Here is a 65,510-nt window from a genome sequence, read left to right as displayed (position 1 = left end):
CAGCTCCACCAGCTGGCATCGCGATACGCACATTCACGAGCAGCTTTCGCTTCGCACTAAACTATCACCTCGATCTGCCCGTAATGCGAGCGAGCTATTCCTAGCATTTACGCTGTCTTAGGTGCTGCATCGACCTCCGAAGATCTAGCGCCGGCACAACACACACACACCTCGCCGTGCAGAACATTGGGCAGTCCAAATTTATGTATGAAATGGCATTATGCTCGTTCCTCACATGCAGACCGAGGAAACAGAATCTTTCTAGCTAAATTCTTCGTTTAAATTCTACCTCAGAGCCGTGGCAGAAGACATGCGGAATCTACTAGAGGCCTGCGCTGCTACTGCGGCGAGCTGCACATCGACTTGTCGAGGCGAAGACCTACTGCACCGCACCGCAAGAGTGCACAACCGGAAAGCCGGAAGCGCGAATAATCCGAATTCCCTGTAAACAGCAATGTTCTTTGGTATTTAGGGGAAGACTAGACTAAAGTGCTTAGCCTGCATCTTTTTCTTGTCGTTGAATTTTCCGTACATGTAGTTTAAACCCCCGCATGTTCGAGGTTAGCGTGACCCGACTGAACGGCCGCGCAGCTTTGAAACGATCGCGGTCGATATGCATGCATCGCCGGGCTTAGGTACGCGGTAGAAAATGTGCGCTGCACATTTCGTTGCAGAAGCTGACTCTTGGAATTTTGCAGAGTGTGCCATGCAAGTGATCGTTGCTACAACCACACATCCATGTTCCAACGGCTGGCCTACCCCCGAGGCGCATAAATGTTCTACCGTGGACGTATCAATGATCAAAGAGAGGACAGATTTTCACAATATTGGGCGCGAAATCGATAGCTACCAGTGCTCAGTGTTAGAGAAATTCTGCCTTGATCATGCGCAATTCAGTGTTTCAGGTGTGGTCAGTAGCAGTTTGAACAGTTCGCCTGTCAAGTCAGCGGCGCCAGCGATGGACTGGCGGAGCGATTCTCCACGCTACACCGCTGTCTTGCTAGAAAGCCTACCTAGACGGCGTTTGACATTCAGCTGCTTTTTGTGGGCCCCGTAATTGTAAGCAACGCCTTCAGAAACGCGTTAAATGTTCAAAAATGTATTCTCTTCAACAGTTTCACTCCAGGCTGTCAAAGCAGGCGGACATTGATAAAACATTTGAGCACTCCAGTCTTTAGAAATCTGTAAGAATCGCCTTCAGTTTGTAAAATTATTGGAATAGGTCACTTTCCGATCGCTGGGACATAGACCCTCATGAAAGCACTGTCACGTGAATAAGGACCACACCAGACCGAAAGCTTGTCTCATATAACATAGCTAACCAAGGTATACCTTACAGCATTGTGTTGATTTTTATGGTGCATAAGCGACTAATGCTGGCATGCACCAAGAACAAGGTTTAATGTATTTATTTTCTGTATGACTAAAATGTTCTTTAGGATGTAGCTTGTTTAGGAACATTTTAGGAAACCAAAAATGCAGGAAATTTGCACGTCTCTCCTAGGATCATGCTGGGATGGAAAGGGATCTGTTGCAAAATTGTACAAAATATTTCCTCTTATTTTCTCGACTCTGGCGCACGTGTAAGATATGGTTTATTGTTAGTTCATCTCCACACTCCTTGCATATTGGTTTGTCCTCTTTCATAAGTATGAAGCTGTGTGTGAGGTGTGGGTATGCGTTTTGTGAAGATGACCTTAAATGGCCTCCATGTTGTGTTTTTGATTACTTCATGATTTCCATTCCTTAATGACAGGTTTGACAAGTATAGTTTGTAGTTTATTTCAATGTTTCAAAAATCCTGCCATTTCACTCTCACTTTTCTTTGTACAAGCTTCTTGGTATCTTCATGCAGCATATTCACCTTCTGTAATTTAGCATTGCATCAAGGTAACCTGGATATTTTTTTCATCACCTTTCAAGACAACTGTTTCGATTTCATAAAGTGTAGGGTTTCTGACGACAGGAACTCCTTGGAAGTCATAGAAATAAATGAGATCCACAATCATGAGCTATCTAGGGTATGCATATACATGTCCATCGCTCAGTGGAATGGTGTCAGTACGCTGTTAGAACAGGTCTTGTGGTAACAACAACCATTGTCTGAGGTGGTCATTTAATGGGCATTGAAATGCTATGTAACTACAGGTACTGATAGAACTCTTGATCATGTTATGTGATGATGCGATCCTTGCATGCATATAGGTATACATTTCAGAATCTGCAGTGCACCACTTGACCATTTGCCACCAGTTTGTGTGAAAATGTATTTTTCATGCATGTTAACCAGTATTTAACAGATGACCCCTGTGCACAAGCCAAACGTGCCACGAGCCAAATGTCACGAGGCCACATGACATGGCAGGAGCTGTTAAGTCAAGCTTACAAAGTTATATTTGAAATATGTTCTGGGGAGGTTTCAGCTCCAATTAAGAAAGGTTGAGGCTTACAGAGGTCTATGCCAGGTTGTCTGTCACCTAACAGGGCAGCCTACGACCGTATGCTAATGAGTATATCTGAGATAACAGAGACATGAATTAAGGAATTAGTAATTATGTTTGTAGCAAAGGGCATGTAAATTAACGGGAATCCACAGTGGGATCTGCAGACAAGAACCATTAACACTGGCACTCCATACCCTTACAGGTGGAGATTAGGAGTCTCCCTAATTTTTTTTCTGCTCGAAGCTTGTCATTTCCTTCGTTCTTCCAGATGAGGAAGATGTGAAAATGATAGCATCGAAAATTCCAGAGACCATCGTTAACAAGGATGCTGATCCCAACAGCGTAAAAAGGAACTTCAGAAAAGATGGGTGACTAGTAATGCTGGCAACAGTTGAAGCTAAGTGGAAAGGCATGAAATTGAAACGCAACATATGCAAGGATATGTTGCGAGACGACCAGTCTGTGGTGTGCGACATCTGTCTCCGTTAGTTTCATCAAGTGATTGGCCAAAGCAGATGGGGCTTGTGGTTTTGTGATAAGTGCAGTGTAGTAGCATAGTGCACTGTTTTGTTTTTGTAAGATGTTCATGGTTTCCATGCAAACATTATGAGAAATTTTTTCCTAAAGAATGTTTGCTGAAATGTGAATATAATGTGCAATAAAACTAGTGTTTTCTTGCTATTTACTTTTCCTTGTAAACATTAGTTCTGTGAACAAAATCACCGGCTAGAAGGAAATGTAATGGCATGTATTTTGATACTTGGCCCAGTTGTGCTGGCTCAGTAGTTAGAGTGCTTGGCTGCTGAACCGAAAGATGCAGATTTGGTTCCAGCCACAGCAGGGGCATTTGAATAGAGGTGAAACAATAGGCCGTCATGCACCGTGCGGTGTCAATGCATGTAAAAGAACCCCAGGTGGTCGAAATTATACCGAAGCCCTCAACTATTGTGTTCCTCATAGCCGTAGTTTTTTGGGATGCTAAACCAGATATATATCACATCATACTCTGAGTAAGATGCTATTCATGGTCAGTTAATCATACACTAAATGATCAATTTTTTTCTGCATGGTACAGCAGCTGTTGTACAATTTTACTTTAGCCTTCATGAAGAATATCACACTGGCTCCACATGGCCTTCTGTTGACCCTTGATATGCGTCACAATCACACACCCGATTATGCATTTGTCTAAGGGCACCTATGCATGCAAGGAGGGGACCGTTACTTTCCATTTGTTAGAACTGAAATGCACGATCCACATCATTTCTGTAATTCAACTGCCTGCTATTTGAACTGTCCAGCATTGATGCAAGTTTCAAAGAACTGCAATTAGCAAATTAATCCAAGCAGGAAACCATGCCAAGAACTGCTTCGGTTTCATCTTTAACAACTGTTTGAGAACTAAAATTAGCCAAATGTTGCAAAACATAGATGAGAGGTTACAAAATCTAAAAAACAATGCAACCTACCTGTGGAATGTAGGGTTTCACATCCTAAAGTGACATATGTAGCTATGAAAAATACCGTAGTGGAGAGCTCCAGACTAATTTGACTGCCCGGGCTTTGTACTTTGCGTTGACATCTTGCAGGAAACAGAAGCATTTGCATTTCACCTGCACCAAAGTGCGACTGCCATCACTAGCATTAAACATCACGACCTTGGGGCAAGTAGCCGAACGTGCCACTAAGATGTCGCAGCGTCTACATACATGCTATATATACATGTCAACCTTTCTAGCATTAAAGCTGCCACATGCATGGCAGATATTCATGTTCAGCTTTGGACTGACAAGTTTAAAAGTGTACTATTTGTGTTTGTCAAGCATGAAAAACAAAGGAAACTAAGGAAAAACGAAAAAAAAAAAATGAACATATGTTGAAAAAGCACTAATAACACAAAGTATATTCGTTCCTTTATTAATGATAAAGTGGCCTTCAACAATAGTACAAAGCCTGAACATTTAGGAAGGTGCTGTGCCAGGCAGCTATTTTACAGAAACCTGAACCATTTCAACTGTAGTAATGCGCATCCCGGCGGTGTGGGCTGGGCACTTATTTTTCGGTCCACTCCAACATGCGAAAACTGCACCATGTGCATTCCCATTTTCCGAGTTTTGAGCTCTGTAGTGCAGGCTAACAAATTGTCGATGACTTATTTTCGTCTGATTGTTGCACAGCGCGTGTAAATAAAGTCACTGCACCTAATAAACACTGACATGCACGTGCAACATCGCCGATCATAAACGGACACACTGATGTCCGTCCGGACATCGGCGCACTCATCACAGCACTCTTCGTAGTCTCACACAGCACTCTAGTAGGACGTAATCCGTACATCACAGCATCTCACGGTAAGCACAAACCACACCTCCAACAAACACGAATGACGCGATGCTTGGGCTAGAGACACGCCGGCGGCACCCAGCTTTTTCAGCGCCGCTTGTATATGTACTACGTAGAACTTGTAGCACCGAACCTCAATGCGAGCAGAAAGCGATGCGTTACGTGACGCATCTCATCACAGATGGAAGTGACGAAACTTTGAAGAATCAAAACTACATAACTACATAACGACCGTCGTAGACGTTAATCCACATGATAACGAGGACCAAATGAGCGGGCGTGCGGGCCGCGGGCTGGCCGTCAACACCGCGATTACATGCGCTTGTCGTGCTTGCCACTCTGCCGCGGTCCAACTCACGTAAATCTATCATCATGCCATCATGTAGTATATCACCCATTCTAGGCACTATTCTTGCCACTGTACTATTCTTTGTAATTTCACATTTCACGCATGCAGTATGTAGTACATACTTCTTGCACCACGCACGTACACCTCATACCATACCATAGCCTCCTTTATATACCAACTTCGATTTGGCTACATATGGCTACCATGTTGTTGCTAGATCTCGGATCCGTCGGATCCCAACTCAAAATGCGTTGAGTCCGTCGGAAGAACCCTACCGATCGGGTCCGTCCGCCGTACCTCTGAAAAATATTTCCCGGATCCGTCCGTCGTATCCCGAAGAAAAACGCACCGGGTCCGTCGGACGTACCTTTAAGACGATCGATCGGGTCCGTCCGACGTACCTTTAGCCACAGCCTATATCATATCCCGATCCCCTACCTCCCTCTCGGTGCGCCCGCACAGAAAACCGCGTGTGGTATTGTCGTTGTTGTTGTTATTCAGACAGACAATGGCAACCGGCGCATAGGGTATGCACTAGTCTTTCTTGTCTCTTTGCCTTGCTTTGTTCGAAACGTCGCGCTGCTTTGCCGTGGAAGAGGCAGACGCGGCAACTTCAACCACTTCAACGCTTCAACCGCAAGACGCTTCCTTCGTCCGGCAACCACGTGAAGCAATGGCGGCGCCCATGTCAGTTTAGCACGATGGCTGACGATGTGCAAGGTGACAACGCTTTGCGTAAAAAACGTCAAAAAGAAGCCTTGCCGATTCCAAAAGTCTTTAAAAAGGCCAGTAACAAGTTACGCAACGATGCGTCGCAGCCGACAATTGAAGACGAGGCTGCAGAGGCCACGAAGTTTAACCAGATGCTCGTAAAGCCAAACAAGAAGTGGTACGAGCAGGTAAGCGGGGTTCTCGGTCGTGCAATCGCTCTCGTGCTTGTTGCTAGTAAATAATCATTCAGTGATGCTTTGTTTTCTGTTCCAAGAACATGGCATGGTTTCAAAATGTTTATATGCCGTTGTTGTGAATGTATTCTGCCGATGTCTGTCGTTCTTTGGATTACTACAGTGTTATTATTTCATACTTCAAAGCAGACTTGGAAAACGAATACAGTTTGCACTACAACACTTCTACCGAAACTAAAACGGGCAATCACTGAAAATCGCCCATCAGTGAAACGCAACTTCTCATCACTGGGCAGTATTTCTTGGTCTTGCTAAACGTGTTTGATTCGGCATTCATGTCTTTTACGAAACACAAGTGAGAAACCCTCTTCTGTGCTTTTCTAGTTTTACTACGTTAGTGGCATGACCATTCCTATTACCTGCTCATGTAGCTGCCGGAGGATGACTCTGCGCCGATCTTGGACAACCCGCCTGAGCTGGTCTCGGCCAAGCGAAAGCTGGCGGAAAATCTATTTGAGCATGACAAGGCCCTGTACAAGAAGCGTGAGCTCCGCCTGTTCTTTTCTTTTCTCACCCGTCTTTTTTTTTTTCTTTTTTGTGGTAAGGACACGTCACATTATTTACCCTTTTTATTATAAATAAGTTAGTTTTGTCAAACAGCCTTTATTCAATAACTTTCACTGTAGCACCGGAACAGCTTCGGACAAGAGAGGGCATAGGCAGAGAGGACTGGCATGCCTACAGCTCTTTAAAGGAAAAAGTTTTTCTTTTTCTTTTTTTTCATTCCTTCACTGCTGGTCTCTAAGAAATATATGCGTCAGTGCTATGTGTGTGAAAGATATGTGCATGTTATTTTTTTTGGCTTATGCCATACTATAAGGTATGGGAAACGAACACAGCCAAAATACAGAAAAGCCCGATTCAGTAGAAATGTGGTGGAAGATGACTAGGTCTGGGCGCATTAGTTTGAGTTCATGGTTTAAGTAGAGGGAAAAGGGACACTGGGCAAAGTACAGCATGATTTATCATCGGTTCTTTTGCAGAGACAGAGTCACGGTCACGAGCTTCTGAGATGCGCTGGGTGAAGGCGGTGCTGGCAAAAGGCGTACTCGCAGACAAAGTAGCAGCACACACGCTGCTCATTCAAGAGAGCCCCGTGCACAACCTGGCAAGCCTGGATGCTCTAATCGCCATGGTTACACCCAAGGGAAAAAAGGAATGCCTTCTTGCCATGGGTCAGTATGCATTGGTTATTCCTGGTCGTGCCCTGCCGTTGTGGTGCAGTAGTTAGGGCGCTCGACTACTGTGCCCAAGGATGCGGGATCGAATCCCGGCCGCGGCGGCCGCTTTTCGATGAAGGCAAAAAGCAAGGCACCCGTGTGCTGTGCGATGTCAGTGCATGTTAAAGAACCCCAACTGGTCCAAATTTCTGGAGCCCCTCACTACGGCGTCTCTCATAGCCTGAGTCGTTTTGGGATGCTAAACCCTACAATACAAACCATTCCTGGTCGTATGCAGGGTACAGTTTGTACTTGATGGGCATTGTAAATTTTTGACCATTTCAGTATCTTATTTTGTGTAAAGCTGTCTACTTTGGTCAAAGGTACTCTATGCTCATTATAGTCCTCGTAGAGTGTCCATATATTGTACTGCACCATTTGTAACCTATTACGTTTGTGTGATCATGAATGTCACTTTACGACTATTCCCCAAAAGAAAGCTATGCAACAGCTGTATTTTACTAGTGCTTATTTACTGGTACTTGCTTACTACTTACTAGTACTTATCTATATGGCATAAATATGGGGTTATTGAGGATTTAGCTGCAGACAGTGCATTGAACTGTGGAAAGAAAAATGATGTGCAATTTGAGACGGGGAGAGAGCAGAGTATGTCGCAAACATTAGTCGTTGACGTCCTAGTTGAGGTCAAAACGGAAGTGGTTCTCGGCAAGGCCTGCAAGCTAAAGGAAAGGAAACTAGTGGTCGTTGAGGTAACAAAGTGGATGCCAAGAGAAAGCAAGCATAGCAGGGAACAGCAGGATGTCAGGTTGATGGAGGAGAGTTGGAAGTTTGCAGTAATAATGTGTCCACAGCTTGCCAGCTTAATTCAAGAGATTTGGGAAAGGTCTGCAAAATTAACAATGTTTTTGCAGAATAGAATGTGCAATAGTACACCTATGAAAAGGAAGTAACCCTTCAGCTTCTCACAGCAATTTTTTACTGTGCAAATTCAAAAGAATATACCTAATAGAGGCAGGAAGACAGTGGCATTAATTGTATGATGAACGGCTGGTATCTGAGTGCATTGGTGTTCTGAGGGGGAGGTGCACCTCCCCTCTTTCATAGAATTTAATATTTTTTTTTCTGCTAGAACCAAGTCTCGCATATTCGTATGAAACACTCTTTAGGATTGTGGGCCAATTTTACACTTTACACGCTTTGTGTGATCTGGGCAGTCATGTGACTGCAGGGAAAGACTGGCTATGCTAGCTTTTGAAGATAGTGAACAAAATAAAAATTGGCCATTTTTTGTGAATGCAAAGAGATTTATGTTGTCCTATAGCAGGAAGTCGAGTTTTTCTATGAATTGCTTTGATGCATTTATAACAGAAAATCTTAACCACCTATGAATCTGCCCCTCAAAAAGCTTGCAGACTTGCACTACATTAAAAGACAAGCAGAGGCTAGTAGCATCTGTATTATGCGAGCCATTTCGATTGGATTAAGGTACTAGCACCCGATGGTTATTCCCGTCCCAGCTAAATGGAACCAAAACTTGAACTTCGGTTTGATTTCTGTTGTTTAGATTGCTCATAGTTCTGTTTTGCTTTGGTTTCTTCCTTTTGCTCCCCCTACACACACGCACATGCACACACACTTGAGAAAGGTACTATGGATGCCTTTGGTGTGGAAGTAAACTGAACGAAATCATCAGACGAGGACATATGATACGTAGCACAAATAACCTATGGTCATTTAGAGTGTCGTACTATGCACTGATAGCAAGACAAGGTAATAGGTGATCTGGAGTTGTACAGGCCCAGATGGAAAGGTGAGATGAGCAAATTTGCTGGATTAGGGTGGGCCCAGGTGGCACAGACCAGGGACGACTAACCTAACCTAGGCTGAGCTAATCTAAATGAGCCTTTACTGTGCTTTTTTCAAATGCCAGTCAGCATAGGAATGTTTCAGTTGGGAGATTGCTTGGAGAATCTTTGGCTATGTAAGCTGTATTATATATCACTTGTGTAAGAAGGCTGTCTAATCTAAGCTAACATAACCTTAGCTGTGCTTTCTTCAAATGCAATGTGGAGACAATATGTTTTGCAAGTTATAGGGAGAAATCTTTGTCCAGCAGGGGAGCTACTTGGCTGATTGTTGTTATTGTTGTTGTTGCTGTTAATTACTGTTCCTTATGGTTATTATGATTTCATGAGTTCACCGCTTAAAGCACTAGATGCATTTGTAAAGATGCTTTTTGTTGATGCTTGCAGACGCACTGAGAGACCTATTTCTTTCTGACCTCCTGGTTCCTGACAAGAAGCTGATTCCCTTCTGCCAGGTGTGTGTGCCTTTTTTTCTCAGGTGCAGTCTTGTGGAATATTAGTATTTTAAACTACGTAGCCATGTTTCTCATGCCTGAATTGCTACCTTGCTGTATTGTTGTATGTGGCTTCATGTCTGCTTGCAGACTTTGTCTCATAAGTTTGATTTGCAAGCTGTGGTTTAATTCGAAATGGTCATGCCAACTGCATTTCTGGTTTAACAGGTAATGTGTGTGACTGTTAAATAGAGCATAATTTGCCTGACTTCGTTGATTTAATGTGAAACAGTCTTAAATCTTTGCTTTACTGGAATGAAATATACGCATTAGGTTGCAAAGGCTATTTTACTCAAAATGTGCGCTTCTTTTTTTTTTTCGTTTAAAGCGGATCGTTTTTTTTTTTTTTACGGATGCTTTTTGCAAGAGTCATGAAATATATGATGTTCTTGTTTCTTTTGCAGTAATTAATTTCACTCGGCATAATCTTGAGAAACATTATTTTTGGTCCATTTCTTGCGAGGGGTATAAGGTATTTGGCATCATTCTCTTAAATCATGGCAGCAGCAGTTCTTGGCCTGCCAGTAACTGTATTTTTTGTGCTTTTTTTTTTTCCAGTCCATTTTGTTGGCTTTCGTCTGTGCCTGACTAGGTCTGCTGTTATGTTTGTACATAGCAGTAGCAGAAAAGGGCTTATGATACATTTTCTTCCAGCTGGTGGTTTATTGCAAACTACGACAGATGATAATTATGATAAAAATATGCCCTACGATTTTGAATAAGGTTTGCATGTTGTATGTACACTTATGTACACTTATAATTTGTTAAGCTCCTTATGCTAGTTTTAAGATAGCGCCTTTGTTGTCACTTTTCTATTTTCCTTGTCATTCTGCACCTTACAAACGTATTGTATCCTGATTTCCTCGGTTTTCTGAATCAGCTAAGTATCATATTCTCCGCTACTGATTCTGTAATCTCCTCCCGTGTATATACCTTATGCGAGGACACTGGTATACAAAGGCTTTAAGGCACATGATCCTCAGATTCTCAAAATTATCCACCGCGGTGGTGCAGTGATTACGGCAGTCGACCGCTGTACCCAAGGATGTGAGATCGAATCCCTGCCACGACGGCTGCTTTTCGATGGAGGTGGAAAGCAGTGTGCCCATGTGTTATGCGATGTCAGTGCAAGTTCAAGAACCCCAGGAGGTCTACATTTCCGGAGACTTCCACTATGGCGTCTCTCATAACCTGAGTCGCTTTGGGATGTTAAATCCCATAAATCAAACCAAACGAGAGAGAGAGAGAACTTTTATTTGTCCAACAGAGTGACCATCCCGTGCTCTTAACGAAAATGATTCCTGGGGACTCAGTGTATGTTTTTGTGGCGCGTAATAGTTTATTCATCGGTGAACCTGTCAGTCCTCTCACTTACCTTCTGCTTTTATCTGCAAACGCTTGCAGCGACCTCTGGCAGACCTCGGTGGCAGCGGTATGGTGGAGTCCCGCAAGCTGCTGTTGTGGCTCTTTGAGGACCTGCTGAAGCAGCGGTATGCGTCATTCCTACAGGCCTTGGAGACGGCCTCCTTCGACCAAGTGGAAAAGCTCAAGCTGCGGGCTGTCACTTGCATGTTCCACATGCTCACCTACCACCCGGAGCGAGAAGTGGTGAGGCAGTGGTGATCTTTCGCGGCGAGACAAGCGGTGGCGACGGCTAAATTGTACCTAGAACAGAGTTGCTGAACCCCATTAACCCCCGCATATCTTTAATTGCTCTCATGGGAAGCTGAGAAACCACATATCTTAGCTTCTGTCCCTTGCTGCCTGACGGGGCAAGAGCACGGAGATGTGTGACCTCCAGAAAAATATCCAAGTATGTAATAATAATAATAATAATAATAATAATAATAATAATAATAATAATAATAATAATAATAATAATAATAATAATAGTAATAATAATAGTAATAATAATAAGAAGAAGAAGAAGAAGAAGAAGAAGAAGAAGAAGAAGAAGAAGAAGAAGAAGAAATAAATGTTTTATTGCTCAAAAATAATACGCATTTCCAGAAGTGGGCTTGTCAAAGCCACCAGTGGCTTGAGGGACTACGGCCGGCAAAATCAGCGGACGAGTGTGCAATTATCAATATCGATACACAGAAAGATAACACAGAACACGGAAATATACAGGGAATATAGAAAAGATAATACCAACAAGGGTGAATTCGCAAAGAATCGTCATCAACCAGATTATGCATAATAATAATTAGTAACTAATGAATACTTGTGTATTGGAACAGTCTGCTATAGGCGATAACAGTACAATTAGCATCAGAACTATAAATGGTAAAGGGAAAGATAAGGATTCAGACGGGAAACCCGGGAGAAAACTGAGGGGTTCTGCAGAACCCAGTTTGAGAGCCCATGAGATCTATACTACCAAAGTATGTTGCGCTAAATTTTTGTAGAAGGCTGGCGGCGTGAGCGGAATCATTCCGTGGCTTGCATTGCGAAGAAACCGAGGCTAGGATTCTTACCTCACTTGCTGTGGTCTGCACTGACAGGGCACAGTGATTGCTTGTTACAGTGAAAGCAACAACAGTATTCGGTTATTATGCAGCAAGCTGTCATTGCAGAGCAGCATTGGAGTTGCTGTTGTGGTGCATTACACACGGCAACCTTGTTGCCTTTGCTTGTATTGTTAATTGGGGACCTTGCGGTGGTAAATAGCATACCAAAAGGCACATCATGCTTAAGGGTGCTGCAGAATCAGCTGCCAGACTCCACTCATGCATTATTGGTATTGTGCCACTTTATGTGTTAATTCATGCATCCTAGGAACTTTGCTGGGGCCAAGTTCTCCCTTGAGCTTCACTATATAGCCAGTTGCTAGGAGGATTGAGATATTGTGCTCTATGTGGCCTGTAGGGTTTTTGATTACAGCAGGGGCATTTTTTTCTTATAATTCGTGAAAAGCTACATACAGCCATAAAAGGAATACATAAAAGGAAATAATATGTAATATGTAAAGGCCTGTAAAAGGAATACAGAAAACTGCTTTTAGGTTGGGTGCCCCGGAGACTGCGTGCGTTTTCATTTGCATGCATCAGAGCTGTTACGAGGCTGAAAGAATTAAACACACCAGATTTTATTTGTGCGTTCTGTCTTTGGAATGATGCACAGCACATTACAAATCATGAGGAGCCACGTAGATTGCGCAGAAAAGTGGTAAACAATTGGTAATTGAGTTCTTTGTTATATGCAGTTTTGGTTTCAGTTTCAACTGCCAAACAAATGCTGTGACATCACAGGCAAGTTCATTTTTTCATGTGAGGCATAAGAAAAGTGAAGTATGGCTGCTGCTTTGTTCATTTCAATTCCCATAAGCTCTTACACAAGACTTAGATTGAATAGCAAAAAATTGTATAGCAGTTTTACTGTGCCTGTGCCCTAGACTTGCCGGTGTCATGTTGTCAATTTAATTATGAAATATTCAACTAGATGGGGCTAATTCCATGTTGTCATTTATATGCACTATTTCCTGGCAGGCTATTTAAACAAAAAATCATGCGCACAAAATTTTTGCACTTACAGTCCTTTAATATAAGGTAGATCATTTGTGTAAGCACTCTTAATGATAGAAATGGGCCAACGGAACAGTTGTTGAGACAAAAGCAGGCATGTGAGGACCCAATAAATGTCTTAGAATTAATCACCAGATCAAGTGGTATCTTTTTCTATGCAGTCAAGGCATGTTTATTATAAAAATTTGAAACATTTGAAAATTCACTTTTCACTGGTTGATTTTTCATGACAAGGGGTGTGCAAATATTCGTGTTCGAAAAACTGACGTTCGGATTTCGGAATATTTGAAAATGACTGAATATGGCGAAAATTCACCGTTGTTTCCCTGCTCTGCACGCTTCACCGCAATGCTTGGTCTTGTAGATTGTGCAGTGAAGCATCCTCAAAACGCGAAGGGACCGTTTTGTGAAGATTGCCTTCCCAACTATGTGCAAAGTGAAGCATTTTACAAAACGGGGGAAAAAATTGTTGTTCTTACTTTTATCTCACCGCAAATGCAGACATCCATTGTAAAGGTGTTCATCATATAAAATTACTATAACGCAAATGGTTTTCAGCAGTTCTTCAGCAGTTTTTCATGCCCATTCGATCAATTCAAGCTTTATTCTAATTTGGGCACTTTTTCTAGTCCCTTGAAGGCCAAATAGCGAGAGTTTACTGTATTCAGCAGTGATATGACAGCTTCACTCGATTTCATGACGCTGTTTCCTGTACAAAAAAAGAAAAAAGAACATAAAACTGGTCACTGATGGTAAATGAGCGTGAAAGGACAACGTGTTGTCTTCTCTTCTGTATTTGCCCTTTAGCGCTCATTTACCATGAATACTTACCAACTTGGCCAACTTCTCACGTTAACGCAAAGACAACTGGTAAACAAAATCCTGTATAAATTTTATACTGGATATTTCAGTATTCTATGCACTTCCGTGCAGCTGTAGTTTAATTTTATTTGCAAATACCGTGTGAATTCCGAAATAAACAAGACGAACATTGTTTGCTATATTTTAATATTTTATTATCATATTTCTTTCTTTCACTCATCAGCTGTATGAGGCACTTTGTTCCCATATTCGTATTCAATTGTTATTAAAAAATTTCAATATTTGTGCACCCCTATTTATTGCTGAATATTCTAGCCTCTGGTGCTATTGTGGAATTCACTGCTCTCTCCTCTTGCCCTTAAAAAGTTGCTGCTGGAGCGCCTCATCAACAAGCTGGGTGACCGCACGAATGCAGTTGCCTCGCGCGTAGCCCACCATCTCACCCAGCTGACTAACCACCATCCGCTCATGAAGCCCAAGATGCTCACTGAGGTGGAACGATTTGTCTACCGACCCAATGTGGCCCCGAGGGCCCAGTATTACGCCCTCTGCTTCCTCAGCCAGGTGGGTGGGAATGACACCACGTTGGTCTTATTGCTGGCATCAAGTTTAGGCATGCAAAACTCGGCAACTGCTAGCCTGACGCCATCTGGAGTTCTGAAAGGGGAACATTGCTGTGGGTGGTTCAGTGTGATACAACGCTATTCAATGTCAGTTTATAGTTGCAGCAGTTGATACAAGATGGCAGCAGTTGTTCTGTTTGGTGCTGTTTTGTTACATTTGTGGGTGTGTATCGGAATGCAGAGCTTTTACGTGCTTCTAGATGTATTTTTCTCTACTAACTTTTATTACTCGCCATGCTGCCTTTACGTAGTCATAGATTTTACCTTTGCTATCCTATCTATTAATCTGAAAGCATTAGTAGGCTATGTGGGCACTGGAAGTTGCTTTCCTCAAGACGGCATCAATTGGTGACCATCAGTCAGTGACCAGATGAGAATTGTAATTCATGGTATAAAAATGTGCTGCATCATCAACAAGTCATGAGCCATGAAAGTGTCGACTCATGTAATTCAGTAGTCATGTGAGTCATGGGTCTTAAGACAAAAACTGGTTAGTCACATTGTGTTTAGTGACAGTCTGATCTTAACGGAGTGGGTAAGTAGAAGTAGAAAAGCGTTGACTAGGAGCTGCCAGCATCGTGCCAACGCAATGCTTTCACATTTTCCCAATGCACTTTATGCTGTGATCTTCAAGCTTTTTCTGCTTGCTGCAGATCAGGTGTCTTGAGAAACATTCAAAACGATGCATGCAGCAAAAGATTTTCAGTTAATATTTTTTGTTATTTTTCACAATCAGTTCTCATCTGTGACCACCATGTCACCATTCCCTTGCACTCAGCTGGCCACATTGGCAGTCACCAGAAGGAAAAAAGATGGGGGGGTGGGGGAGGCTAGGAATAGTTTTGGCTTGTTTATGATAAAGTTTGCATTGTTTATTGCTACATGAAAGTTATTAAAATGTTTCTTCGCTGGGCAACATTCATCGTTTTTTTTTTTTTTCCCCTCTTCTACTTTTCATCTTTACAGCTCCTGCTCTCTGATGATGAGGTGTCACTGGCACGGTCCCTGGTGTCTTTCTACTTCACCTTCTTCAAGAAGTGTGTGCAGCGCTCCAAAGTGGCAGATGCGCGGACTATGAAGGTTCTTCTGACTGGCGTGAACCGTGCGTTTCCCTATGCCCGCACTTCGGATACTGAGGGCTTGCCCGAAGACCAAGTGAACCTCATGTTCCGTCTCGTTCATCTCACCGACTTCAACATTGCCGTGCAGGCTCTCACCCTGCTCTTCCAGGTCTGAAAATTTCGCTAGTCTTCAAAGCGTTTTTGCGTGCCATTTAAAGCAAAGTAAAACCTTGGTATTGCAGGCTTCAAGGGAGTGGAAAAAAATGTCTGAGTTATCCAGTGTAGAATTATCAAATGACTTCCTGCCAACACTGCCAGAAGCCGTTCACGTGAAAGTAAAATATATTTGGGGAAACCATGGGTAGTGTTCATCCCCAGTTAAGATGAAAATTCCGCCACATTGGCGATTTTTCGCAATTTTTCAAATGCTTTGATTGTATTTTGTACTAGATGCTTCATTTTTAAGGAGCAGGGCTGCTTCATAATAGCAAAGGTCCCCACTGCTTCTTTCAGTGTGTGACATGGCAGCGCTGAAGCTTTGTGGCGTGACATCGCATATGTAAAGGCTTCACTACACAAACCAGTAGAGAGCACGTGCCAGGCACGATGTTCCTGCACGCTGGAAGAATGGGAACGTCATGAAGACTGCTGCTGGCGGTGAAGCCCCAGTAGCGAAACTATGCAGCCAGGCGTACTATTGGCCTGTCTCAATGGAGACCTGTCTTTTGTCAACGTGGCTGCTATCACACACACGCCAACGATGCAGGAAGGATTTTGCCAACATGCAGTTCATGCCCAAGGATAAATATTTGGATGATCGTTTGTTAAGGAGGTTATACCTGATCATGGTGCCCATCTGCAGCTCTGCCAAATTAATTGATGCCAGTCCCGGGGCTTCCGAATAAATGACCTTCCTACACCATAGGCTTACATGGGCATTAGATGGGGGTCCAGCAACAGTCTGAATGATTTGAAGTTATGACTTAATTGAGGTGTAATTAACAGGGCTTTACACTACTGTTACGGTGTGCTGGTGCCTATATATTTCTGAGCACTGGTGCTCATACCTTTACTTGTGCTATAATACCTCACCTTGCTTGATACTGATATTTCATCAGTTCTCAAAATTTCAAAACAAGCTCAAAATTTGGTTCTTTAGCAAAAGCAGAGGGTATGTCAATGGCCGTGCATCCAGTGATGTCGCGCACGCAAGGTTGCATATATACATCTCCCCTGTTGAGGCTACAGAATGGGAAATGTTACAACTTGTGTGCTCTGAAGTAAACCCCAAATCAGCTTCGAAATCTGGCACAAAGGACCAGAAAGCTGCAGAGAACGTATAATGAAGATTTTGGCAAAACTGAGAAGGTTGAAAAAAAATGGGAGAGAAAAATGATCCTTTCCAGCTGAGTTCGGTCTTCCTTCTTATTTCCCTTACTGGAATTCTTTCAATGTGCTGTGCTCTCTTCTAGTGAACTTCAGCAACCAAATGCTTTTCTGCATTCATTCTCACTTTTTGTTGTTAACAATCGTTTCAGCATAGCTTTGAGTGTGTGCTGTGTGTTCTGCATTTCTGTTGTTGTTGTTGCCCCGTTCTTTATTTGCTTGGTCTTCTTCACTGGCTTTGGTTTGATTGGGGGCTAGATCCTGGATGCCAAGAGCTCACTGTCGGACCGCTTCTATGGAGCGCTTTACCGGAAGTCACTGGACCCAGCTCTGGAGCACTCCACCCACCAGACTATGTTCCTCAACCTCTTATACAAGTCGCTAAAGCGAGACAACGAGAACAACCGGGTCAAGGCATTCCTGAAGCGGCTTCTGCAGGTATGCTGGCTGCACAGTTTGCTAAGTACCATTATGGACTAACAACATAGTTACAGAAAAAATTAGCAGTGGTTTAGCATAGTTAAACATGATATTCAACGAAAAGCAGCCCGTTTAGCTCGTTTGTCCTCACTATCTTTCGCCTTTATCTTCGCGTGGCAAATTACATCAGCGGATGATCAGACGTAGCAAGCGCTAAATGACATTGTTGCAGAGCAGAACTCACTGCCGTCTCCATGGTCTCCCATGGCTGGCTCCGAGTCAAGGTGCGATTGATTACATCAGCGGATGATCAGACGTAGCAAGCGCTAAATGACATTGTTGCAGAGCAGAACTCACTGCCGTCTCCATGGTCTCCCATGGCTGGCTCCGAGTCAAGGTGCGATTGCTCCGTGCTTATATACCCTAGCCGCAGTGGCGCGGTAGGACGTCAGTCTCGCGACCATTCACAAAGCTCTGCCCCATTAATCACTCTTGCAGACCACATTTGAAAGGTCACTCAAAGGTCATACAAGGTCAAAGGGTCAAAGTCATGACCTTGTGTTGCGACAAGGTGATCCACAAGGTTAGGCTAAAGGGCTTAGCTGTGGTGAGACTTATAGCCAAGCATTGCCTCTGGTTCGATAAAGCTCAAATTATTAGACATGCAAAACGCGGCTCAATTTAGCATAGTGAAGCTTTCGCTTCAAAGTCCACTCAGCATGGACAGGATGATGGGCTAACCTTTCCAGTGAAAGGGTCATAGAGGCACAAAAAATTGGGGTGTGCAAATACTGGAAATGTCATATAGTTTTTAAATGCTATTTACTGTTCAACTCACTGCTTGTCGCACTTTCACTATTCTAACTATTCCAACTTCTTGAATGTTCAGAAATCGCATATTTCTGATTTGTATAAATTGGCGACAGAACATTGTGGTGTTTCCAAACAGCAGTATTGGACATGTCAAGCGATCTAAGCTGCTCAATCCTCGTAGAAGCTACTAGCAGCACGTAGCAAAATCCCGCGCGCGGTGATGCGTTGACGGCCATTGAGAGCTGCCACCACTCAACCCCTGCGTGCTCTAGTGTCAGAGAACGCGTCAATGTGTCTAGCCATGTTGCAGTCAATAAGTGGCTGTGAACGTGATTAGCAAGCGACCCTTACACAAACCGATACATAGAGACGAGGTGGAGTTGTGCGTTTCTGGCAGCCTTTCACGACTGCCGCTATGTCTTCGGCCGTTGTGAGTGAGTGTGAAAGGGGTGGTTCCACTAGCTTTTATGCTCACATTGGTGCTGTTCTGTCTGTTTTGTGGGCGGCTTTATCTTGCCTAGGAAGCTATTCCTTGTCGCTTTTTTTTTTCCTTATGATCAGGGGCATCCCTCTGCTTTCTGGATTGCAGGCCTGCCTGTATCGATCTCCACACCTGGCCTGCGGCATCCTCTTCCTCGTGTCCGAAGTGCTGAAGCTGCGGCCAACGCTTCTTGAAACTCGAATGTTTGATGACATTGCTGCAGTAGATGAAGCCCCGAAGCTGCAGGAGGAGTTTGAGCTCCAGGACGACGATGACAGTGACGGCGAGCACTATGACGACGCTTCTGATGACAGCGTAAGTGGCAATGAAGGCTTTTTTTTGCATGTCTGCATGCCAACTGTAGGCACCTAGTCTTGTTGCGAAATAAAAAAAAAAGTAGTATAACCAAATAAACCTCCTGTAAGCACTTTTTTAAACAGACGGTGGAAAAACATTTCTTAAACATTGATTTTTCTAGCTTACTTAATTTCTGAAAGCACTTTCTTATCTGCATCTTTTCCAGTATCGAACTTCTTGTGCAGTATGATTCTCTTTAGAGTATAGTTTTAAAAAGGTTTAGATTATGTATAGCTTTGAAAAGGAGGAAACTAGAAGCCAGAATACATTTTTTCGCGGACTGCTGAAGCCAAGCATGCGGGATCAGATCCCAGCCATGGTGGCTGCTTTTTGATGGAGGCAAAATGCAAAACGCCCCATGTACAAAACTAACATAAGCTGCATCTCTCCACTGTGACGATTGTCATATATTTGGAACATTAAACCCCACGCACCATGCTGTTGTTCCATTTCAGTTATGTATTTCATTCTCAAGGTGACACTGAGGACAGCTCCACTGAGCTGTTGTCCTTGGTAAGCATGGATTTCAGGACTCATTCTGTCTATGTTGGCATTTGTCTGGCAGCAAGAGATACAGTTATCAGCTAGGAAATCGAATTTAAAGATCTTTCCCCGAGTCTACTAAAACTTGCGGCATCCTTACCGAAAAGTACAGGTTGCTGTCATTTTGACGTAAATGGCCTTTTCAAAAATTGGCGTCCGGGCACGGGCTTAACTTGCAAAGTCGGCTGGTGATGAGTGGGGTCACCCACATTTCATTTTTCGGTGCTTTCTAGCTCGTGTAAACGCTTTTTCGGTGGGAGTGGTTTTTTGTGGTTAGAACTTGGCATCCTGATACAGGCCACCTTCTATTTGACCTCGGTGCAACAGACCAAGGCCTTTAAAGGGTGAACATACCTGCTCATTCTCGATCCTGTCCAAGAGCTTTTGCATTGCTGTCATGGCGGCTTCATGGCGATGACAAGTTGGACATACAACAGATCACCCTTTGTCTTCCAGGACGAAGGAAAGGAGACGCCGGCCCCAAGCCCACGGCTGTCAAATCCCACATCTAGACAGAGCGTAGCCTCTTGGGTCCACACCAGAATTACCACCGTTGACGAGTCGGGAGCCATGACGACAACACAGCGACGGAGGACAGGGTGCGTTGCACTGGTGTTGAAAACTTTCGTAAGAGTGTGTGTGGGACAGCTAAGTGCTCTTCTATGTACAAGAATGTTGTCGAATTTTCTATGTCTCTTCATCCTTTTGCTATCCCTCTGTGAGCGCTTGTGTACAGCTTTGTACGGGGCTTATTTGGGTGAAAGTACTGCATTGAAGCTGCAGCTTGTGCTAAGTGAATAAACGGAGATTTTAGCAGGGGCCTACCTGATAGGGAAACAAATTAGAAAAGAGTCTGACACTCCCCGACCAAAGTCTCGTGAGGAGATAACCACTGTTTTGGGATTACTTGCTGCTTTCTTCAGGGTCGACCTGTTGGAGCAGAAGTTAGTTTGTAATGCATTAACGTTAAAACCCGTTATATTGGAAAAACCTGTCCATCCTACTGTCTGAAGCCTCAGTTGTCATGTGTCAAAGTGGATGGAGAGAGAGTGTGTGCGTGTGTTGTGGGGTTTAACGTCCCAGAGCGACTCAGGCTGTGAGAGATGCCGTAGTGGAGGACTCCGGAAATTTCAACCACAGAGACAGAGAGGGAGAGAAGTGTGTCTCCATGTCTGATGTTGTTAATTATATCTGCAATTACATGAAATTAATTGATTCCCTAATTTAATTACATGCCTCATTTTAAATGAAAACAGCGTAAGCTGTGTGACTGAAGCTGCAGCCTAATCCATTCTTGCTTTGCATTTATGCCATGTTTCTATCCAATCGGTGTGTGTCCTGTCATGCTCAATTCCATTTAGCTTACTTTTCCAGACATATGCACAATCTTGGAATAGTTAAATGGACAAATGTCTGACTACCTGCAGCTTGGCTAGGCCCATACCCCTCATGTACAGGAGTACTGTTGACTTCCGCTTCAGAAAGTACAAAAGTAAAATAACCTGTAGTGTAAGGCGATACCAGCTCTAGGAAACACTAAGAAATGAAATCAACATTGTACTGGATGCCAGCAGTGTTGCGGAAGTGTTGTCGCCTGACTGAAGGCTACTGCTAACCACATGCTACATTCACGCAGTTTAAATGCATCTTCGTCTGGCAAGCATCGCAAGTAGGTATCCTGCATCTTGCCCGACACCGTTCCACATGCAAAAATGGATCAGAACAGCACCACCATTCAGTATATTTAGAATGTTTCGTTTATGGGTGTTTAATAAACATTGTCAGTAGTTTTGTACTTTTCATGGGATTTTCGTTATTAGTACTACAGTAGGCAATAGTTCAGTATATCCAGGATCGATTGCACATGTTAAAACTCCACTTTGGTTATGAAAGGCCTGCTTTGAATGACTGTGTGTGTGTCTTGCTCTTCTTTTCTTTTTCCTTCTCCCTGCGTTTGGTGCAGATACGACCCCTTGGCTCGGAACCCACTCTACTGTGGGGCCGAAGGTTGCCCCGCGTGGGAGTTGCGCCACCTTAGCCATCACCACCACCCGTCAGTGGCACTGTTTGCAGAGCGAATCCTTCGCGGCCAGCCGGTCGCCTATCCTGGCGACCCCTTGCAAGATTTCACCCTGTCACGCTTTCTCGACAGGTAAGGGAAGAATCTTGGTGTTGAAAGGGGTGTCCGTTGGTCACTTTATGAGATTGCATTTTTTTTAGACTATGTATGAAAGGAAGGATCACTGGAACCAGAGAGCGTGGATAGGAATGCTTTATTTTTTATTATTATTTAATGGTGTCGACCAAAGCGGGAAAATAAAGGTACAAACATTTTTAAATAGAAGACGAATTAACAAAAAGTAGAAGAAACAGCAACGTGTCACCGGTGGGTTCCAAACCTGCTGCCTCCACATTTCATGTATGCTGCTCTACTAACTTTGTGGCAGGCTTTATCGAAGTGAAGATTAGCTGCATTTGGCAAGACAATACCTTCAGTGCGAATGGTCACTGCTGCCTGAAATTGGAGTTAATTGTATATCGCAGGTGATTCAATAGTTTCCCGTAATTGGAATCTGCTAGTCGTCCAAATATTGTATGGTTTGCATTGCCTGGTTTGATAAGTTTAGGGGTCTCATTAATAATCAAGGTATTCAAGTCCCCACAAGGATCTGAAAATTACAAGCAGTGTTGGCTGTTAGAGCTTTCCTGTTGATTTAGTTTTAGGTGATCAAGCAGCGCAGTATTTATGAATGCTCCTCACCTCGTATTGATCAAGAGTACAGAGAAAAAGCTGGACGCCAACTGATTGAAAGCTCCTTAGCTTCATCTACCGTATTTACTCGCATAATGATCGCACTCGCGTAATGATCGCATCCCGAACATGGAGCCGCCTGGTGGTTGATCTGCAGTCATCCCGCAGCGAATGCACTCCGACGAGTTCCCAACCTAGTCTAGTAACGTTGGAGTTCCCATGATTCCATGCTTTGCGGCGTTCGTCATTTTGCAATTCGGCAGCGTCGTAGCGTGCTTTGTGTTTTTGTGCGAGTTTATGCCATTTCACCATGGGGCGGTATGACAGTTACACCGCCGCGTTCAAGCTCAAGGCTGTCGACTATGCACTGGAGCATGGCAACCGCGCTGCTGGTAGGCATTTCGGCATGGACGAAATGAGGATACGCTATTGGAAGAAGCAGCGCGAGAAGCTGATGGCTACGAACAAGACACGGCGGGCTTTCCGTGGACCCAAAACGGGAAAGTTCCCTCGTGTTGGAGGCGGTCCTAGAATACGTGAGGGACCTGCGCAAGGATGGTTGTGCAGTGTCATTAGAAATGATACAGACGCAGGCGCACACAACTGCCAGGAAGCTGGGAATCGCCGCAAAGGATTTCCGCGCTAGCTCCGGTTGGACGACTCGCTTTGTGCGACGGAATGGACTTTCCCTGAGGCGGCGGACGTCGTTGTGCCAGCGGCTCCCAGCCGCGTATGAAAGCAAAGTGATAGACTTCCATCACTTCGTCACTAGGCTTCGCGAAAAATGCGGTTACCTCATGTCGCAAATTGGAAACGCCGATCAAACTCCACTGACGTTCGACATGCCCCGGAATACAACTGTGAACGAGAAGGGTGCTCGGAGCGTCCTCGGAAGATGACTTCCTGTGGGATTGCGAAGATGCTCCCAGCGACGACACTGCCGTTTCCGATGAGTCGTGCAGCAGTGAAAGCGAGGATGGCGAGGATTCAGACTTTGATTAGAGTACTGACGAAAAAAAATAAATGGGCATTGTGCACTCCATGTGATGCTTAATGTGCGTGTTTATTGCGAAGGTAAGCCTTACTCAGCTTTTATTTTTGGTTGTAAACGAGATATATGTTCTAAGACGTCTGACCTGCAACTTGTTTGCGTTTTCGGTGCTAAAAAATTTTTTGTAGAAAATTTACCCCGTGTAATGATCGCACCCCGAAATTTGCATCAGTATTTTAAAAAAAAAAGTGCGATCATTATGCGAGTAAATACAATATTGAGCGCGGAGAAAAACGCAACTTGCGGAAAGGGGATTGTGAAATAGTTCAATATATATATACAGAAATCGGCTTAAGACACCACTTGCGATCGTGAAAAACTATACTGTATTTGTCGCGTAATCAACCCAATCGGTAATGAACCCGTCCTCCACTTTTGGCGCCTAAAATTTAAAGAAAGAAAAGCGTTATTCGGTGGTGCATCCCTCCATTTCGCGCTGCCGCAGACCACTGTTCATTTATTGACAGCGCACCAAGATGCTGTGCAGCAATAGCGTCACGGTACATTTATCTTTTGACTATACTTTTGACCTTAGCTCCTGTGGTGGTTCAGTTCAGTTCAGGCGTTCAGTCGTGTCCGACTTTTCGTGACCCTATGGACCATGTCACGCCACGCTTTCCGGTCTCTCACTATCTTCTTAACATCACATAGCTTCATCTGCAATGCCTCGAGAATGCCATCTAGCCATCGCGTTCGCTGCCTACCCCTTCTCCGGCGACCCTCAACCTTTCCCAACATCAAATCTTTCTCCAGCGACTCCTCTCTTCTCATCAGAGGTGGTAGGGCGCGATTTTGGCAGAGGGCACGTGATGGCTTGATCGCAGAAGACTGGTTCGATTTATCACACTGCGCTTGGGGCAGGTGTAGTCCACTGTCACAAAATCATTGGAACGTGTGATAGCAGCAAATGCCGTTTGAAGTGAACGATGCTAAAAGCCGGCGTCATGATCACAGCTGGCCGCGTGCTTTCGACGACGACACATGATGCACGTTACACGCCGCGCACAGAGGGTTCACAACACACAATCGAGAAAGTGCCCGATATTCTGTCTGTCACGTGCTAAGCTGGCTTGTCGGTGCATGCGTAGTGCGTGCTGCTGCGAAGGAAGACCGGAAAAGAGTAGGAAGGGGAGAGAGATCCTCCATGGAGGAAAGAATGGGCACACCCTTGAGCTTCGCTCTATCACATTGTTTCCCCTCTCTCCAACACCACAGCCACATTGGCTGCGTCTGCTCCATACCGACCATTGCAAAACCGGTTCCCTCTCGTTCCTTCATGCACATGGCTTGCAAACGTCAGATGCTGCCGTGCAGCAATCACCGCAGATGCGCGCACCTTTGGGGAAAGGGTGCTGCGCTGCTCTAGACCAGCCGTCGCCGAACTGGTTCTCTCATTCTTCCCACACGTAGCTTGAAAACGTCCCACAGCAAACGGCCGAGGCTGATACGATTTTCTTTGAGGAAGGCGCAGCTTCCAGTGCGTGGTGCGGAGTTCAATATACGACGCTACTTTCCTATACTTTTACATGGGTTTTTCAGGGGATATTCCACAAGTTTGATACAACCAAAATTCAAATTATCTGGGTTCACTATTTCCGGTTCAACTTTATAATTTGCAACAAACAATTTTACTTATTCTGCAACAGTAGAGGTCCACGAAACAATGCAGGCAGACTTCATTAACTCAGCCAGCATTGCTAGAAACCGTTAATCTGCATGCCTACCCATTGCACGATTATGCGGGGGTACCTGTACTACATAGAGTAGGTCTGAGATAATCTTGCTGAGCTCTTGTGTGAAACTCTCTTGAAGTGCGAATGTGCATGGGTGTGAAGTTACAAAGTGCAGGATGTGTAATAATTTGGGGAGCCATATTATTATAGATTGTTATAGAATTATAGACTTGATTATGCGAGCTACAAATGCAAGCGAGGCAGCCCCAACGACCCGTATGGGCTCGTGGTGGGTCTCCCCACTCAACCAAGCTCATTGGTTTCCGTCGGTTGGTCGTCCTACTATCTGCCGAGCTATTTTAACCCTTCGATGCAAACTGATGCTGCTAACATGCAAACCCAGCAATGCAATGCGCTTTTCTTTCTTGCATAGCCGAGAAGCAAATTTGATACTGGGTTTTGCTCAGTCTGTATTTGGTTGAGAAAATGCTGTGAACAGGCCTACATGTTCATAGCACTGTCACTGAATGATATACATGTTACGATAGTCATTCCGGTAAGCCAACCATTTCAACTATGTTGCTTACTAGTGCGTTCCTACTTTGCGTCAAAAATTTTTTTGTACACCACAGTCATCCATATTCAACGCATCATAATTCATATTTGGTAGAATGCAGCGCTAAGGGACGACGGAGAGAGGAACAAGACGTACACAGACAAGCGCCGATCCTCTGTCTGTCGTCCCTTTGCTCTGTGTTCTACCCAATATGAGTCACTACTATAACACATCTGCTTTGCCGTAAAAGCAGTGTTGCAGTTGTAATGTGTGCAACTTGAAGACGGTCATGTACCAGAAAAAAAAAAAAAAAAAAAAAGGAACCTAACTTTCTGTTGTTCATGACTCACGATGCATTGTAGCCGTCGTAGCTACGTTTTTACTCTTGGTAGGATTGGAGTGATCTTTTTCCTCTTTTTTTTGCACACAATTTCGCACAACGAACATGAGTATTACATGAGAACCCTGTGTTCTCACTATGTCCTGTTTTAACAGCTTGGCCTGAAAGTTCTCATCTCTTCTGTTTTCACTTTTTTTCTCCTCGGTCACAAGATTTGTGTATCGGAACCCCAAGGCACAGGGTGCCGGTGAGCCCAAAATGGAGGACCTGGCCAGCAACATCTTTGGTAAGCGCCGGCAGTACACTCCTCTCGGCGTCCGCAAGATGGACGTGCTTAGCCGCCAGTACCAGCAGCAGGTGGAGGCCAACATTCCGCCCGAAGAGACATTCCTCTACAGGTGGGCAGCGACACTCCTCAGACTTGTAGAACCATATTATATATGTCGGGTCACCGGAGAAGGGGAAGGCAGCGAATGCGATGGTTAGATGGCATCCTCGAGGCGCTGCAGAAGTTATGTGATCTTAGGAAGATAGTGAGCGACCGGAAAGCGTGGCGTGATATGGTACATAGGGTCACGAAGAGTCGGACACGACTGAACTGATTATATATGTCATATTTGAAGAAAGCAGCACTCGCCGAGGTAACAAGGGAAAAGAGAAACACAGAAAACACAAAAACATTAGTGTTTCGCCATATATATATATATATAGCTGAAAGATTTTGTATGTTTTTGAAGTGAATTGCGGTTTAGCCTGGCTTCAGGGATGTGGCCAGCAGCAGGGCACGTGCTTCCTACGGATCGCACATGGACTGTTCGAGGGCCACCACCTCCCCTTTTTGTCTTGTTTTTCCCAGTAGACAGCTCCAACAAGGCAGCAGAAAACGTTATGAGAATTTGCGACGCTTTCCATTTCCAATGGGAGCAATGCAAGTCCCAAATGAACTCTTCCTCCCTGCGCACTGCTTTGATGGAAGCATCCATTTCTGCCGCCGGGGGTGCACACACACGGTGCAGGTGGCGCAGCTTCAGAAGAGAGGAATATGGTTTCGAGTCTTATCACGAACTTGAAAAAAAATTACTTTTCTGCGAAAAAACAGCTATACAAATCAAGAACTTCGACGCTTCTCGCGTTCGCCTATATGTCGATTATAGCATAGTGCAATCTACTAATCTAGTTGACTATATCTGCTACTGTGATCAGCTTCCGCGCGACGTCCATGCGCACGCACAAGCATGATCCATAATGACTGGCACAGCCGCTAGTGCACCCGTGTTGATCGGTGCCGACACAGCAGGCATGCACGCCGCTGGGAAGTATGCAACTCGCACTCAAAGCAGTCACCGTATGCGCAGTGGTGTCCCGCAGAAGCAGATCATGCCAAAATGCTGAGCTGTAACCATTATAGCACTCCAGTTAGAATACCTCGGCCAGTCATGTATCTTCACGTTCATGCTATTTCACTATGTTCTGTGACGCAGCTGCAGGTGAAACCGGTTGTTTGCGACAATGATGCTGAGACTTCGAGACAGAAACGAGACTTTGGACAAGAAATGGTCTCCACAGTATTGCTGGCATCAAAAATTGGTCCAAAAATGCAAACTTTTGGACACCATAGATGTCGATTTGTTATGGTTTAATAATATCTGCCTTCTGTTTTGCTTTGAAATGAAATAAACGCTACTCCTTACCATTCAAAACGGATTATATTATTTTATTTTTAACATGCTTACTAGAGAGTGATAGCATCAGGCGGCATTGTGTCAGCCCATTTTAGCATAAAACAAAGTACTGTGTCACTCAGGGAATTTGGAAATGTCAACTTGGTAGACACCCTGCATTTTGACATGCCATACCACTTCTCCAATGTCTTCCATCCCTCAACTCTGATTGGTGGCCACAGTTTTCCTTTCACCACCTGTCGCTTTCACTCTTTCCCTCATATCTCCTGAAGAAAATGGGGTATTTCCCTCTCCTCTTTGCCTCCTCTTTACCAAGGCTTCACATGGTGTCGTCATTATTGGACACTTTTTTGTGATAACGGCCGTTTTAATGTCAATGCATTAACCCCCTTAGCGAACTTGGACAAGCTCCAGGCACATCACAAGCTCACTGACATTTCTCACTGCAGATGAGTTCATAATAATAATAATAATAATAATTGGTTCACAGAGAAGGAAAGGCGCAGTATCTGTCACACTTGTTTCTGTGGACACCTGAACTGCCCTGTAAGGGAAGGGAGGAAGGCAGGAGTGAAAGTGGAAAGAGATAAAGGGGAGCCATAGTGGAGGGCCACGCAGTAATTTTGACAATCTGGGGATCTTCAGCGTGCACTGACATCACACAGCACACAGACGCTTCACCATTTTGCCTGCATCGAAGCGCAGCCGCCGGCGATCGGGTTCGAACCCCGGTACTCCGGCACAGTAGTCGGGCATCTTCAGTGCAGGAGTAGCCGGGTTTGAACCCGACCGCCAGCTGCTGCTCACGTGTTTTGTGGCACTGTGTGTACGGTTTGTAGCAAGTACAGCTTATCCAATGCAAATTTTCTCTAATTAACTAATAACGTTTTGGGTGCTAAAGCACTATTCCTGTTCGAATTTCATAAAGAAAAATGTCTGTTAGGGGGTTAAAAGTCGTTCTGTGATAGTGTGGAGAAGTCGGCATTCTGACTCTAGAGGAAGGCAATTCAAACCCCCTTGATGTCGCTCTATTTATTCTTTTTTCCTTTTATTTGAAAGTAGAGGTACGTGTTGGGTACCGGTACATCAGGGACATTAGTACTGGTGCATCAGGCATACTGGTACATCTTGGGCAAAATGCTGAGATGCCTCTCAGCCAAAAAGCATCATTTAGGAAGATGCAAGGTATATCCGGAAGTGTTGGCTCTATGCCGTTGCCAGAACAGAATTGCGCTTACAGGACCCTTTGTCCATCGTCATTTGCATGGCGACCTTGGTTGTACAATTTTTCCAAGAACCTTTTTTGTTTCTCTCTGCTCTTAGGTACTTCAAGCAAGAACGGGACCGCCGCAAGGCAGAGAAGAGCTATGTTGAGGAAAAGAAGAAGAAAAAGGCAGATGATGATGAGCTGGGGTCTGACGTCGAGAGTGTGGCCAGCGACGATGTTGAGCGAGTTCTCGACCTGTTCGAGCCGGGCGTGGATGGAGAGCTCGATTTTGCCTCGGCGTTTTCGGGCGGAAGCAAGGTTAGTCCATATGGGCTGACACCTCCCCAGGGTTCGGGATGCACTGTTTCCTGGGACACGCAAGCAGAACACTCAAGAGTTAGGTAGACTGGGGGCATTTATATTGTCACACAATGGTAATGACACTTGGGCAGCAAGAAGAGGGCTGAAGGCTTTCAGTGGAAACTGTTCATCTGATGAACTTGTGTGCTCAAAGAAACTTAACTCAGTTTTAGTGATTGGAGGAAGTTTTTGCTCGGCAATTGTCTCATCACTGTTCTGGGCTATACTGACATAAAAGGTGATGCAATAATCTCAAGATAGATCAGAGAAGGCACCTACGACAGTTTCTAGCATCACAGGAGCAGCTAGATGCAGCTACGATTGTTCCTTGAAGATCTGGTCACCTCTTGCTTCACGAGCAGTGTGATAAGGCTGTCGGTGTCGAGCATGAACAAACATTGCAGTGGGGATCATCCCAGTATGTACCAAAACATCACTACTTTAGACAGTTATTGTGTTGAGTAAAAAAAAGAAATGCATCGTAGAGGGCGCTTTCGCTGACATCAGTCGAATCTTTTGTACATGGAGGTACAGTTGCAGAGCGTTTTTTTTTTCAGACACCCAATTTTACAGACCTGCCTGATTATATTCACACTCTGCCATAACACCGTCACACTCTCCATAGAGTCAATGTATTACACCAACCAAAATTTGGGACGTTAGAAACTTTTCTCTTTCGATTTTCCGGACTAATTCTCTCGATCATAGGTCAAAAGCTACTCAAATTTTCTGCAACATTGCTACCATTTAGTTGTTTTGCAACCTCGAACCTGTGTTGCATGCATCCTGCAAACCTCTATTGTACGCGTAATGAACCCACTGTTTTTTTTTTTTTTTTTTTCTAGAAAAATTGGTGTCAGTTTGGAGAGAGCATTCATTACGCAGGAATAACGTGACATTTTTTAAAATTCTTTGCGAGATTCGTCCATCCCTCCACATCGCTGTCATCAGCGGAAGCACACGATCAGCCGCGATCATGGTGCCAGCTTTTAGCGTTATTTGCTTCAAGACGCGTTTGCTGCTATCGCACGTTAGCAGTGGACGGCGCCTGCCCCAATCACGTCATGATAAAGCGAACATACTGAAAACCAGGCTTGCGCAACTGGACAGAAAGCCTCAAAAAAGTTGGAGAGTTCTGCCACACGAACGGCCAAATGTCAGTTCTCCGCAGATATGTTTAAAATTCTGCACAAAGCATTGCAATAGTTGGAAATTCTAACAATGAAGCTCTAGCATGTTGATTAATTGAGCACTTGGAGGAACTGTGTGAAAGGCAGTGGAGAAATGTGGTGATCTTTGAACATCACGGTGCAAACTTTTAATGGCAGACATTGCCCTGTTATTTTGCAGAAACGCAAGAAGGGTCGTGCAGAGTCCGACGATTCCGGCGAGGAAGAGGAATCGGATGATGATGATGAAGACCTGGAAGGACTTGAAGATGATGAGGAGTACCAGGAGGCCCTCCAAGGCTTGCCTACGGGCAAGGATGGGTCGGCCATTCGAGAGCAGGACATCGAATTCTCCGACGACGGTGAGTTGACCTTTGGTGCACATTATAATCAGAACTGTGTCTACTGTGATAAGTTAAATGGGTCCTGCAACATAATTTGAATACATTGTTTTGCTTGTTTGTTACATGACGATGTTATTACCACTGGTCGTAAGGCGCATGTTTCAGTATTTAATATTTTATATTTGCTCGAGAAGCAAAATCATAGTACTGACGGTGTCGGCGCACATTGGTGGTTCTTTGCAGCAGATATGACATCAACAGGCGCGCGTTTGACGATTGAATAAATAGCAAATGCACTGCATATATTACGTCACTGAATCCAATATGTTTGCTTTGCACAAAGTCACTGCAAAGTGACTCAGAAAGCACCAACAGAGGTGTGGTTAATACTTTGCACAATAGTCGAAAAAGCACAATAGTTGAAAGTGTGCGGTGGCAAAGGAAGGTCTCCTTCCCCTGCCTGCTTCCGGTCTCATGGTTCCTCATTCTATTTCTGCGAGACACCATGGAAAAGATCTTGTCAACTTTAGCAAAAGCATATCATAGAGACCAGGAAACCATGAGAAGATATCTTCTGCGACGTTGTAATGACACGCTCATGTAGGCTGTTTCAATTGGTCCCGCATGTGTCGTCATTGGGCAAATGAAATGGGAAGGCGAAAGACATGGAATTGAGTTGAGCGCAATTTTTGGTTTGCTTGTATTTTGAAAATTCATTTCTTAATAACTCCGGTTCTAATGCACCGATTCCTGTTATTGTTTTTGATTCGCTATCTGCATGACATAAATAATTCATCTAAAGCATGACAGACAAGCGTTGCAGGGCCCTTTAAGGAGACAGTGAGGACAAGTTGAAGTTGGCCTATATCAACTGGTCACTGCATTGTAATGAAATTGAGCTGGGGGGTTGCTGCAATGACATGACTAATATATTTAATGTGGAGAATGCTTAAGCAGCCTTTTTTTTCTTCATGTGGAGTCCTATCACAAACTGACCAATGTTCTTATTGTCCGCCTTATCAAAGAATTTGTCTTAACCTAGTTAGGCGAAACAGGAACCTACTTGTAGTGCTTGCTTATGCTCGGCAAAGGTTCTGGGGTATTTCATGCCCGTCTTGGGAAAGGGGCACAATAGATAAACGTGGTCATCAATGGCTACTGCAGAACTTGTCTTCTTAGACAGTGTATAATTTTAAAGGGAATGGTTGCACTCTGAGGCCGGTTCACCGTGCTGAATTATTTGTGTTCCGCGCTAGTAATGTATTTTTGAAAACCGTACTTGGCTTTATCTTGTAATATTTAATGGTGAGAATTGCATCTGCAACAGACATATACAGACGCTATTAAACTTATTTTCTGCTTAAACTTGTCCATCCATGTAACTGTAGTAACCTGCGTTTGATCATTGACAGCATTGCTCAGAACATTGACTCGGGAAGTTTAGTTAGAGGGATATCCTGTGGAGGAGGAGGAAATATCGGCAGGACGGCATCATGTTGAGCTGTGTGTCACTTTATGCAGACGACTCGGGAAGTTTAGTTAGAGGGATATCCTGTGGAGGAGGAGGAAATATCGGCAGGACGGCATCATGTTGAGCTGTGTGTCACTTTATGCAGACGACGACTTCGGGGCCAAGAGCAGACCTGCCAAACAGAAACCAGCCAAAGCCAAGGGCAAGGCAAAAGGGTGAGTGCGAAAGTCACAACACTTGAATGTGTTCTCAGTGCAAGTGGATATTTGCATATTGAAGGGACGCCCACTTAAAGAAAGTGGTAATTTTCTCCTAATTTTTTTTTGTTACTTTGATTGTCTGAGCAGCCTTGGTCATTCCTCTTTTGCATATAAAAAGAAATTCAAAGCCAGAAACTATCATCCAATTATTTTTAAAAAACCTTGGTTAAAGTACTCGCAGCGGATCTGAAAGCTGCAGAGCCAACCCATTCTCAAGCCCGTGACATGTCAAATCACGGCATTGCTTGCATTCAGGCTTGCGCAGATTGGTAGGCCTATGCTTTTTCTCCCCAACGCCGGGTTCACTTCTTCATGCAGGTAGGAAGTAATGATAAAGAAAATATTTTCACTGATAATACCAAGCTTTTTCACTGGACCCTCTGTAACTTTCAGTCATGTTTTTCTAGGCGTATGCAAATATTGGAATTTTCTACTACAAATTGAATACGAATATGGGAAAATGCCCTCCAATATTGAATTGAATATCATACCTGATTGATGGAAAAAAAAAATGGGAAATTAAAAATTAGTAGTTTTGCTCGATTTTTTTTTTCAGAGTCAATGTGGCATTTGCAAATAAAATTAATCAAGAATTGCACAGAAGTGCATACCTTACAGAGAAATTGAATATAAATTTCATACAGAATATCGTGTACCATATTTTTGTACAGAAAGGACCTGCACGAAACCAAGCAGAGCTCTCATGCCGCTGCTGAATACGGTCAACTCTCGTTAATTTGGTCTTCAAGGGATCACAGAAAAGTTTCCGAATTAACTGAAAGCTTGAGCAATCAAATAGGCCTGAAAGACTGCTGAAAACCATTTGCATCATGGTAATTTTATTTGACGAACACCTGCACGACGGTTGTCTGCTAATTTGCCATTCAGTAATATTTGCCAGGGTTACCGTGTTTACCATACGGCGATGTTAAAACTGCCCCTAATACAGTCGAACCCGGATATATCGAACTCGAAGGGGATCGCGAAATAGTTCGATATATCGATAATTCGATATACAAAAATCGGCTTATGATGGCTCTTACGATGCGAAAAAACAATACCGTATTTGTCGCGTAATCAACCCACTCGCATAATGAACCCACCCTTCACTTTTGCGCCCGAGAATTTGGAAAGCGAAAAAAAAAAAAGCGTAAGGCCAGCTCGCTCACATGCAAGCGATTGAGCGATCTCAGCCACGGGCGGCAGCGACAGAGCGAAAAATTTCCAACTTGTTGGAACTGCGTCCCTCTGGCTGCTCGAGCCACCGAGCCACCGCGGCAGCGGCAGCGGAACAAGGTATCTGTGTCGCCGCGGCAGAAATCGCGAGCGCGCACTCCGTTTCAGTCGTCTCATCCACAGCTCATTTCTTGGCAGCGTGCCAAGATGCTGCGCAGGGATAACGTCACAGTCACGGCGGCGTTTATCTTCTGATAGCTCCTGCTGTGGCGGGGAGCGAACTTGGCAGAGTGCCCGGAATGGCTTGATTGCACAAGCCTGGTTCCATTTATCACGCCGCGCTTGGGGCGGGTGTCATGATCGCAGCTGACCGCGTGCTTTCCTTGATTCATAGGTGCAAGAACAAACGACCCCGCCCCCCCCCCCCCCCAAAAAAAAACGCTTTTTAACGTCCGCAGCCGGCCATATCTTACGCTGCGCCCCGCGTACAGCACAGCGATAAGAATGGATAACTCTCGGGAAAAAAAAAAAAAAAAAAAAAAACGCAAAGAGAGAGGGAGAGATCTGCTGCTTCTTAACGTCTGCAGGCGCCATAGCCACGTCAGCCGCCGCGCGCAGAATGTTCGCAACACACGCTGGAAAAAGCGTCCGACCTCTGTCTGAAAACGGGCTGAGCTGGTTTGATGCATGCGTAAGCGCGTGCTGAAGGAAAGAGATAGCTCGGCAAAAGAATGGGCACACCCACGCATATGTCTTGCAAACGTCATGTACTGGCGCGCGAGAAAGGATAACTGCAGATGCGCGCGCGTCTTTGGGGAATGGGCGCGGCGCTGCCCAGACCAGCCGTCGCCGAACTGTCCCCTCATTCCTTTGGCGCGTGGCTTGAAAACGTCACGTGGCAAACGGCCAAGGGTGATGCGATCGTCTTTGGGGAAGGCACACTTTCCAGTGCGTGGTGCGGAGTTCGATATATTGAACAGCCGGTGAAATTGAGTTCGATATATGACGCGGCTTTCCTATACTTTTACATGGGATTTTCAAGGGGATATTCCGCGAGTTCGATATAACCAAAATTCGATATAGCCGGGTTCGATATAACAGGGTTCGACTGTATAGTGTGTTGACCAGTTCTCGTTCCATTTTCATGAAAAGAGACCGCACAGAGTGGTATTTGCAACTGGAGTATTGAGAAAGAATGAAAGGAAAAAGATGTAAAAGGTGCTGCATGGTGATGTGTGATTGGCCGTTGCAGTCATTGCACGTTAAAGAATCCCAGGTGGTCAAAATTTCCAGATCCTTCCACTACGGCACCCCTCGCAGCCTGACACGGTTTGGGACATTAAGCCCTCAAACCAAACCAAACCAAAAAACAACTAATTTAGGCACCATTGTATTGAATGAAACATGCAGTCCGGTAAAAAAAAACTGCAAGTCTCGAATATAATTGAACATTTGTATACAACTCCAGGCCAAGGCGATAACAGAAGGTTCGAGTATAGGAAAAGTCTTAATTCAATGAAATTCTTCGGCGGCTGTAGGTTTCCACCAAATGCTGCCGGTCAGGCTTTTAGAGTTCATAGTTATTAAAGCACTATCACATGTTGTTTGTGGCTCAATTTAGTTTGTTTTCCTGGCTGTTTCCATAGAGATTTTATTGATCATCACATTAGTTTGTAACACAGTGTCAGTATTTCTGTTGTGCATGTATTTTATACCTATTTTTTTATTTCTTTTATTGCAGGTTTGACTTGTCCAACCTTGTCGCATCTGCTGAGGAGGTGAGCTGCATGTTTTTCTTACTCTTTGCGCATGTGTGCGTCACGATACAGATTTTGAAGCTCTTGACATGTTATTTTTCATATGGCCTCTGCTTTTCAAGTATTTACAAGGCATAAATTTCTATTAGGCGATTAGTATGTTTTGCATTTAATGAAAGGAACACATGACTGGCATTATAAGCACCTGTCTATGCCTCTGACTGGTAATTTTCGTGGTAACTAATGGCCATAAACTCATTTCAAGGCACTCAAACTGTAGTTGTTTTCCAAGTTTGGAATTGGCAATGCTTTTAATGAACCCCTATAGTAATACGCCACGGCTGTGGCCTGTAGGGGCGCCCCTGAAATCCCCCTCACAGCAGGTTCCGAAAAAGGAGCGGTTTTCAACTGGTTGTAATTCTTGGCATTAGCATGTAATTTCCATTCGTGCTGCCACCTTGTCGCGGCTACTGCGGCTCAGGTTTATTCCGAGTTTTGAAGTGAATGGCATTTCTGTAGGCTTTATCGGCACCCGCTAGTGGTCCTTTACTAGTGTGGTCACATATTTGACTTCGCTGCAGTGCAGTGTGCTAACTATTTGTTACAAGAGCAATGGGGATTAGAGAGTACAGTTGATTTCAGTTTCCATTGCTCAAACTTTTAAGTGGCGCATGTGTGGTGTACATGCTGTGAAACAGCAACACGTCAAGCAAAGTGTCGAAAATGTGTCCATCATGTTGCACAGCAATCGTGCCCCAAGGAGTATTGGTTACACGGGCCCAAATGTCGCACTTCTATTTTTTGTAATATATATTATTGAATGATGGGAGTATCACTGTCTATCACTTTGCAAAGCAGCTAGCTTTTGTTTTCATTTGGTTGCCACAGTAGCAATAAGACACCACATTGCAAAAAATGATAATGTAATAATAATAATAATAATAAGACTGTAAAATGATGAGATTAAGGCATGCAATTTTGGATGCCACATTTTCGAACTCTTAACTACTGCACTACAGGTAATATTGCCTGCATAATGCTTTTTGTAGCCTTTGTCACATATTTTGGTTAAAAAATGTTAGCAACTGCACTGAGTGGTTGATTTACACCCGACACCTGTCAGCAGTTGTAATTTGGGAACACTTGTCTGTGTGGTCTGAGATTTGCTTGTGTGTACGCTGGGATCTTGATGTTCAGTTTCTTATTAATGGAATGCTAACTGGAGATTTTGCTCTTTTTTGATATGCACTTATGAACTACCACTGTTTTTGAGGCGATAACAAGGTTGCAAAAATTACCCGTTGCAGTGGTGTGGCGTCATTGGCACATGGCCACTAAGCTTGAGGTTGTGGGGCCAAACTTTGACCAAGGTGACGTCACTTCAGTGGAAGGGAGACGCAAAGTGCTATGCATAGCATGCATGATTGCATAGCATTGCTGTGCTATGCAATCTCAATGCACATTAATGAAACTTGGGTTGTTGAACTCAATATCAATCTCCCGCCCTCCACAACGGCAGTTTGAGGATGTAAAAGTAAACCACAAAAAAAAAAAAAAATTACTCCAGGGTTAGAATGAGGGCAAGAAGATAGCTATACACACTATAAAAGAGAACTGAACAAGTGTTGAGGGGAAGCGTTAACAGCACAACATGCCCCGACACAGTACATGACATGTAGAGGTAAAAGGCAGCATGAAGCCGTGCCGTATCCCATGTCACCGACAGCAAACAGTAAACTTTGCTATGACACATACTGTACGGTCATAGGCATTGCACAACATTTAACTGCATAACAATGTGCTGAAAAGAAAACGCATAGGCAGTGCCAAACAGAAGCTCGTCACATCCCCATACTGCCTCTTTTTTTTTTTTCATGATATTTAAAGGTACAGACTTCGTCAAAAGTGTAGAGCCCAGAGGGTCTGCTTGCGAGGCATGTGGTATTACTGATACGCTGAGTTAGCATTAGGGGAGGTCCTTCCCATTGGAGATGGTAGGACAGAAAATCTTCTTACCATTCCAAAATTTGGAACAGTGGAAATGCATTACAAGCTGCACAAGGTGGATCAGAAGCAGACCCCCCTGGGCTTTACACTTTCGACAAAGACTGTACGTTGTGTTTCACGACCTAAGCAAGGCAGTGCAGCTTATCACTCGATTGTGTTGAGCTTGCCTACGGCGGCAGATGCAGTTGTGTCAAGTTTTTTCAGGAGACTGACAGCAGCAACGAGCCAGTGTCAAGCAACAAGCAAGTGGAGCAGCTCTGTTGCTGCTTCGCAAAAGAGGCAACAGTCACTGCAGCCAGCATTTGGGCTTATAACATGTGGAGTTCACCAATAGGGTAGCTGAGCAGTAGTACCACCACTCCCATGTTTTCGTTGCCTCCTTTAAGAGCAGTAATTAGAGTTCCTTCTTTTTTTTTTTCTCCAGTTTTCTCATCTCTTGGAAGACACTGCTGGAGGCATGGATACAACAACGTCGCAAGCCGTTTCAAACAGAGACAAAGCGAGTAAGGTGTTTTGTGTGTTTGATGCTTTATTCGTCTTTTATATAATTTCTTCATTTCTTCAACCTCTGGTCTTTGTAAACGTGACGTATTTGCAATCTGGGGCACTAATTCTTTAAGCTGTGTTTTGTATATTGTTCCAGTAAAGAAAAATGGCTCACTGCAGATTTTCTTATTGTTCTCTGGGCTGTAATGCATGAATTAGCATGACTAAATTTCATCGGTGTAGTCAGTTTTGCATGCCTTGTAATATTTTATGCATTCGTTGCAAAACTGTGTAGCTGTTTTCTAGGCTCAACAGGTGCAGGAATTAAAGCCATGTTAAAAAGCGTGCTGCAATAAACTGTTGTGCATTACTTGCATTGATGTGAGTGGTAACTTATGTGTGAAGCATTACGAAGGGCCCCGCCGTGGTGGTGCAGTGGTTAGGGCGCTCGACTATTGTTCCCAAGGATGCAGGATCGAATCCCGGTCGCGGCAACTGCTTTTCAATGGAGGCGGAAAGCAAGGCGTCCGTGTGCTGTGCGATGTCAATGCACGTTAAAGAACCCCAGGTGGTCGAAATTTCCTGAGCCTTCCACTACGGCGTCTCTCATAGCCTGAGTCGCTTTTTGGGACGCTAAACCCCACAAACCAAACCAAACCATTACGAAGGAAATCAGATTCCTTCTGTCTGCGGGCAGGGCATTTTATTTTATACAGCTCAAACTAATGTAAGCGGAGCTATTAATGCTTTCCTAAGCAGAATAAATGAGTGGAGCATGGAGTTTTTGAGTAATTACAAAATTGTTCGAGAAAAGATTTGGGCAACATCAGTTTTCAATAACTTTTTCATCTTTGCGGTTAAACTTCTTTTCTTCTGCTGCAGGCGCCAAGCAGCTTAAGTGGGAGAGGGACCGAGATGCCTGGATTCGTGGCCAAGACTGGAGGAGTCGAAAACGGAAGTTTGGTAATACCAATCGCGGCAAGATGGCAGGAAAACGACAAAAGCGACGTTGAGGCCACGTGCTGCTGTCTGTATATTAAACTTGCAGTGCTCATATCATGGCTGTTTTCATCGTCGTTCGTTCCCTTGGAGGTGTTACAGTGGTTCTGGTCTCATCCATGGACTGTTTTGAAAAATAGCTGTGTGTGAAAATATCTTTTATTGGGAGCTTGCATGAAGCGATGCATGATGGGTAGTCCGCCATGATGTTGTCAACAGCGGACGGCGGGCAGCACAGCTATCATAACGCAACCAGGCTGCTGAATTGACCGAGTGCTTTGTCGTTTTCAGTGGTCCACCGAGCAAACATGCGGCTGTTCGTGCACTTCCCTTACTTGTGTGTAGGGTGTCGGCAGATTCCTGAGGAACGTATGCATCGACACTGTGCCCGAAAGATTGGGCACCCTATCAAGAAATGCAAAGCAGTGCAGCGCGGACCCGGTCAAGCTTCGCGCGGACGACTGATTGCACTATGCGTCTGGGCCTGTGGCCGCCCGTCGAGATTGCAGTCATTCATGATTTCGAGTTCTGGCGAGTAGTTTGATACTTGCCGCAATTGGCGTCGTTCCTCCGTCTGTTGAACCGTGCAAGCCATTCGCATCGGCATCGCTAGAAGGATCCTTTCCCTCCTCGTGCTCGTGCAGACGTATATTTAGAATCGTAAAAAACCCGCAGTCGGCCTGTCTGATCATGCCAGCATCGTCTGCGTGCATTACACGACCATGCAGATGAAGCTGCGTGGCAGTGCCATGCTGCGTCGTCTTCTGCCAGCGACAACAATATGGCGGATTACCTGGCATGCATCGCTTAATACAAGTCTATCCCTCATGTGTCGAATTATTGGTTAAACGAGGTGTCAAAGAATACCCTTGAAAATACCATACAAAAGTATAGCACTACTGAACGCATTTATCGAACTCCCAAAAACAAAGCATTTGATATATCAAATTGCATCTTACATAGGTTATACAAAAGGAAAATTTCTAATTAAACAACCTTAAGAAACTCTGTGGTAAGGCAGCATTCAACGCACTGCTCACACAGACAGCATGTATCTGTGCAGTCACAAATTAAAGTATATTAAAGTATATTCTAAATGAAATGAAATGAAAGCCACTTGCTACTCGGAGTTTGCATATAAAATATTGGCAGAGCTGAGTAGCTTAACACAATTGTTTTAGAGAGCTATTGGTATTGGTGGTCAAGGGACCTTAGTTCGTTGTCCACAGCTGGGCCAGAAGTGCAGGCAGCAGCTTCGATCTTTTTCTCACACATCATCTAGGGAGAAGAATGCTCGTAGCATGGCCTACAGCAACAGTGCAGTCCAGCTTCCTGAGGGACTCTCGGGATGCTCAGGAATGAGGAGAACACACGGCATGAATGCAGACCACTGGAACGGCAGAAGTCATAAAAAACTGCCATCCAAAAGGCTGGCACCACTGACAGTTATCGTCACAAATGCCACCTGTACATCCCACTATCCAAATAAAGGCTAGGCCAGTTGTAGTTAGTAGAGTCGTTCTTCTCAACGTGTGTGTAACCTGTGGCTTCGCGCCACCATGTTTTTAATGTCGTAAACGTCGCACTATGACCAAAAACAAGGTGCCAGGAGTGCTGCTAGACAATTACTTCCACATCTGAAAGCAGCAAGCATCGCCAACGCACTTATCCAGGCCCGGCGCACTTCAATAGAGCCAGGTAAAAATCTTCGGACTGCATGGGAAGAATGGCAACTAGCATCTATGTATTAACTGGTGTGCGAGTGCAACACTAATCCTAAATCTGCTCGCAAAATATATAGTTGCTTCATGTTCCTGGGCCACAGGCTTGTTACACACAAACATTTCCTCCAGGTCCTGCCGCTGAGAATGAAAGTGCACATCTAGTGAAAAATTTGGGTGGACCGTTAAATTCCGCCTTTAAAGATACGTTGCTACAGTGTTTATGGTAACATTATTAGTTTATGGCTCCCATTTGCCATGCGCACCCTGGTGGATCTATTCTTCGTGGACTTTGCTACATGCCTAATTGCTAATTCCTTAATTTGTTAAAGTGTTGCTATGACAAAAACCGAACCTAGCTTTGCTATGCATCATTATACTATGAGTGACCGCATTCCATGGATACTGCTACCAAGGTCGAGGTGAAGGTAATTAGGCCTAATTAACACAAATTAAGCCTGCGTGAAACAGGTTAGAAAATGAAGTCTTAATGAATCAGAACACATTGACATAATAAATACAGTGTTCTGCAACATTACCAGAGTTCTCTTGTGTTGACCGTAGGCTCGTTTGCAGTGAAGCCATACACATTTGCGCATGGCCACACATAAAAAGAAACCAAGAACTGTCTGCAACGAGACTGAGGGAGCGATAAACGCCAAAGCTGACTTAATTGCTGGTGAAGGGCAATGATGGTGCCATCTGGCATTGCTAGAGGAAAGTGCCATCGCAGGAAGTCGCCAAGGTGAGTGCTGTAATGCATACAGCTGACCAGATGGCGCCACCACTGCCCTTCACTGGAACATTGGTATTTATTGCTCCCACAATCCCATTGCAGATGGATCTGGCTTCTCATCATGCGTGGCCAAACCAAGTAAGCACTATCGAAACTTTTTACAAAATAGGTCTGCAAGGCACAAGCTTTGTGCATGGTTTCACCGCAAACAAGCACCTGGTTGAAGCAGAATTTTTCAAAATGGTTCCACTGAGCTTTCTGACACGCTTGCCCTGGCTAAAGTGTTCATGGAGCTTTCGTTGGGAAATCATTACAATGTGTGATAGACGCCTGCTTTTTTCTCAAGGGAACTGACTTTTCATTTTTGTTTGCTGTTGGATACCACAATTCATCTACATATAGTGTAATATGGTAGCCTGTAAAGAATGTGGTGTTATACTGATGTCAAGCAAGCAAATTTTCGCAGATGGCTTATGCCTTCCTGTGAAATAAAAACCTTGCTTGAAAAATTGCTTTTTTGTGCAGTTTTGGGGTAAAGGTAAAGATAACTTATGCTGATACATGTTCACATAGTGGTTGTGTTTGCTTTGGAGACATGTTCACATTAAAATTGTGTTTGCCCCTGAATGATTCACTCTGCAGCTTTTTGGTATAAAGGTGTGCCTATCTTTTAGGGGAAGATGCTCAGTGATGGCCAGACTGGTCTAGTGGCAGCTGCCTTCATGTGCACACGTACATTAGGCACAGTTTCTTGCACTTGTCTGGAAACAAACAAAAAAGCTCAATACATTCTTTTTTCTGTTAGGAAAACATATTTTGAAAATGTCGAATTATTTACCAGAGCTAACCATTGTGTCATTTTATGGCATCTGAACCACTGCACTACAGTTGTCGTGCCTTTGCTTTATTCGCTCCTCCTCTCTACCACCAAGGCACTGCATGCAGGTAACTCTGGCTACATATGGTTCTGTTGAGCATCTGTGCAGTTATGACTGCAGTGAAAGTGGTCCAATGACAGAAGCAAACATAGGGGATGTTGTGGTACCAAACCACGGCATAAACCCAAAATGCAGGCCCGACGTTTTGTACCGTGTTCATGATACTTTACGAATGGCTAATTTGTAGGTCCCATTGGATCTCTCTTCAAGGCCCGTATTCTTAATTTGCAAAATATTTACCGTTTCCAGCAATCGGGAGACTCGAAATGAGGGCGAAAAGGATGCAACTCAGAATATAGGCCTAGGAGTCAAGGCCATATCCACCAAGTCTTCATCTAGTGTTCAATGTCTTTGTAGCAAACTGTTTGGTTTACTTCATACCTGACTACAAAAATCTGACTTTTGTTATTGATAATTTATTTCAAATGGTAACATCATACTTTTGGTCACGCGATCTAACCTTTACGGCTTTATGGTAAAGATGGAACTGCTGTAAACGCTTTGCGAATTTCATGATGTTCAAATGTTTTATTGGAACTATATTACTGCACTACATTAGGTATACCATTACAGCATGGGGAGAGAGGTAGGCAGGTCACTTAATTGTTCGGTTTCATTTGACACACCTTAGCCAAATGTCCTTTCCAATGGCAACAATAGCGTACTGCTTGACAGAATTTGCATTTCGCAGACAGGTGGCCTTGAGAATGAATGTAGCATTCAATATTTGCACACAGCGCCATACCATCCGCTGTCAAACGGTGTGGCTGAGAGGGGCCTGTAAGAACTTTGAAGAACGCGCCCCTCACAAAAACGTGCAGGGAGCCCTATAGTAAAGGTTGGACTGTGCTGTGCTCCGCTAACGTCGTTCAGTTCAGTCGTGTCCGACTCTTCGTGACCCTATGGACCATGTCACGCCACGCTTTTCGGTCTCTCACTATCTTCCTAACATCACATAACTTCATCTGCAGTGCCTCGAGGATGCCATCCGACCATCGCGTTCGCTGCCTACCCCTTTTCCGGCGACCCTCAATCTTTCCCAACATCAAATCTTTCTCCAGCGACTCCTCTCTTCTCATCAGATGACCAAAGTAGCTGAGCTTTAACTTTAGAATTTGACCCTCCAGCTAACGCCGTACACCAGTACAAAATGGGAAATTGGCTCCAGGTGCCCCTCTGCTATCTATCAACTTCCGCCCACAGCTCACTGCAACAGCACCTCCCAGCCTGGTAGTCTGGTACAGAGCTGTAGTGCATGCGACGGTTGGAGGCCCGGTGTAATTCAAGCACCCAAGGGCTCGAGGATGGTGCAAGACCTCGATGATCGGAAACATAGGCGATACCGTGGCCAACAGAGGGCTCACAATGCTAGTTATTCTAGTTCACTCTTACGTGTAATAGAAAGTTTTTGCTAGTGGGGCTAGCGATGACTGGTAATTACACAGAAATATGAGCCCACTAGTGAAACCTCCCCTCCCCCAAGTGACCAAACAATATTCAAGTGGCGCGCCTGTTACAGTTGCAAAACGCAGCCCGTCCAGCCTATCAACTGTTGGAGCCATTCATCCCACGACAACCATATGCGCCACCATCCAGTGCCACATATCGACCGCAGTTGCACCGCCCAGACCACGCGCGAACGCCGTCCTCCAGAGGCTTATTCACTTCACGGAAGTGCTGTGGAAGTACGTTCCTCTCGCTGTGCGTATGTGCGGCACGCGCATCTCTGTCCATAGCTGTCAAAGAGTCTGAATGTGGCCGCCTTGGCCTCGTGTTTAGTACTACGTGCGTCTCTGGCGTCACGTAAGTAGTAAAAGGAATTACAAACCGGTCAAAAAATACAGGAGGGTAATATTTGCAAACTCTGTGGCATCGACCACTGCCACTGCCTCCTCTTGTCTCTTATGCCTCATACTTGTTAGCCTTGTCACGGCCGGTCTCGAGGGAGAGAGCGCCATAGAGAAAGAGATTGGAGAGCGCGCCGTGGCCTTGTGCACTGTCCTCTGTTCTAGGTTTCCAGAATGAACAGATTAGGAAGTGAGAACTGTGCTGTTTTATTAGAAACAAAATGCACGCTCTTTGTAGGAATATCACGTCAACTAACGGCAACTAGAGTCACTGAAAAAAATTTAGAAATTTTTTTACAGCTAACGGCAACTTGTTTTTAGCGCCCTCTGCTAGGTTGCCTTTTTTCACTTTCTTTTCAAATTAGGCAGACCTAGGGTGGCAGATTGTGCCGTCATGGTGCCGCACTGGTTGAAGACTGTGTTCATGTGCAATAAATTGAAAAGGCAGTTGTGGCAACCGCAAACTGCGGTTTCCATCCATTTCGACCGATGCTGGCTTCGTAGTTTTTGCATTGTGCTGCGCTCTCCTTTTGTTGCACCGGGCGGGTCTTCCCGGACGCTCAGATTAACCACCACACAGCTCAGACGCATGCTCGTGCGTCTGCTTTGCGCCTCTTGAGATATGACACCAAAGCATTATACGAAGCGGTGCTCTGTGAATGGGTGCCTCAGCAACGACCTTACGAAAGGTGTCTCGTTACATCGTTTTCCAATGGAGGCTGAAAGGTAAGGTTGCGTTCGCTAAAGCCAGAATCTTTGCTTATGTTCGTGTTACGCACATTTGACGGACCGTTGTCGAAGTGATCTGCCTTGCTGACTGGCTCTCCAGTGAGTGAGAAAAAAAAAAAAAAAAAAAAAAAAAAAAAAAAAAAAAAAAAAAAAATTGTCTTGTTTTTCTTCAAGTTGGAATGCATTAGGAATGCACTGAGTTCCACATAATTTTCAAGGGACCCAGTGCAAGTGCTGCCGTAAACACTGCGTCTGGTCGCATCGTCAGCTGAATGTTTAGCATTGATTACGGACGGAATGCAAGATTGTGAGCGGCATTTGTCTTGTGTTAACTTAAGGTTGCGGGCAGTTCGAATAGGTGAAGTTGCCGGGAATTTTAAATAGGCCCGTGTTGGTGGCCTGGTGTATTCGCGATCTACATCAGCTTCCTTGGCCAGCAATGCAGTTTCAGATGTCTACCTGGTCAGGCAACGTCGATTGGCGTGCAAGAAATTCTGGCGGAATCATCTGCACGCCAATCGACGCTGCTCAAACATGTAGGGATGCCTTGCTGAATCTTGTCATCCCTTGTGGTGCCCTGGTATAAATAGCAGTTACAGGCATAGGCATTATTTTTTTTCGCCATTTTGCTGACAGCTGTGTCGCTGTTCGCCTGCTCGCTCTCACTAGAGCGGTAGGTTCGAGATGGCAATGCCCTTCGTGATAACACTGTTGCCCATTTATAGCACGAACATGCTGTGTTTGCAGGCGTTGGGCTTGGTTCGAGTTCGCCCGAAACCCGAGTCTGGACGGGAAAACTGCTCAGCAGCTTCGGCGCATGTTAATCTGCTCGCTGCACTTCGAGAAAGCAGCCTTCTTACGGCCAGGCTGGCTTATCCGTAGCGCAGTGCCGACTCGCTTCACCGGTAAAGGTATGTCGAGGACCCTTGGTGCAGGGTGTACAGTGTGTTGTACGAAAAAGAACGCTTTATCTTTTTTCAGAAGTGATGGACAGACATAATTGCAGCACGAGCTCTTCAAGCTCAGCAGTATTAGAGGATGAGCTAGTGCTCTGTTTATGAGTTCCTGTGGCTGTGATTGCTAACACCGAGTATCTACGAATAACTACTACTACATGTACGTTTACATGAAGAAGGCTCGGACAAGGTGCTACTTACAATTTGTGTTTTTATCCAAAATATATTAATATACACTGAGTGTTTCAGGGAAGCCTGCAACACATTTTTAAACGAACCTTTCTTGAGGCAGAAAGATGGCTTCTGCAGTATGTGCCCACCTGAAAATGTTGGCATAGATAAGAAAGCAGGTGAGCCATGATAACTACCAAGTTGGTTTACTAATTTGCGATAGTTAACTTTTTAACTAATACAGTTAGGCTCCTCGTTGAAATTTATTTGTGGCTAGCGGTTAATAGCAACATAAATGTTTACCATTTCAAAAATGCAGTTACACTCAGCATGTATGAGAAAGCTCATGTGTCTGGTTTGCCTAGAGGGGCACCTCAATGTGCGGCATCATAGACCCAGAGTGCTCACATTTCATCATGCGTGGCATCGCCATGTATGTGAAAAGGGGTATCCTGGTGGTTAGCTGATGCCGAGTGCCTGGATCTCGGGAACCCCTTAATGGTAACACCTTTATTTTTCAGGAAATGGCACCAAAATGGGCGTTAAGTAAATAGTATAATTTGGTTGCGTATAAAGCATAAAAAGCGCCATAAAAAATGCATTGTTCTATATAGCAATCTTTGTTAAGCATATTTGCATTATGCAGAAGTGCAGCTGTTTCAAGGTAACAAAGCATTCAAAAATAGCTAACAAAACTTTTTAATAGCTGTAAATGTCATGAAATGTTTGTCGCACTAAGCATGTCCAATGGTTCTCGTGTAGGTCTGGCACCAATAGTGAACCCAGGCTATCTTTTGAACATGAACATGGGAGGTACAGGAGGAGAGTTCTTGGAATCAGTTTTGCAGCAACGATGTCTGCTAGTGACTGTGCCCTCTTCATCTTCTGTTTCACTGCAATCAAGGTCCTCACTATCATTGCCATCACTTAAGGAAGAAAACAAATTGTCGTTCATTATCACTTGAGTTGGTTGCATTGCGATTTTTGCGCTCCACCATGTTTGTTCGTGTAGTGACAAGTTTTTGCGTTCAAGCAAACACAGTTGGCCTTTCCTTGCTCGTATTGCCAGGCATCTCTTGGCAATCTAGAAGAAGGCTTTGGTCAAGCCCTACTTGTCTTAAACTGCAATCAGAGTGCCAGGATGTTGTTGATGAGCTGGACTCATCATGCGCCAAAAGTGACAGTCGGCCTATGATGAGCTTGGCTGGTCCAAGTTCGTTAGAGGACTAAATCCCTTTGGCAGAGGCAACACTACTTTGACCGCTTCGTTCATGTGTGTGGTATCTGGTTTGACCGGGAGCGAATCTTCTTTCTCATAACACACCGCTCTGGTGATGCAGTGGTTAGAGAGCTCGACTGCTATACCCATGGATGCAGGATCGAATCCCGGCAGCAGCGACTGGTTTTCGATGGGGGTAAAAAGCAAGGTGCCTGTGTGCTGTGCGATGTCATTGAAATGTTCGGAGCCCTCCACTATGGCATCTCTCATAGCCTGAGTTGCTTTGGGACAATAAACCTCATAAACCAAATCAATCTTTCTCATAACATTCCATCCTCTTCGTTATTTCTTGGACTTTTTCTGTTCTTCGTAACGGTGAGCATTAGCCTAGTGCCCCGCCAGGGTGGCACAGTGGTTATGGCGCTAGACTACTGTTCCCAAGAATGCGGGATCGAATCCCAGCCTCGGCGGCTGCTTTTCGGTGGAGGCAAAAAACCAGGCGCCTGTGTGCTGTGCGATGTCAGTGCACATTAAAGAACCCCAGGTGTTCGAAAATTTCGGAGCCCTTCACTACGGTGTCTCTATAGCGTGCATCACCTTGGTACGTTGGTTGGTACCAAATCAAACCATTAGGCTTGTGTGGTTTAACTACCCTGAGGTGCCCCATATTTGGTGGTTGTTAGGGGGTACTGCTGGCATGGGTTGGGCTTTCTTTTACTTCCTGTTCTGTCCCTTTTTTGAGCTGCAAGGTTGGTGGATGGCACCATAACTGAAAAATAAATACACTCCATAGCTGCTTCTTATCTTGCATCTGATCACCCTCCCACGAAAACAAGGTGCACTGAGAGGACAGCAAAACTGTGCACCAAAAATCTGAACGGCTTCTCGTGCTTCCAGATGATACACTCTGAACGGGCAGAGAAAACTGAATTACTAGTCTCGCCGTTCATTGCCACAAAAGCTCTGACGCCATAAATCAGGGCTACAAAATCGAAAAGCTAGCGTATAGTGATCTTCTAGAAGTCCTACAATTGTCAGGGCAAAAAACAGGCAGCAGTCCTATCTTTTGCAGACATCTCAATTTCAATCAGCCCGCACAAACATTTGAATAGGTTTGTAGAGTAATATCAGATTTGAATTGAAGCACCTGGCTGAAAAGGAACTATTAGAGGGACTATAAGGGAACAGAATGTCACAAATGTCTGTAGAATAAAAATCGGATTACACAACAAGGAAATTAAAACAAAGCACACAGTCCTCACTTTTGCAATGAGTATAATTCCTGTTTCTGTGAAAGTGGTTTACGCAACACTCGAAATTAGGACGCCACAACCCAAATCCACGTCGGTGGTGCAAAGGCCAAAGGTGCGGCCATGGCTCCGAATGTTTCTGGGGCCAACTTGGATAGGCCAAAATTGCCCCTTTTGAACTTCAAGAAGTTGAGTTGTACTTTTATATAAACTGTGAGGAAAATTATCCAGCTTACTCAGAGGCCTGTCTGCTACCCATACTAAGCTCATCATGTTCACTGGAAGCCATCCCAACCAAACCACACCATTGGATGCTGCGCTTAGCTGACTGGCCATTTTTTCAAGAAAAAGCTAGTGTGGAAGAAGTCTTCAGAGATGATCTCAGTGTCGATGAGTTTAATGAAATATTGGCGATGTGCATTATTTGTGCGACATGCCTAGTCAATCCTTAATTCTTGGGAGTAGTACGACAGAATAATAAAAATTTGATGTACGTAAGAATGTAGACAGGCAACAGAGAAACAAAATAAAACATGAGGAAGTTTTTGTAGATACCCTACGCCGGAGAACCTCGTGAATTTTAAAAGGCTCTAGCCCAAGCATAGCACATTTTGCAGTGTTCAGAAGGCTTCCTGGCAAAGCTTTATATCAGCCATAAACACTTCAGGCACATAAAAAAAAAAAAAAAAAATGTGGGGCCAAGTTGAAACAGCGTCTGTCTACTCACAGCTCCTTTCCTTGCAGCCCCTGGTACACAAGTACTGAAGACCAGGTGGATATATTAGGGGGACATATCTCGGAACTTTCTACTTCCTTGCACTACACACTCATTTTTGAAGTGCAAAAACACCACTTCAAACAACCCCTTCCCACAAGTGGCAGTGCCAACAAGCATTATAGGCTAATTACGCTTCAAGAACTTCATGGAGTTTTGTCTATTAGTGAACAGACTGCACTCGGCCCTGGTGAAATTCATTATTAGATGCTAGCGCATTTTATGAGCTTGCTGGCACTTTTAAGATTCTTTAATAAAATATTTGTGGAAGGAAAAATTTTAGAGGCTTTAAAGAAGGCCGTAGTTGTGCTATCTCTGAAACCCGGAAAACCACCAACCTCCCCTAGTAATAATAGGCCAATAGCATTCACAAGTCTCACCAGAACCTTTAAAGGTGTACTCATTATTTAAATAATATTTACTCTCGAATCCCATGATGGGGGGTCCAGCATTGCAGTTTTAAAAGGTATGAGTTATAATTGACCATCTCGTCTGGCTAGAAAACACTATCTAAGTAAAATTTATAAACAACAGCGTCTGGCAGTCTTTTTTTTGGTGTGGAGAAAACTTACAACATCTGGAGGTTTGGGATTTTTAGCAGAACTAGGCATGCGTGATAGGACGCTAAACTTCTGAAAGAGTACTTGTTTGACCATTCATTTCATGTCCGCCTTTGTTCATCCCTCTCGAAGAACTTCATTCAAGAGAATAGTGTGCCTTAGGGGTGTACTTTAAGCACTATTCTTGTCATAGCAAAAGCAAATTTCACAACAAAAATAGTTCTAAAGTCCATTATGTACTAAGTCTACGTTGATGATCTTCAAATTGCAGGCACCTCTTTAGCATTTCAACATGTGAGAGACAGATACGGCTGACATTGAACAAACTAGCAGCTCGGGCAGGCAGGAACGAATAAGTTTTCGGCACAGGAACAGGTAGCTGGTCTTTTCGCACTCAAAGAGGCTTGCAGAGCAAACCAACCCTGCATTTAAATCATCATCATCATTTATTTTCCAACGTATCCTTGGGGGTCCGCAGACGAAAAAACTGATGAGAAACAGCTTGAGACTACCTGGGGCCTGTACAAGGCAGCAGCGTACAAAGTGAATTAACAAGAAAGGGTCAATTTTTCTTTCAATGTGTATGTCAGAGTTACAAGTAAGCACGGATCGCACATATTGATAAACAGAAGGTAAAAGAGAGAAAAGTCGCCGCCAAGCATATTACGTCATGGATAAATAAGCATAGAAAATAGAGGCCGTCAGCAGTTGAACACGAAAATTTGCACATTTGCCTTCAGGTAACAGCTGTCAAGTCGATACCTTGGTTAACAACTTTATCTAATAAGAATGGCAACATGCAGTCAGTGCGTCTGTCTAATCGTTTGTCATCTCTCTGTCATCTGAATGAAACTGTGCTACCCTGAATACTATGAGAGATAAATTTCTATTCACAGCTTTTGACCAAATGGAGAAAGAGTCACTGTCTCTCATAAATACTTTTAAAAAGAAAGCTTCCAAATCTCTTAACACGCTGAAAGCTCTCTCATGTGAATGCTGGGGATCCGCTGGAATGGACCTTTTACACATTTATTGCGCCGTTGTGCACTTTTGGCTAAATTATGGGTGCATGGTATGTGGATCTTCAACACCATCATACCTAAAACAACTAGATTCAGTATAAAACATTAGTTTGCATCTCTCATCTGATGTGTATCGAACCTCTAGAAATAAATTATATATACAAAGAAGTGAATACTCCCTCAAGGACAGGGCAACCATATGTTCTGTTTTTTCAATCATATTTTCTGAAAATGTGATCTCTGTGAAAACATCTGTGTTACCCACATTTACCAAGTGCACCTCCAAAACACTTCAATAAAAAAACCACAGTAGATCAGTTCCTTTTCAACACTGCTTCGAGGATAAATGCCAAGAATTAAGAATACTAAATGCCCTTCCTGATATTGCCTCAAGACCAGATATGCTTCCATCATGTTGCAGCTTTCCTGCAGTGTGTGACTTCACAAGTCACTCCCATGAGAAACAGATGCCACACAAACCCAGTGCAGGAATTCAAGGTTAGTATTCCCGGAATTCCATGTAAAGAAAAATACACAGATTACATAGACTTCTACAGATGGCTCCAGAAGTGATTCTCATCTATAGTATCCTAGTGCAAGGAAAATGGGGAATCTCTTTTCACTGCACACTGTCTGTGCTGTAGGGAAGCCGACCAACAGCTCTTCATCCTGGAATTGCAGTTGCACCATTAATAAGTGACTATTTATTTATTTATTTGAACATGCTGCAGCCTTATTGGGCTATTGCAGGAGTGGGTTTGGAGTGCATAGTGTCAGGAACAAAGAACAGAACATTGCAGAATAATAGAGAGAGAATAATCATAGAATAATAATTATGCACAATATAAGCCACAACATGAGAGAGAGAGTAAAATTTTGTAAGACTAACAAAATTCAGTTAGTGGCAGTATAAGAGCATATCCATTTACAGCACAAGCCTGGCACAAGGAAATGAAGAAAGTAAAGAAAAATGACTGAGACTGCGTGAAATTAGTAGAACAGGCTTAGAGAGAAATGGCAGACTAAATGGAGTGATGATGCAAATGCATAATAAGCTACATTCAAAGTGACTTTATCTGTTTCTGCATAATACACACACACACACACCTCACACAAAACTCCACACTAATAAAACAGGACAAACCGCTATGCCATTTGTGTGGTGATGGGTAAAACAACCACTTTTTACTGCCATTCAGACCAGTTAAAACACAGAGGGACAAATATGTTTTGTTTTACGATGGAAACATTCCTTTTCATGCAGCATTGCTTTCAAGTGAAAATGCCCTTACTGATCCAGTCTGTACTTGTAAGTTTTTAAAAGATGCTAGAATTTGTGTGAGCATTAAATCTGTATGGAAAGGATGACCAGGCTTATTTATGAAAACCGTTGCCTGGAAAAGGAAAATATCTCGTTATCTTGTGTTATGTGGTCTAATAATTTACAGTAAGCACAATGTTGAGTTTCTGTAAAAAGTCTGTCATGTACCGAAGACTGACACTGATTTTTATTTTCACCAGTATTTTTAACATTTATTTTAGCATGAAAAAGCACAAATAGGCAAAATAAGCATCCTATTGCGTACCTCATAAAATGTCGCTTCAGGAAGCCTGCTGCAGTACTAAAATTATCAAGTTATATTAGAATGGTATGTTTCACAAGGTGAGCGTTTACTGAAAGGAACGGAAAATGAGGAAAATGGACCTGAAGATTGAAAACCACCCCATTTTGTTTTCAGAGCTCCAATGATCAATAAAATTCGACAGAAGAGTAATTAGTGTCTCTCATGACCTGAGTCGCTTTGGAACATTATACCCCATAAAGTGACCAAAAAGAGTAGTTAATTGATATGAACTACTCTTGCAAGTTTCAATGCAATCAAGCAAGTGGCTCATATTAGTGTTTGTCTGCGTGTGCATGTTTCCAGGTTCCATACTTTTTTTTTTCACTGAAAAAAATATGCATTCGTCTTATCAGAACCAACCAGCCTGTGTTTCTACTTTAACTGTTCAAAAGTTTATTCGATGCATTAATGTCCCAATTAAGACAAACATTTGCTTTGAGAGCCATATCATGCATTTCTTGTTCTATTCAGTAATGTCCTAATTAAGATAAGGATTTGCTTTGAGAGTCGTAGCATGCATTTTTTGTCGATGTTAGTGTTAGGCTGGTCCTGAAATTATTGTGGTGGTAGTCATCACATTTGTACCCTCAGGAACTGGTATTTATTCTCTGAAGGTTGTATAAGGAGCAAGTTAAGGTTTCTGCAGAATGCATATGTGCACCACTATAATCGGTGGCAGTTTTTTTTGGTAAAGAAGGGATGGCTACAGATGCCACAGGACCCCCATCTTGTGAAATAGGTGCATTTCGCTATGGTGCTAGCCAAAATTTAATATTTTGGCCATGGCACATTACTCTTGTTTTGTAATGCAGTTGCTATGGTTAGCACTGCTTACAATGGCATAGGTGCCTAATTTACGCTTCTTGTTATAACTTGCTTGCTGTCCACTTTGCTGTTCCAGAGCTAGAAGATGTTTCGAAACTGGAATCCACGTTGGAGCTGGATGTTGCTTCGAAGATGCAAGCCACTTCGCAGCTGGAAGCCGCTTCGGAGCTGGAAGCCGCCTCAAAGCTGGAAGCCGCCTCGGAGCTGGAAGCCGCCTCGGAGCTGGACGCCGCTTCGGAGCTGGATGCCGCTTCGGAGCTGGATGCCGCTTCGGAGCTGGACGCCGCTTCGAAGCTGGACGCTGCTTCGAAGCTGGAAGCAGCTTTGGAGCTGGACGCCGCTTTGAAGCTGGAAGCAGTTTCAGAAAAGGATGCCGTTTCGAAGCAGGATGCCGTTTCGGAGCGGGACGCCGTTTTAGAACGGGACGCCGTTTTGGAGCGGGACGGCGTTTCGGAGCAGGACATCGTTTCGGAGCGGGACGCCGTTTCGGAGCGGGACGCCGTTTCGGAGTGGGACACCGTTTCGGATCGAGACGCCGTACCTGAGCTGAACGTCGTACCTGAGCCAGATGCCGTACATGAGCTGGACACCATACCTGAGCTGGGTGCCATACCTGAGCTGGACACCATACCTGAGCTGGACACCCTACCTGAGCTGGACACCCTACCGGAGCTGGACACCCTACCTGAGCTGGACACCCTACCTGAGCTAGACACCCTACCTGAGCTAGACACCTTACCTGAGCTGGACACCCTACCTGAGCTGGACACCCTACCTGAGCTGGACGCCATACCTGAGCTGGACGTCATACCTGAGCTGGATGCCGTTTCGGAGCTGGACGCCGTTTCGGAGCTGGACGCCGTTTCGGAGCTGGACGCCGTTTCGGAGCTGGACGCCGTTTCGGAGCTGGACGCCGTTTCGGAGCTGGACGCCGTTTCGGAGCTGGACGCCGTTTCGGATCTGGACGCCGTTTCGGAGCTGGACGCCGTTTCGGAGCTGGACGCCGTTTCGGAGCTGGACGCCGTTTCGGAGCTGGACGCCGTTTCGGAGCTGGACGCCGTTTCGGAGCTGGACGCCGTTTCGGAGCTGGACGCCGTTCCGGAGCTGGACGCCGTTTCGGATCTGGACGCCGTTTCGGATCTGGACGCCGTTTCGGATCTGGACGCCGTTTCGGATCTGGACGCCGTTTCGGAGCTGGACGCCGTTTCGGAGCTGGACGCCGTTCCGGAGCTGGACGCCGTTCCGGAGCTGGACGCCGTTCCGGAGCTGGACGCCGTTCCGGAGCTGGACGCCGTTCCGGAGCTGGAGCTGGACGCCGTTTCGGAGCTGGATGAACGAGAAATGGCCAGTGATCCTGGCACTGCACATGAAAGTTTTTCAAGCGGTGAGTGCTTGATTTTGCCACGCTAATGCCTAGAAAAATAGTACAGCAGAATGGTTGAGGAATGAAGTTAGATGTGCACATCTATATTTTTTCCTTCATCTATGAAGGTAGCCAAGACAGCGTGGATACCGACGAGACCTGGAGAGCCAGTTCTTCTAACACATGCAAGTACATAGTTCTGAGTACATTCAGGTACAGCCTGGGAACAAAGCAGCAAACACTCCTCAAGGGAGGCCCTTCAGCCTCTAGCACTGACTGTTCTCGCGAAGTTTCGGCCATTTGCCTTGCGCTTACTAGCCAGAATAAAGACGATTGACTACAGTATCATAACAGTATGTCGGCACCTTTAGCTAGAGGGCCTCTTTGTAGGGGTATTTGCCCCTTTGTTCTTCCATTGTGTTTCTGACTCTACCACTGAACGAGTGGTTGTGCTCTTCTGACTTTTGCCTAACACGTTACAGCGCCTGTGCCGGACCCAGCGCCTGTATTGGCCTCGTCACCTGTACCAGCCTTTCCGCCAGTGCCTAATTCGTTACCTGCCTCAAAACTGCACAAATCAATTGCCAAGCTACTGCCTGAGGCTACAGCAGTAACTTCTAGGGAGCAGGACAGTGACAACACATGCGATCCCAGAAGCCTCCTGGCAGAAAACATTGCCTTAAGGAGGAGAATACGGGAGTTAGAGGCCCGGTGCAAAATACTGGAGTCTAGCCTCGGTTCTGTTGACGTCATCTGCCCAAACATTTCAAATACTCAATGGTATTCAAGTGCAAGGCCTACTTTGAGGCCTTCTGCTGAAACGTTCTTTGCAAGGTGCAGCAGACCCAGTGGGACGGCATCAAGACTGGCTCACAGGAGCAGAAGAGAGAGAACTTTTAACGAGTGCCGCTTTAATTCTGTTGACGTCATCCGCCCTAACATTTCTAATACTCAATGGGATTCAAGTGCAAAGCTTACTTTGAGGCCTTCTGCTGGAGAGTTCTTAGCAAGGTGCAGCAGACGACCCAGAGGGATGGCAACAAGACTGGCTCACAGGAGCAGAAGAAGAGAGGGAACTTTTGACGAGTGAGAAGCTGTTTATAGTTGTTCAGAATGTGTGTATGTTCCAAAGTGATTGCCAGGCTATTTGGCACATCAGAGGCAAGAGTAAGTGAAATCATCCTGTGATAGACTTCTTCCTTGGAGAAATAGCTGTTGGTACTAATGTGGTTCTCCGCTCTGAACGAGGTGTAAATAATTTTGTTAGAGATATTTTTAGATTTTTTTTCATGACCACAGATCTATAATAGCACACTGGAATCAGAATTTGCAGGTCATCAGGTGAACAATACAGAGATAAGCTTTCTGGGTTTGTGAGCATTTTAATTCTGTGAAAGTGCATTTCTTGCCTGGTCATGATTTTTGTTTTGTTCCTTTGTTTTGACGACAACACCAAGTCAGTGGCACTGATGTCGTTTGGGGCACAAAAATTCGAACCTGTGAAAATGGAAGATTCCGGATTTCCAGCATTTGCTCTGCTAAGTGTACAGTTTGGCCTAGAGAGTGTTGTATTGAAATGCCTACTTCTGTTTTAGTGTGAAATCACTCATCAGCTCGCTACCACTGACCAAGAATCTTGTTCGATCTTGTTTGTGTCATCTCAAACACTGGGCCTTGGGGGGATAGTTCAGATAAGTTCAGTAAATGGCTGCAACATGCGAGTCTCTGCAAAGGGGTTTTCAAGTGATGAAACCTCACTGAACAATGACTGACCATTGCCTCTTGCAGTATTTTCACACCAAAATAAAAAAAATTCATTAGAGTGGACTGGAACCGGTCAGGTTCAAATCTGGGTACTCAGGTTCAGTTGCCGAGCGTGTTAACCACTGAGCCACTGTGGCAGATGTTTTCACTGATAACCAGGTTTAAATAGTGAGTATCGATGTGCTTGGCCAGCACTGGCCGCATGCCAAAGAAGAGGCAACGCTGGCATAGGACTTCAGAATGCTCTGGAACTTACGGCTCAGCCAGACGCTGTCGCATCACTCTTCCAGCTTTCCTGCCATAAATGCGGCTGTGGTCGCCGTTCTAGGCAACCTCTACAAGTCACATGTGTCACTACAATGGTTAAACATCCACAGTTTGACAAGCAACTCTCAAATGGCGCTACAAGTACGGTTAAATCTCTAGCCTCCGCAATCAAGCACACTGCTGCATTGGAGTTCATCGCGGAGGTCATGATTAAACTTCCGCGATGTGATGCCATGTGATGGCAGCTGGAACTGCAGTGTGCCATGCCCATAGTGACAGAAGAAAACTTCTTTTTTACATCATATGGTAAAAATAATTGTAATGTCATGGGACAGCATGACAGGAAAGACACTGATTAACCAGTTCATTCAGTGTCTTGTGGAAATATTAAAAATATCAAATAAGTATTCTGTTAAAATAGCATCACATTAAAACAAGTAAGACGACAAAAAGCCAGTGCTTTCTCACTATAATAGGTTTAACAGAGAGAATTCCTGCCAATTTTATATTTATTATGCACTGCTTACTGAAACATATCACTCACTCTGTACGGGTGTTATCTGCATTAAATAGTTTAGTAGCTTGTCATACTTTGAAGCAGTTTCAGCACATAATATTACTGGAAGATCTTTGAAGATGGAGTCATGTGTATATGTGAGAAATCTTAGTAGGACAGGTACTGTTGGCGGAGATGAAGTAACCTAGTTGGATCTCACAAAATTTATGTTGCCCATTCATCTAAGGCGTAACACTACTTTCTTTAGTATCTAGACAGAAACCACAATATTTATTGTATGTTTGTGCCGACCTATTTTATGTTGTTTTTTTCATAGTAAGTGGAACCTGGAACGTTATTCTTTTCTTAATTATGTCATTTCTTTGCCATATAGCATATATTTGATGATTGTCTACCTTGTGTAAAGAAAGGGAAATTCATATCTTCAGCATGCTCGCCATGTTTATACCCATTGCCATCTTATCTCATGTATAAAGCACATTGTATATAGTTGTTTTTATGCGTTTGAACATAATGTTGGGAGAGCACAAGAGTTGTAAACAGTTTGAGCTGTATTGTACATATTTAGGCATTTATATTGCGTTCTCAGGTGTCATCGGAGCTGTTGAAGATGTCACCTGAAAGCCAATGGTGTTCAGTAAATTATTTTTTGTGATGGTTAATTTGTGCTGTTGCTTTTTTGTCACTTGTGCTAGTGGATCTGTATCACTCTGTGGCACTCGACCTAATTGCATTTACTAGTGGGAACACAAGATTAGGTTACTGATTGATGCAAGGACAATTAAAAATGTTTCTTAGCATTCTGGGGATTGAAAACTTTCCATTCAGCAGAAGTGCTAGGATTGCCTCTTTTGCAGCTGTTATACAAAGGGTTTGCACTGAAGCGCATCCTGGCTGAAAGCCTCCGCATTCACATGGGGTGAAAAACGATACAATGGCAGTTATTGTGGCATGTGCTTCACAAGAGTGACAGCCAAAAAAAGCATGTATGCACCCACACAGGCAAGAAGCCCTATACATGGATAGGTTGGCACACTTATGAGTGCACTCATATACACTCACACACATTTGTGAGTGCGTGAGTGGTCATGATTGGGAGTAAATGGTTTTGAGTGCAAGTGGAAATGAGTGGTTGTCAGTTAACATGTGTTGTGGGTTATTGTGAATGGATGATGGTGTACAGGCTGTTGGATAGCCACAGTGAGCTGACAGAAGGCATCACTGAATGCATCATGTTTATTTGTTTCATAAGGAGTCACTGATACAATGATGGATACCATTGTGGAGGTCTCTGGATAATTGTGGCCACCGGGGCTCCTTAACATGTGCTGACATCGCAGTACACAGGTGCCTTGCTATCCGCCAGTATCGAAATTCAGCTGCTGTGGCTGGAACGGAGCCGGTGGTAGCCAGTAACAGAGGACTGTTATGGTGACTGAGCATAGACTGGTACAGTCAAAACATGATTCAGCGATACTCCTGATTTAACGAGATATTCCAGTTCCATCTCAGATGCTCATCAGGTCCAATGCTTTGACTAACTCAAAACAACGAAACCAGTTTCTTAATCTGTCCCGATGAACAGTTGCCTCAGATGGCACATGTAGACCGCACCCCACAGGAAATAACTCCGCTGACCTCTACTACAGCTCCTCTTTCTGGCTTTCCACATTCACTCTCACCTTCCCCTTACGAAGCGGTTCAGGTGTCACACTTTCCTGTACAAATCAATTTCTTACCTGTATACAATTTACATGTGACCTAGGTAAACTAAGTGGATCACATTTCTCCGTGGACACCTGAATCGCGTCGTAGTGGAAGAGAGCATTACTACTACCACTGCGGAAGGGAGGATAGGTCCGGCTCACCAGTGGCAAATATGAAAGCCGAACAATTGAAAGAGTTGCTCTGGCCGAGGGCAGCGGGGCTCTTCAACGTGCACTGACATCGCACAGTACACGAACGCCTCTCCGTTTTGCCTCCATAATAAGCAGCGTGAGGGTCAACGGACACAACGGGTAGCTTTCCCCAACGCCTGTACATGCATGCATATGTGCGTATACATGTTGCATCGATTACATCTTTGGCCGACACGCCGATGTAAACAGCATGAATTATGTGTCTTAAGCTACTACATTACTCTCTGTCCTGGCTTTCCTACGTGCCAGCATAGAGCACACGCGTGATTGAAAGCAAGTTTCCTCAAAAACTATACTTTGTTTATGGCAACAGAACATCGGTCAGCACTCATGCATTCCTCCAGTGGAATAATCTAGACGTAGCATGCAAGAGACCGCCAATTTATTGCGTCTTTGTTCCTTTATAGGTCAGAAAGGGGTGGCCACATTATCATCATGATCATTGGTTCAAAAAGGTTCAGTTCAGTTATCTATCCACTCATTCTCATTCGGTACAGCTATATAACCCCCTTGGGTACAGCATAGAGCTAATACCCATGGCTCAATACAAGGCTCAGTACAGTGCATCCCATGGTAGCGAAACTTCCACAGACCCCATGAGGACCAACTGAGTGAGGCACGAGTTTCTTTTTACCGCTACGCCCTCTGCGAATGATTCTAAATACTAGTGCTAATAAAAAAAAAGCATGACGTCACTGTGACACATGCTTGGCGCGGATTTCGATTTTTTTTTCTCGTAGACACTAAAGACAAGGCCAACGACGACGAAGACTCAACGATGCTCGGCCAAGTCAGCAAAAAATTGACCCCGTAACTGTGTGGAAATTTAGTTTATCAGAACATATGACAGCCAATTTAAGGCAACTCTTGGTGTTGAACAGGGTCATTTCTTAGCCGACTTGGCCAAGCATCCTTTAGTCTCCGTCGTCGTTGGCCTTGCCTTTCTGTGCGAGTGATGAAAAAGCATGCTGCTTTACACCACTAGTTACATCCACATTCATTCTTCAAGCATGCACTGGCCTGATGAGTTACAAATGCACCGCAGTGCTTGCACACCACGAAGAACACAAAGGCAGAATGGAGCGTCGGAGAAGCAGCAGCAGTTTAATGTCAGCTCTTGGGCATGATCAAGCAGCAACATGGTGCAGTAAATGGGACAGAAGGCCGTAGAACAAAATGAAACATACAACTCCAAAAATAACAAATTAGTATGTCTCATCAGCAGTACGGGCCAGCTTGAAGATGAAATATACACATAACAAAGCGTGTACTGTTAACACATCTTTGTTTCGTGGGTATAGTTATTTACTAGGTAAATTGTGCACAACTATGTGCCCACAGAATCGGGGGATACAAGTAAAGGAGAGCCCGCATGGAAACGAACACGTGGGAGCCTCCACAACAATTAATGACAGCACTCTGTACAAATACACTGTTACATGAAAGCGTATTGTATTCGGTGGAATGATCTGCTTACAAATAGCGGTCAGCTAGCTTGCATACACCATACCAAGGCAGTAAGGTTCCCATCAACCCAAATATTACGCATATATGCATGCCACAAAACAACCCTTTCCTAACAACCGCAATAAAATGTCGGACATCTGAATATAGATCTAAATACTTAGCCTTGGTGCCAGTGTGCTGCCTTCGCATGAGCAGCCACGTAACGAAACTTGGTCTTCCTCTGCCTCGCAAAAAAATGAAGCCTAACTCATATGGAGAAGGAAAGAAAACATTTCGTCATATACAGCACTGCTGCACAATTCCAAGAATGTTCTACTTTTTAATCAAGGATGAATCAAAGAAAGGGCTTGACCGATATTGTCTCTAGACACGTCTCTCAATAAAAGCCTTAAAAAGGCATTCACACGCAAAAATAAGCAAAAACATGTTTCCATTATGTTCCAATGCTTCTAGCCATGAACACCAGTGCCTTATCGCAGATTCCACCCTGCATGGTACAGTATTCCACAAGGCCTTAAAATGTATTGAAAGGTGTGTTGCAGGACCTTTTCTGAATACACATTTCGTCAAACATATAGTGCATGCACGCCCGGGTGCCGAAAACAAAGCTCTTTGCTTATCATTAGTTCAAATTAAGGAAAAACCTATTTTCAAGAGAACACACCTTCAACCAGAGCGGCAGTCTCCTGATTTATGTTCACACGAAACCAAATTATCTATAGCCCTTTTGGGATGAAAGGGAAGTTAGGTTAAATGCTTTGTTGCGGCTGCTGTGAAGGCAACCACAGCGTTTAAACCTGCTGAGCTTCAACCAGTGCAGCAACTGACGACTGTTCATATGTGCTTATATCATCTGCTATCTCGGCCAAGGTCCTCTGGCGACGACTTTGTGCGGACTGCTGAAGTTTCTGGATGCGCTGTTGAAGCAGCTGGTATTTCTTTCGAGGCTGGGGATAGTTCATGGTGGCAGAACGGCGGCCAGTACAGGAAGCTGCAATATGCATTAGAAGCAATTGAAAGAAATGCGTGCCAGACTGTATAACATCTGAGGTGAAAACCGAGTAGACACATTGACCGATAACGTGAGAAGTTGGGCGAGTTGGTAGGCATGCATGCTAAACGAGCGCGAAACAACAAACGCGGAAGAGACGACAGCATAACACAAACGCTGGCGTTGTACTGTCTTCTCTTCCGTGTTTGTTCTTTCACGCTCGTTTAGCATTAATACATTAGCCGAACCTTGCGCTACCCGTATATCACTTGCATAGTATGCATTTTTCAAGCATGTAATAATCACCTTTGTAAGCTCATAAATAAGCGCAATAAACGGAAAGTGGACATTTAAAGAAACACTAATGAACACTTCTATTACTGTTTGATGTTGACAATTCACTTAGAACTTGTACACTTTATTTAAAGTTCTATTCGAGCACTATATATAAAAAGTGCTATAAAGGCCCAGATCGAGCAAGTGTATTCTATCAATGTATTATAAAACGTAACAAAAACGAGAACTGAGAAACGCCAACGAGGAATTCAAAGCATGCTATGGGCTCGCAGAGGCGCGAGACGTCACCACCGTATCGGCAGCGTCGTTTATCAACACTTCTTTTGACATACTCTTTTAATGCAGTCACGTAAATCACGTAAAACTATGGTTCATGCGCCTACACATAAGTAACAACTCCTCAAGTTAATTAATGCAGTCAGTGATGCAGTTAATGCTGGTAAATGCAGTGCAGATTTTCTCTTCTTGGGCTCCAAGATTACCCCGGAAGGAGACTGCAGCCATGAAATTAGGAGACGCCTGCTTCTGGGAAAGAGAGCCATGGTTAGCCTTGACCGCCTAGTAAAGAGCAGAGACATTAGTCTGCCAACCAAGATCCGTATAACTCGTGCTATGGTCTTTCCAGTTGTGATGTATGGATGCGAGAGTTGGACTGTGAAGAAGGCTGACCGCCGAAGAATTGAAGCGTTTGAATTGTGGTGCTGGCGGAGACTCTTGAGAGTTCCTTGGACTGCCAGAAGATCAAATCAGTCGATATTGTCGACCATAAACCCTGACTGCTCATTGGAGGGTCAAATTCTAAAGTTAAAGCTCAGCTACTTTGGTCATCTGATGAGAAGAGAGGAGTCGCCGGAGAAAGATTTGATGTTGGGAAAGGTTGAGGGTCGCCGGAGAAGGAGTAGGCAGCGAACGCGATGGTTAGATGGCATCCTCGAGGCGCTGCAGATGAAGTGATGTTAGGAAGATAGAGACCGGAAAGTGTGGCGTGACATGGTCCATAGGGTCACGCAAAGAGTCGGACACGACTGAACTGAACTGAACTGAACCGAAATGAGCAGGAAGGAAGATTGTGCAGAATGCACGCCGATAAACAAATTTAGATGCATTTAAATTTAAACAAATTTAAATGCTCGCTTGCTCACCTTCCGAGTTAAAATTCCAAAGCGACGTAGCCAGGCCGTTCGAGCAGTGCATGCCGCCCCTTGCCGCGACGGAACGTCTCTCCGGAGAAGCGCTGACGCAACACCGCCCGAGAAGCTTTGCATGATATAAGCTTTACCACAGTCAATACAACGAATCGCGCCTACGTCTGATACATTAGAAACTACTGTCATGTTGTGTGGTTCTTCCAAATAGTAAGAAGAAGACGTGACGATATGTTTCCTCCATCCGTGCGACGATACAACGAAGACACCGTTGATCCGTGATCTTCCCGCTCAGTCTTTTTATATAGTTCCTGTTTCGCTCTCTCCATCCTTACTTCCCTCAAGCCGTATATGATTTTTTTCCGGACAAGGGTAAGGTAATTGCTGTTTTTTCTCTCCACACCAGTCTTCATCCGCGACGTACAAACGAAGGCCACGTAAAATCCTTACTGTAATGGGAGTTAGGAAGGATACTAGAGGCTAGAGTTTGTCCTATCTCAGAATACATTCCTCTGCCGAAATGTGCCGGCGGCCCGAATGAGGTCATATTTACCGCTGTTTAAGCCCGTATTTTGCGTTCTCAATTTACTCATGAGAAGCCCATTGAGGAATATTTATTTATTCGAGCTTTCCCTCAAAGTACTAAAAGAGTGCGGAGAAGCTTGGTGATGGCTTCATGGACGGTAATATTTCTTATTTTCGTTCCTTTCGCCTTCATCCTACGTAGCCTATTCTGATGCCACCAAAGAATGTTTCTGCCCGCCGGGGTGGCGCAGTGGTTACTCGGCTACTGTTCCCAAGGATGCGGGATCGAATCCCGGCTTCGGCGGCCACTTTTCGATGGAGGCGAAAAGCAAGGTGCCCGTGTGCTGTGCGATGTCAGTGCACGTTAAAGAACCTCAGGTGCTCGAAATTTCCGGAGTCCTCCACTACGGCGTCTCTCATAGCCTGAGTTGCTTTGGGACGTTAACCCCCCCCCCCCCCCCCCAACCAAAGAATGTTTCTAGGGCTTCGCTTTCAATAGAGTTGTATTTACTTCTTGAAACAAAGCGTTTCTAGGTGGGAAATGTGCTGGTACCGTTAGTCACGTCATCATTTGCTCATCACCCGTCGCTGTGCTGTGCGGGGAAGCCTGACAGCTGTCGGGGTTTTAATCGCTTATTGCACCATTCCTTGAAAGGATAGCGCCACAATATTTCGCGTACTGAAACTGCAAGCTATAATCATTCAACCACTCAAAGTACATCGAAGTTTAAAACTGGTGCCGGTTCCCTTTAATGACCGTAAGCACGCCGTTCCGCTTTTGCTCTTGTGCAACTACCTGTCTTTAGAACAGATGTCACGCTGCCGCCAGTGTACTGCATGCACAGAGTATCTCACGCGCTGACGATCAACTGAGGTTTATTGAAGATCCAAATATTTCTTGAAACAACTTGTCACTGCAAGAAATTTAGGTATCCAAACGGCATGTGGGTGGAAAGATATAGGCCATTTCCTTCTCTGATAGTGAGAAGGAAGGGTTGCTCGTGCCATGATTATGAATGTGGAAGGCCTCCATTACATCGCGCGACAATATATCACTGTGGCGAAACAAAATGCGCATGTTTTTGTAGTCTGGGGTACATTTGCACTTTTTTGCACTTTTATATGCACTTTATATGCACTTTTATATGCTAGTGGAGGGAAGTCGTCTTGGTTAGGGGCATGATGGGGTTGCTCATGATACTTTCTAAATTGTGACGAAGCGTCATTTGTGCTCTACCGATGATCCTTTTGTAGTGGACTGTCGAGAATTAGGTCGTCTTTTCTGTTTTTGTTTTGAAATATCCAGCTAGTTTCTGAGACTTCTCCTTCGATCATATGCGGCTTTATAGTCCTTGGTCTTGCTGTTTTTATAATGGACATTTCCGCTCAAATGAAGGGTGGGTTTCACCGCAGTGGAATCACAATAAGCGGAGCAATGATACAATTAATCTTGTTGGTTATGTTGGGCTCAGCATGTTGGGCAACGTTGATACTTCGCAGGGCGACGGCAGTTCAGCACTTATTGTCCATATTCGGGCACCTAATGCACTTCAAGGCGTTGGGCCTCTCAGGGTTGCATCTACGCGAGACGCGGCAGAAAAGAGTTATGGGGGTGCATTGGTGCCCTCGAACGTTGTTAATACTGATTCTGTCTCCGCCATTATGGGGGCGGACAGGATAGTATACGTCATGACGGAGGAAGCGCGGAGGAGGGAGGGTTATATAGGCCAGACGTACAACGCGTGAGCATCGACTGTCCGGCGCTGCTGTGTCCGAAGACAAAGAAGAGAAAACATTATTGGCTGTTTTGGATGATGTGAAGCAATTACCCATATCCATCATCGGCTGTTATGCATCGCAGACCCGTGAAGTTTGAATTAATTTGTTTGAAGCATATGGTGCGGGTCGTACCGAAAA

The 65,510-nt window shown here is 44.5% G+C and overlaps 3 protein-coding genes across 8 annotated transcripts in view; 2 read left to right on the top strand and 1 right to left on the bottom strand.

Moving 5' to 3' along the window:
• Positions 1-5,699: 5,699 nt before the first annotated feature.
• On the top strand, positions 5,700-39,024 carry LOC146172968 (CCAAT/enhancer-binding protein zeta-like). The gene is made up of 18 exons (XM_084584703.1): positions 5,700-6,035; positions 6,473-6,584; positions 7,085-7,276; positions 9,538-9,605; positions 11,049-11,252; positions 14,357-14,554; positions 15,580-15,843; positions 17,319-17,498; positions 18,883-19,089; positions 20,131-20,273; positions 21,638-21,826; positions 26,259-26,444; positions 29,052-29,253; positions 30,646-30,826; positions 32,425-32,494; positions 35,457-35,493; positions 37,904-37,982; positions 38,848-39,024. Exons 1-18 carry the CDS (start codon positions 5,838-5,840, stop codon positions 38,976-38,978), a joined length of 2,841 nt encoding a protein of 946 aa, XP_084440829.1. The 5' UTR covers positions 5,700-5,837; the 3' UTR covers positions 38,979-39,024.
• Positions 39,025-44,572: 5,548 nt separating this feature from the next.
• LOC146172967 (uncharacterized) lies at positions 44,573-57,911 on the top strand. Of its 6 annotated transcripts, XM_084584615.1 has the most exons (6): positions 44,573-44,932; positions 45,683-45,846; positions 51,310-51,386; positions 53,415-54,722; positions 54,830-54,886; positions 55,184-57,911. In XM_084584615.1, exons 3-6 carry the CDS (start codon positions 51,356-51,358, stop codon positions 55,789-55,791), a joined length of 2,004 nt encoding a protein of 667 aa, XP_084440741.1. In that variant the 5' UTR covers positions 44,573-44,932; positions 45,683-45,846; positions 51,310-51,355; the 3' UTR covers positions 55,792-57,911. The 6 variants fall into 6 exon arrangements, with proteins under 6 accessions (XP_084440741.1, XP_084440739.1, XP_084440738.1 ...); XM_084584613.1 differs by lacking the exon at positions 51,310-51,386 and having other exon boundaries at positions 54,834-54,890; XM_084584612.1 differs by lacking the exon at positions 51,310-51,386.
• A 3,515-nt stretch (positions 57,912-61,426) lies between these two features.
• Positions 61,427-65,510, bottom strand: part of LOC146172966 (trypsin alpha-like) — a 12,301-nt gene continuing 8,217 nt past the window's right edge. The window contains exon 6 of the mRNA XM_084585096.1: positions 61,427-61,626. Coding sequence (XP_084441222.1) covers positions 61,427-61,626 — 200 coding nt within the window. The remainder of the gene's footprint in view (positions 61,627-65,510) is intronic.

This window comes from Amblyomma maculatum, chromosome 11 (genome assembly GCF_055883805.1).
Source record: "Amblyomma maculatum isolate TAMU_Amacu chromosome 11, ASM5588380v1, whole genome shotgun sequence".
NCBI lineage: Eukaryota > Metazoa > Arthropoda > Arachnida > Ixodida > Ixodidae > Amblyomma > Amblyomma maculatum.
The sequence above is the reverse complement of the archived record's forward strand: the minus strand, read 5'-3'. Positions and strand labels throughout refer to the sequence as shown.

What these genes read in the sequence shown, in the direction of transcription:
- LOC146172967 (XM_084584613.1), top strand. Translation starts at nt 44,829, where the DNA reads ATGACACCAAAGCATTATACGAAGCGGTGCTCTGTGAATGGGTGCCTC. An exon ending in ACATGAAAGTTTTTCAAGCG is followed by an intron (nt 54,723 to 54,833) that starts GTGAGTGCTTGA and finishes CTATGAAGGTAG; the next exon opens with CCAAGACAGCGTGGATACCG. An exon ending in AGTTCTTCTAACACATGCAA is followed by an intron (nt 54,891 to 55,183) that starts GTACATAGTTCT and finishes AACACGTTACAG; the next exon opens with CGCCTGTGCCGGACCCAGCG.
- LOC146172968 (XM_084584703.1), top strand. Translation starts at nt 5,838, where the DNA reads ATGGCTGACGATGTGCAAGGTGACAACGCTTTGCGTAAAAAACGTCAA. An exon ending in GGAATGCCTTCTTGCCATGG is followed by an intron (nt 7,277 to 9,537) that starts GTCAGTATGCAT and finishes TGATGCTTGCAG; the next exon opens with ACGCACTGAGAGACCTATTT. An exon ending in CATCGAATTCTCCGACGACG is followed by an intron (nt 30,827 to 32,424) that starts GTGAGTTGACCT and finishes CACTTTATGCAG; the next exon opens with ACGACGACTTCGGGGCCAAG.